The sequence below is a fragment of the Loxodonta africana genome, unplaced genomic scaffold (genome assembly GCF_030014295.1).
Source record: "Loxodonta africana isolate mLoxAfr1 unplaced genomic scaffold, mLoxAfr1.hap2 scaffold_370, whole genome shotgun sequence".
Taxonomy (NCBI): Eukaryota; Metazoa; Chordata; class Mammalia; order Proboscidea; family Elephantidae; genus Loxodonta; species Loxodonta africana.
In genome coordinates, this window is record NW_026975085.1 from 103621 (window position 1) to 175709 (window position 72089).

The 72089-nt window shown below is 39.8% G+C and overlaps 2 protein-coding genes across 2 annotated transcripts; both read left to right on the top strand.

Annotated features, from left to right (window-relative positions):
• Nucleotides 1-35122: 35122 nt before the first annotated feature.
• LOC135229552 (olfactory receptor 7G2-like) lies at nt 35123-47456 on the top strand. Its single transcript, XM_064279051.1, has 3 exons — nt 35123-35732; nt 46870-47132; nt 47280-47456. Exons 1-3 carry the CDS (start codon nt 35123-35125, stop codon nt 47454-47456), a joined length of 1050 nt encoding a protein of 349 aa, XP_064135121.1.
• A 9932-nt stretch (nt 47457-57388) lies between these two features.
• LOC135229551 (olfactory receptor 7G2-like) lies at nt 57389-58562 on the top strand. Its single transcript, XM_064279048.1, has one exon. It carries the CDS (start codon nt 57512-57514, stop codon nt 58430-58432), a length of 921 nt encoding a protein of 306 aa, XP_064135118.1. The 5' UTR covers nt 57389-57511; the 3' UTR covers nt 58433-58562.
• The last annotated feature ends 13527 nt before the right edge of the window (nt 58563-72089 follow it).

The following is a 72089-nucleotide window of genomic DNA, read 5'->3' on the forward strand; positions in this document are numbered from 1 at the left end:
ATTTCCTGATTTTGGAAGTTTATTTTGATATATTTCATTGTACTTTTTCTAACTAGTTTTTAGTTACGTTTTAAAGTTTGTGTTTATGTGCCTGTACAAAAATTCAGATCTTAAACAAAATACCCTAAAACAAGATAGGAAGTCCTGGTGGTGCAGTGGTTAAAGTGCTTGACTGTTAATCAAAAGGTTGGCAATTTGAACCAACCAGCCACTCCATGGGAGAAAGATGCAGAAATCTGCTTCCATAAAGATTTACAACCTTGAAAACCCTATAGGAGGGTTCTACACTCTACAGCAGGGTCAGTATGAGTCCAATTCAATTTGACAGCAATAGGTATATTTTTCAGTTGAATTTCTTGAAATATTTTCTCATAATTAACTTCAGTAGAATTACTTAAAGTTTGTCTAAAAATTGATATAAAACAAACAACCAAACCCATTGTCATCGAGTGGATTCTGACTCATACCGACAGTATAGGTCAGAGTAGAACTTCCCCATAGGGTTTCCAAAGCTGTAACCTTTAGAGGACTAGACTGCTATATTTTTCTGCTGCACAGCAAACAGCCAAAATTTTGTGTAGCAGCGAAGTGCAGTGTGATACCTACCGAAAGATTGTTGTTGTTAGATGCCTTTAGTCGATTTCAGCTCATACTGACCCTGTGTAGAACCGAAGGAAACACTGTCTGATCCTTCGCCATCCTCACAATCATTGCTGTATTTGAGCCTATTGTTAATGTACTGTTGTAACCGCTTTTGAATAATCTACAGGAAGATTTTACCTGTGTGTCATATTTATGATATTGTTGGATAATTTCTGCATTTTATCCGGCCTCCTTTCTTTGGAATGGGTGCAAATATGGACCTCTTCCCATAGCTTGGTCAGGTTGCTGCCTTCCAAATTTCTTTGCATAGATGAGCGAGCACTTCCAGTGGTACATTCCATTTGTTGAAATATCTCAATTGATATTGCATAAATCTCTGAAGTCTTCTTTTTGGCCAATGCCTTCAGTGTGGTTTGAACCTCTTCTTTCAGTGCCATGGGTTCTTGATCACATGCTACCTCCTGAATGGTTGAAGGTCGACCAATTCTTTTTGGTACAGTGACTGTGTATTCCCTCCATCTTCTTTTGATACTTCCTGCATTGCTCAATATTTTCTCCTTCAAATCCTTCAATATTGCAACTTGAGGCTTGACTTTTTTCTTCAGTTCTTTCAGCTTGAGAAATGGCAAGCATGTTCTTCTGTTTTGATTTTCTAAATGCAGGTCTTTGCACATTTCATTATAATATTTTACTGTGTCTTCTCAAGCTGCTGTCTGAAATATTCTCTTCAACTCTTTTACTTAATCATTTCTGTCTTTCGCTTTAGCTACTCTACATTCAAGAGCAACTTTTAGAGTCTCTTCTGACATCCACTTTGGTCTTTTCTTTCCTGTCTATTTAATGATCTCTTGCTTTCTTCATGTATGATGTCTTTGAAGTCATTCCAGAATTCATCTAGTCTCTGGTCATTAGTGTTCAATGCATCAAATCTATTCTTGAGTTGATCTCTAAATTTAGGCGAGATATCAAGGTTGTACTTTAGCTCTTATGGACTTGTTGAAATTTTCTTCAACTTCAACTTGAGCTTGTATCTGAGCAATTGATTGTTGCAGAGTAGGTCCCTGACCTTGTTCTGACTGAGGATACTGAGTTTTTCTGTTGCACTGGGTTTTGAGTTCTTCCCACAGATGTAGTCAATTTGATTCCTGTGTGTTCCATCCAGTGAGGTCCACGTGTTTAGCCACCATTTATGTGGTTGAGGAAAGGTATTTGCAATGAATAATTCCTTGGTCTTGCAAAATCCTATTGTTTGAACTCTGGAATCATTTTTATCACCAAGCCATATTTTCCAACTACCAATCCTTCTTTGTTTCCAACTTCTGCATTCCAATTGCCAGTAACTATCAATGCATTTTGATTGCATGTTCAATCAGTTTCAAACTCAGAAGTTGGAAAAAATCTTCAATTTCTTCATCTTTGGCCTTTGTGGTTGGTGTGTAAATCTGCATAATAGTTGTGTATTAGCTAGCCTTTCTTGTAGGCATATGGAAAATATCCTATCACTGGCAGCATTGTACTTCAAGATAGTTCCTGAGATATTCTTTTTGATGATGAACGCTACACCATTCTTCTTCAATTTGTCATTTTCGGCATCGTAGACCATATGATTATCTGATTCAAAATGGCCAATACCAATCCATTTCAGCTCACTATATTCTAGGATATTGATATTTATGAGTTCCATTTCCTTTTTGACAACTTCCAATTTTCCTAGATTCATACTTCATGCATTCCACTTTCAGATTATTAATGGGTATTTTCAGCTGTTTCTTCTCATTTTGAGTCCTGCTGCATCAGCAAATGAAGATCCCAAAAACTTGTTAAAAATGCAGTTCCGATAGGGGGCCAAGATGGCGGACTAGGTAGACACTACCCTGGATCCCTCTTGCAACAAAGACTCGGAAAAACAAGGGAATCAATCACATACATAACAATCTACGAACCCTGCGCAACAAACACAGATTTAGAGACGGAAAACGAACAAATATGGGGCAGCAGTGACTGTTTTCGGAGCCCGGAGCCAGCGTCCCAGTCAGATAACCTTGGCGCCGGGCATCTGGGCTCAGGGGAGCTGAACTCATAAATCTTGTGACGGCGCAAACAAGGGGCGCAGCCCTACCCCCCTGAACTGAACCCGGGAGGGGGCCCAGCCAGTCTGCGTGAGCAGCGTGGCGACACGGCTGGTGGGAGAACTCCCTGGAAGGCAGTGACTGGTTTTGAAGCCGGGAGTGCTGCGTCCCAGCCGGGGAACCCTGGCGCCGGGTATTTGACTGTGCGCTGTCACGGCACAAGCACGGGGCGCAGCCCTACTCCGCTGAACTGACCCCAGGAGGGGGCCCAGCCGGTCTGCGGAGGTGGCGCGGCGACGCGGCTGGCGGGACGAGAAGTCCCCGGGAGGCAGCGACTGATTTCGGAGCCAGGAGTAAAGCATCCCAGCAGGGGAACCTTGACACTAGGATTTGGACTGGCAGCGGAGGATCTGACTGCGGCTTCAGCAGGCCAGACCCCCGGGGGCAATCTCCACACAGCCAACACACATAGGCGACACGCCCTTCGGGAGTCTCAGATAAAATAGTCATTCCAAGCAAGACAAGCAACTCTGGCTATATTCTGACGTGCTACTCTCCTATCTCTCTGATCCCTCCCCCACCCTCCCCAGTCGGCTTCATTAACATTGGAATTTCCTGAGCCAGAGGGAGAACAGCTCCGGCTCTGCGGCGGCTTTGCTTCCGCCGCCCCCTTTTTTTTTCCTTTGGTCTTTTCCTAACCCACTCTTCCGGCCTGAGAGAAGGAACCACAGAAAACCCAGGGACCAAAAATCCATCCCTAATTGGACTAAAAACACAGAACCAGCTACAGCTAAGCATATATGATCCAAATCTCGGACTTCCATCCTTACAGGGAACAAGGTGGCACTTATACTCCAAAGGCAGTTCTGATAGGGATCTGACTGCATTTTTTTTTAGCGGAATTTCTGGAAAAACAAGTTTCCCAGTGATGGCTCGGAGACAGCAGTCGATATCAAACCACATAAAGAAGCAGACCATGACAGCTTCTACAACCCCCCAAACAAAAGAATCAAAATCTTTCCCAAATGAAGATACAATCCTGGAATTATCAGATACAGAATATAAAAAACTAATTTACAGAATGTTTCAAGACATCAGAAATGAAATAAGGCAAACTGCAGAAAAACCCAAGGAACACACTGATAAAACAGTTGAAGAACTCAAAAAGATTATTCAAGAACATAGTGGAAAAATTAATAAGTTGCAAGAATCCTTAGAGAGACAGCATGTAGAAATCCAAAAGATTAACAATAAAATTACAGAATTAGACAACGCAATAGGAAGTCAGAGGAGCAGACTCAACCAATTAGAATGCAGACTGGGAAATCTGGAGGACCAGGGAATTAACACCAACATAGCTGAAAAGAAAACATATAAAAGAATTTAAAAAAATGAAGAAACCCTAAGAATCATGTGGGACTCTATCAAGAAGGATAACTTGCGTGTGACTGGAGTCCCAGAACAGGGAGGGAGGACAGAAAACACAGAGAAAATAGTTGAAGATCTCCTGACACAAAACTTCCCTGACATCATGAAAGACGAAAGGATATCTATCCAAGATGCTCATCGAACCCCATTTAAGATTGATCCAAAAAGAAAAACACCAAGACATATTATCATCAAACTTGCCAAAACCAAAGATAAAGAGAAAATTTTAAAAGCAGCCAGGGAGAAAAGAAAGGTCACCTTCAAGGGAGAATCAATAAGTTCAGACTACTCAGCAGAAACCATGCAGGCAAGAAGGGAATGGGATGACATATACAGAGCACTGAAGGAGAAAAACAGCCAGCCAAGGATCATATATCCAGGAAAACTCTCTCTGAAATATGAAGGCGAAATTAAGATATTTACAGATAAACACAAGTTTAGAGAATTTGCAAAAACCAAATCAAAGCTAAAAGAAATACTAAAGGATATTGTTGGGTCAGAAAACCAATAATATCAGATACCAGTACAACACGAGGTCACAAAACAGAACATCCTGATATCAACTCAAATAGGGAAATAACAAAAACAAATTAAGATTAATTAAAAAAAATGCTCATAACAGGGAATCACTGAAGTCAAAATGTAAAAGATCACAATAATCAAAAAGAGGGACTAAATACAGGTGGCATAGAACTGCCATATGGAGAGTGATACAAGGCGATATAGAACAGTACGTTAGGTTTTTACTTAGAAAAATAGGGGTAAATATTAAGGTAACCACAAAGAGGTATAACAACACCATAACTCAAGATAAAAGCCAAGAAAAACGTAACAACTCAATAAACAAAGTCAAACACCATGAAAATGAGGATCTCACAATTTACTAAGAAAAACATCTCAGCACAGAAAAGTATGTGGAAAAATGAAATTGTCAACAACACACATAAAAAGGCATCAAAATGACAACACTAAACACTTAACTTATCTATAATTACGCTGAATGTAAATGGACTAAATGCACCAATAAAGAGACAGAGAGTCTCGGACTGGATAAAGAAACACGATCCATCTATATGCTGCCTACAAGAGACACACCTTAGACTTAGAGACACAAACAAACTAAAACTCAAAGGATGGAAAAAAATATATCAAGCAAACAATAAGCAAAAAAGAAGAGGAGTAGCAATATTAATTTCTGACAAAATAGACTTCAGACTTAAATCTACCACAAAGGATAAAGAAGGACACTACATAATGATAAAAGGGACAATTGATCAGGAAGACATAACCATATTAAATATTTATGCACCCAATGACAGGGCTGCAAGATACATAAATCAAATTTTAACAGAACTGAAAAGTGAGATAGACACCTCCACAATTATAGTAGGAGACTTCAACACACCACTTTTGGAGAAGGACAGGACATCCAGTAAGAAGCTCAACAGACACACGGAAGACCTAATTACAACAGTCAACCAACTTGACCTCATTGACTTATACAGAACTCTCCACCCAACTGCTGCAAAGTATACTTTTTTTCTAGCGCACATGGAACATTCTCTAGAATAGACCACATACTAGGTCATAAAACAAATCTTTGCAGAATCCAAAACATCGAAATATTAGAAAGCATCTTCTCAGACCACAAGGCAATAAAACTAGAAATCAATAACAGATAAACTAGGGAAAAGAAATCAAATACTTGGAAACTGAACAATACCCTCCTGAAAAAAGACTGGGTTATAGAAGACATCAAGGAGGGAATAAGGAAATTCATAGAATGCAACGAGAATGAAAATACTTCCTATCAAAACCTCTGGGACACAGCAAAAGCAGTGCTCAGAGGCCAATTTATATCGATAAATGCACACATACAAAAAGAAGAAAGAGCCAAAATCAGAGAACTGTCCCTACAACTTGAACAAATAGAAAGTGAGCAACAAAAGAATCCATCAGGCACCAGAAGAAAACAAATAATAAAAATTAGAGCTGAACTAAATGAATTAGAGAACAGAATAACAATTGAAAGAATTAACAAAGCCAAAAGCTGGTTCTTTGAAAAAATTAACGAAATTGATAAACCATTGGCTAGACTGACTAAAGAAATACAGGAAAGGAAACAAATAACCCGAATAAGAAATGAGAAGGGCCACATCACAACAGAACCACCTGAAATTAAAGGAATCATATCAGATTATTACGAAAAATTGTACTCTAACAAATTTGCAAACCTAGAAGAAATGGATGAATTCCTGGAAAAACACTACCTACCTAAACTAACACATTCAGAAGTAGAACAACTAAATAGACCCATAACAAAAAAAAGAGATTGAAACAGTAATCAAAAAACTCCCAACAAAAAAAAGCCCTGGCCCGGACGGCTTCACTGCAGAGTTCTACCAAACTTTCAGAGAAGAGTTAACACCACTACTACTAAAGGAATTCCAAAGCATAGAAAATGACGGAATACTAACCAACTCATTCTATGAAGCCACCATCTCCCTGATACCAAAACCAGGTAAAGACATTACAAAAAATGAAAATTGCAGACCTATATCCCTCACGAACATAGATGCAAAGATCCTCAACAAAATTCTAGCCAACAGAATTCAACAACATATCAAAAAAATAATTCACCACGATCAAGTGGGATTTATATCAGGTATGCAAGGCTGTTTTAATATCAGAAAAGCCACTGATGCAATCCACCACATAAATAAAACAAAAGACAAAAACCACATGATCTTATCAATTGATGCAGAAAAGGCATTTGACAAAGTCCAACACCCATTTATGATAAAAACTCTCAGCAAAATAGGAATTGAAGGAAAATTCCTCAACATAATAAAGGGCATCTTTGCAAAGCCAACAGCCAACATCACTCTAAATGGAGAGAGCCTGAAAGCATTTCCCTTGAGAACGGGAACCAGACAAGGATGCCCTTTATCACCGCTCTTATTCAACATTGTGCTAGAAGTCCTAGCCAGAGCAATTAGGCTAGACAAAGAAATAAAGGGCATCCGGATTGGCAAGGAGGAAGTAAAATTATCTCTATTTGCAGATGACATGATCTTATACACAGAAAACCCTAAGGAATCCTCCAGAAAATTACTGAAACTAATAGAAGAGTTTGGCAGAGTCTCAGGTTATAAGATAAACATACAAAAATCATTTGGATTCCTCTACATCAGCAAAAAGAACATCAAAGAGGAAATAACCAAATCAATACCATTCACAGTAGCCCCCAAGAAAATAAAATACTTAGGAATAAATCTTACCAAGGATGTAAAAGACCTATACAAAGAAAACTACAAAGCTCAACTACAAGAAATTAAAAAGGACGTACTCAAGTGGAAAAACATACCTTGCTCATGGATAGGAAGACTTAACATAGTAAAAATGTCTATTCTACCAAAAGCCATCTATACATACAATGCACTTCCGATCCAAATTCCAATGTCATTTTTTAAGGTGATAGAGAAACAAATCACCAACTTCATATGGAAGGGAAAGAAGCCTCGGATAAGCAAAGCATTACTGAAAAAGAAGAAGAAAGTGAGAGGCCTCACTCTACCTGATTTCAGAACCTATTATACAGCCACAGTAGTCAAAACAGCCTGGTATTGGTACAACAACAGACACATAGACCAGTGGAACGGAATTGAGAACCCAGGTATAAATCCACCCACATATGAGCAGCTGATATTTGACAAAGGCCCAGTGTCAGTTAATTGGGGAAAAGATAGTCTTTGTAACAAATGGTGCTGGCATAACTGGATATCCATTTGCAAAAAAATGAAACAGGACCCATACCTCACACCATGCACAAAAACTAACTCCAAGTGGATCAAAGACCTAAACATAAAGACTAAAACGATAAAGATCATGGAAGAAAAAATAGGGACAACCCTAGGAGCCCTAACAAGGCATAAACAAAATACAAAACATTACCAAAAATGACGAAGAAAAACCAGATAACCGGGAGCTCCTAAAAATCAAACACCTATGCTCATCTAAAGACTTCACCAAAGGAGTAAAAAGACCACCTACAGACTGGGAAAGAATTTTCAGCTATGACATCTCCGACCAGCGCCTCATCTCTAAAGTCTACATGATTCTGTCAAAACTCAACCACAAAAAGACAAACAACCCAATCAAAAAGTGGGCAAAGGAAATGAGCACACATTTCACTAAAGAAGATATTCAGGCAGCTAACAGATACATGAGAAAATGCTCTCGATCATTAGCCATTAGAGAAATGCAAATAAAAACTACGATGAGATTCCATCTCACTCCAACAAGGCTGGCATTAATCCAAAAGACACAAAATAATAAATGTTGGAGAGGCTGCGGAGAGGTTGGAACTCTTATACACTGCTGGTGAGAATGTAAAATGGTACAACCACTTTGGAAATCTATCTGGCATTATCTTAAACAGTTAGAAATAGAACTACCATAAAAAAACTACAACCCAGAAATCCCACTCCTCGGAATATACCCTAGAGAAACAAGAGCCTTCACGCTAACAGATATATGCACACCCATGTTTATTGCACCACTGTTTACAATAGCAAAAAGTTGGAAGCAACCAAGGTGTCCATCAACGGATGAATGGGTAAATAAACTGTGGTATATTCACACAATGGAATACTACGCATCGATAAAGAACAGTGACGAATCTGTGAAACGTTTCATAACATGGAGGAACCTGGAAGGCATTATGCTGAGCAAAATCAGTCAGACGCAAAAGGACAAATATTGTATAAGAGCACTGTTATAAGATCTTGAGAAATAGTATAAACTGAGAAGAACACATACTTTTGTAGTTACGAGGGAGGGAGAGAGAGGGTTTTTTACTGATTAATTAGTTGATAAAAACTGCTTTAGGTGAAGGGAAGGACAACACTCAATACATGGAAGGTCAGCTCAATTGGACTGGACCAAAAGCAGTTTCCGGGATAAAATGAATTTTTCAGAGGTCAGCGGAGCAAGGGCGGGGGTTTGGGAACCATGCTCTAAGGGAACTTCTAAGTCAATTGGCAAAATAATTTTGTTATGAAAACATTCTGCATCCCACTTTGAAATGTGGCATCTGGGGTCTTAAATGCTAACAAGCAGCCATCTAAGGTGCATCAATTGGTCTCAACTCACCTGGATTAAAGGAGAATGAAGAACACCAAGGCCACACGACAACTAAGAGCCCAAGAGACAGAAAGGGCCACATGAACCAGAGACCTATATTATCCTGAGACCAGAAGAACTAGTTGGTACCCGTCCACAATCGATGACTGCCCTGTCAGGGAGCACAACAGAGAACCCCTGAGGGAGCAGGAGATCAGTGGGATGCAGACCCCAAATTCTCATAAAAAGACCATACTTAATGATCTGACTGTGACTAGAGGAATCCCAGCGGGCATGGTCCCCAAACCTTCTGTTGGCGCAGGACAGGAACCATTCCCGAAGACAACTCATCAGACATGAAAGGGACTGGACAGTGGGTAGGAGAGAGATGCTGAAGAAGAGTGAGCTAATTATATCAGGCGGACACTTGAGACTGTGTTGGCATCGCCTGTCTGGAGGGGGGATGGGAGGATAGAGAGAGTTGGAAGCTGGCAAAATAGTCATGAAAGGAGAGACTGGAAGGGCTGACTCATTAGGGGGAGAGCAAGTGGGAGTGAGGAGTAAGATGTATATAAACTTACATGTGACAGACTGACTTGATTTGTAAACGTTCACTTGAAGCTCAAAAAAAAAAAGTTAATTAAAAAAAAGAAAAAAAATGCACTTCCTGATTCTGCAAGTCTGGGTGGGTCTGGGGTACAGCATTCTTGAGAAGTTCCCAGGTGATACTGATCCTGCTTGTCCTTGAGAGGGTACATTTTGAGTCTGTGTTTAGGTTTGCAGATAGAAGAGGCAGCAAATGATACAATGTTACTGTGTAGAACTCACTCCCCAACTGAATTGAAGTAGACAATTCACTTCCAATGAAAGACAACATTTCTGTGTTGTTGGTTTGCTGAAAATTGAATGGTTCCTTGCTTCTGTCCTGGTAGGTGTTTCATCCACGTGGAATCAGTAAATCAAACATGTGTTTAGAATTTATTCTTTTCAGATTTTTAGCCAAGTTAGAGATTCAGCTCATTCTCTTTGGGCTGTTTCTGTCCTCATGCCCGGTTACCTTCACTGGGAACCTGCTCATCATCCTGGCCATCAGCTCTAACTCCCATATTACCATTTGTTGATTTTGACCATTTTTTAAAGACACTCTTTCATCAGTACTACCTTCAAAATGCACATTATAGTTGGAGCACCTAACCTGGCCCTTTACCTGTTTTGGTAAATAAAATTTTATTGGAACTCAGCCATGCACATTGGTGTACGTGTTATCCATGGCTGCTTTCCTGCTGGAAAAGCAGAGCTGTGTCATTGTCACAGAGAACACCTGTCCTGCAGAGCATGACATATTTACCACCTGGGCCTTGACTAGAAAATGTTTCCAAATCTTTGAATTAGAGAATTCTCATCTCTTCTATTCTAAACTTACTTTGTTAGGCATCTCGGGACACCACCAAAATTCTATAGTAGTAATATGAAATTCTATACTACCCATTGCTGTCTAGTTGATTCCAATTCAGAGTAGAACTGCCCCATAGAATTTCCAAGGAACACTTGGTGGATTCAAGCTGCCGACCTTTTGCTTACCAGCCATAGGTCTTAACCACTGTGCCACCAGGGTTTCCAAAACTAGCAAGATGAAATTCTATAGTAGTAACCAGGCAGTGTTTTGTTCTGTTGTACATAAAGTCACTGTGAGTCAGAATAGTCTCGATGCCACCTAACAACATCAACAATAACAAGAAATTCCATACAATACTGCATTCTCACAATTACTATATGAGATTAGAGTTTGTACTTTTTTTTCTGTATGTTTTTGTTGTTGTTAGGTGCCATCAGGTTGGTTCTGACTCACAGCGACCCTGTGTACAACTGAAGAAATCAATGCCAGATCCTGCACTATCCTCACAATCATTGTTATGCTTGAGCCCGTTGTTGTAGCCACTGTGTCAATCTATGTCACTGAGGTCTTCCTCTTTTTTGCTGACCTTCTACTTTACTGAGCATGATGTCCTTCTCCTGGGACTGATCCCACCTGATAACATGTCCAAAGTATGTGACACGTTGTCTCACCATCCTTGTTTCTAAGGAGCATTCTGGTTGTACTTCTTCCAAGACAGCTTTGTTCATTGTTTTAGCAATCCATGGTATATTCAATGTACTTCACCAACACCTCAGTTCAAAGATATCAATTCTTGATGGTAAATCAAACAATAAATTGTACTTTTCCAAAAGACCTAAAGAGAAAATACCATGGAGGCTGCTGCCCTGTCTTCTTAAATCTTAATATCTCCTCTGCCTAAAAAAATCTCTGAAACAGAAGAAAAGTGAAAGAAATTTTTGTTGAATGAATAAATTTAAATTAGCTTAAATCTTAGGTGATGTCATATTGTCTCAAGGATTTAAAATTATATGTCTAGCCTGGAGTTTCCAGAATGCATATCTCCAAACAAGATCACTCCAAATTCATAGATTCTCCACATGAAAGGTTAATAGATATATCAAGTTTGACATGTCAGAAATCCTAATCTTTGTTGTTGTTGTTGTTAGGTGTCATTGAGTCGGCTCTGACTCATGGCAATCTGATGTACAACAGAAGAAAACACTGCCCAGTGCTGTATAATCCCCACAGCCATTGCTATGCTGGATCCCATTGTTGCATCCACTGTGTCAATCCATTTTATTGAGCAACTTCCTCTGTTTTGAAAACCCTCTAGTTTTCCAAGCATGACTTCCTTCACCAGGGACTGATCCCTCCTGATAACATGTCAAAAGTACCAATGCAAAGTCTTGGCATTATCTCTTCTAATGAGCATTCTGGCTGCACTTCTTCCAAGACAGAATTGTTCATTCCACTGAAAATCATGGTGCATTCAATATTATTTGCCAATCCCATAATTCAAAGGCATCAGTTCTTCAGTCTTATGTGTTTTCCAGCTCTCACATGCATATAAGGTGACTAAAAACAGCATGACTCGGTAAGGTGCACCTTAGTCCTTAAACTGGCATCTTTGCTTTTTAGCACTTTATAGAAGATTTTTATCAGCTGCTGCAGTCTGAAATTGATCGAACATGTAATCAAGATGCATTGATAATTACTGGTGATTGGAATGCAAAAGTTGGAAACAGAAGAAGGATCAGTAGTTGGATAATATGGCCTTGGTGATAGAAACAGTGCCAGAGATCGAATGATAGAATTTTCAAGACCAATGACTTCTTCATTGCAAATACCTTCTTTCACCAGTATAAACAGCGACTATACACGTGGACCTCACCAGATGGAACACACAGAAATCAAATTGACTACATCTATGGAAAGAGATGTCGGAAGAGCTCAATATCATCAGTCAGAACAAGGCCAGAGGCCGACTGTGGAACAGACCATCAACTGCTCATCTGCAAGTTCAAGCTGAAACTGAAGAAAATCTGAGCAAATCCCTGAGAGCCAAAATATGCCCTTGAGTATATCTCACCTGAATTTAGAGACCATCTGAAGGATAGATTTGATGCCTTGAGCACTGGTGACCAAAGACCAGACAAGTTGTGGAATGATATCAAGGACATCATCCATGAAAAAAGCAAGAGGTCATTGGAAAGACAGGAAAGAAAGAAAAGACCAAGATGGAACTCACAGGCGGCTCTGAAACTTGCTCTCAGATGTCAAGGAGCTAAATCAAAAGGAAGAATTGATGAAGTAAAAGAACTGAACAGAAGATTTCAAAGGTCGTCTCAAGAAGACAAAGTAAAGTATTATAATGACATGTGCAAAGAGCTGGAGATGGCAAACCAAAAGGGAGGAACACGCTCAGCATTTCTCAAGCCGAAAGAACTCAAGAAAAAATTGAAGACTCGAGTTGCAATAGTGAAGGATTCCATGGGGAAAATACTAAATGATGCAGGAAGCATCAAAAGATGATGGAAGAAATACAGAGAGTCATTATACCAAAAAGAATTAGTCGATGTTCAACCATTCCGAGAGGTAGCCTATGATCAGGACCCGATGGTACTGAAGGAAGAAGTCCAAGCTGCTCTGAAGGCATTGGTGAAAAACAAGGCTCCAGGAATTGGTGCAACATCAATTGAGATGTTTCAACAAATGGATGGAGTGCTGGCAGCGCTCACTTGTCTATGCCAAGGAATATGGAAGACAGCTTCCTGGCCAACTGACTGGAAGAGATCCATATTTATGCCTGTTCCCAAAAAAGGTGATCCAACTGAATGTGGAAATTATACAACAATATCATTAATATCACACGCGAGTAAAATTTTGCTGAGGCTCATTCAAAAACGGCTGCAGCAGTATATCGACAGGGAACTGCCAGAAATTCAGGCTGGTTTCAGAAGAGGACGTGGAACTAGGGATATCACTGCTGATGTCAGATGGATCCTGGCTGAAAGCAGAGAATACCAGAAGGATGTTTACCTGTTTTATTGACTATGCAAAGGCATTAGACTGTGTGGATCATAACAAATTCTGGACAACATTGAGAAGAATGGGAATCCCAGAACGCTTGAATGTGCTCATGAAGAAACTTTCCATAGATCAAGAGGCAGTTGTTCAGACAGAACAAGGGGTTACTGATTGGTTTAAAGGCAGGAAAGGTGTGTGTCAGGGTTGTATTCTTTCACCATACCTATTCAGTCTGTATGCTGAGCACATAGTCTGAGAAGCTAGCCTATATGAAGAAGAACAGGACATCAGGATTGGAGGAAGACTCATTAACAACCTATGTTATGCAGATGACACAACCTTGCTTGCCAGAAGTGAAAAGGACTTGAAGCACTTACTAATGAAGATCAGAGACCACAGCCTTCAGTATGGATTACACCTCAACATAAAGAAAACAAAAATCCTCACAACTGGACCAATGAGCAACACCATGATAAACGGAGAAAAGGTTGAAGTTGTCAAGGATTTCATTTTACTTGGCTTCACAATCAACAGCCATGGAAGCAGCAGTCAAGAAATCAAAAGACGCATTGCATTGGGTAAATCTGATGTCAAGGACCTCTTGAAAGTTTTGAAGAACAAAGATGTCACCTTAAAAACTAAGGTGTGCCTGACCCAAGCCATGGTATTTTCAATCGCATCATATGCTTGTGAAAGCTGTACAATGAATAAGGAAGACTGAATAAGAATTAACACCTTTGAATTGTGGTGTTGGCAAAGAATAGTGAATATACCATGGACTGCCAAAAGAATGAACAAATCTGTCTTGGAAGAAGTACAACCAGAATGCTCCCTAGAAGCAAGGATTTCAAGAGTGCATCTTACATACTTTGGACATGTTGTCAGGAGGTATCAGTCCTTGGAGAAGGACATCATGGTTGGTAAAGTACAGGGTCAGCGGAAAAGAGGAAGACCCTCAATAAGGTGGATTGACACAGTGGCTGCAACAATGAGCTCAAGCATAACAGCATTTGTAAGGGTGCTGCAGGACTGGGCAGTTTTTTGTTCTGTTGTGCATAAAGTCACTATTAATCGGGACCAACTTGAGGGCACCCAACAAAAACAACGACAACAACAAGGGTTTAGGGGAAAAAAAAAAAAAGGACGTGCTTAGTATTTGACTTCCAGCTCCCATAAAAACTAGATCATGTTTTGTGATACACACACACCTTTCCAAAATGGTTTCTAAAGATGAGTGTGCACTGCTTACTTGGGTCCCTAGGAGGGAACATCTTACATTTTTCGATGCATTGATGCACCTCCCACTTATGTTGTTGTTCTTAGGTGCCATCGAGTATGTTGCCACCCAGAACGACCATATGGAAAACAGAATGAAACACTGCCAAGTCCTTGCTATGCTTGGGCCCATTGTTGCAGCCACTCTGTCAATCCACTTCTTTCTTGGGCTTCCTCTTTTTTTTTTTTGCTTCCCCTCTACTTTACCAAGCATGCTGTCCTTCTCTAGGGACTGGTACCTCATGATAATATGGCCAAGGTATGTGAGATGTACTCTCGCCATCCTTGCTTCTAAGGAGCATTCTGGCTGTAGTTCTTCAGAGACAGATTTGTTCCTTCTTTTGGCAGTCCATGGTATATATATTTAGTATTCTTTGCCAAGGCCACAATTCAGAGGTATCAGTTCTTCCTCAGTCGTCCTTATTCATCGTCCACCTTTTGCATGCATATGAGGAAACTGAAAACACCATGGCTTGGTTCAGGCACGCCTAAGTCCCTAAAGTGGTATCTTTGCTTTTAACACTTTAAAGAGGTGTTTTGCAGCCCATTTTCCCAATGCAATGAGTCTTGATTTCTTGATTGCTGCTTCCGTGGGTGTTGATTGTGGATCCAAGTAAAATGAAATCCTTGACAACCTCAACCTTTTCTCCATTTACCATGATGTTGTTTATTGGTCCAGCTGTGAGGATTTTGTTTTCTTTCCGTTGAGGTGTAATCCATATTGAAGGCTGTGGTCTTTGATCTTCATCAGTAAGGGTTTCAAGTCCTGTTCACTTTCAGCAAGCAAGGTTGTGTCATCTGGATTATGCAGGTTGTTAATGAGACTTCCTCCAATCCTAATGCTCTATTCTTCTTCCTATAGTCCAGCTTCTGGTATTATTTGCTCAGCATACAGATTGAATATGTGTGGTGAAAGGATACAACCTTGTCACACACCTTTCCTGACTTTAAACCATGAAGTATCCCCTTGTCCTGTTTGAATGACTGCCTCTTGATCTAATTCAGGCTCTTCATAAGCAGTTAAGTGTTCTGGAATTCCCATTCTTCCAAATATTAGCCAGAATTTGTTATGGTCCACACAGTTGAATGCCTTTGTGCAGTCTTTGAAACACAGGTAGAAGTCTTTCTGGTATTCTGTGCTTTCAGGGAGGACCCATCTGACATCAGCAATAATATCCCGTTTATAGGATCTCAGAGACAGAATCTGTCTAGATGAAAGTTATACCATTGAGGTAAATCCCACCTTGATTCAGTTCCAAAGTTCTGCAAACCTCAGTTGGTTGCTTGGATCATTATTGATAGGGAGATTTGATGCCACATTAACCAATTTAGGGAGATGAAAATCAAAACCACAATGAGATACCACCTTAACCCCACTAGGATAGCTATGGTTAAAAAACAAACAAAAAAGAACAGACTAGATGGCACCTAACAACAACAACAACAATGGTTAATGTTGTGAGCATCTTTTCATGAGTTTGTTAGCCATTTGTATATCCTTTTTGGTGAAGTATCTATTCAAGTTTTTTGCCGGTTTTTTGACTGGGTTGTTTCTCATTTTGTTGAATTCTGTATTGATCCTGAATTCTGTATTTATCATTTTCTTTGATATCCTTCTATTATGTTGAATCCTATGAAGTTGCCATTATTTGATAATTTTTGCTCTACAAAACTGGTGTTTTCATGAGATTTAACTACATCTTTTTATCACAAGTTTATGTATCCCTACACAGTTTATCGGAAACCATTGTTGCGTAGTGGTTAAGAGCTACAGCTACTAACCAAAAGGTCGGCAGTTCGAATCCACCAGGCACTCCTTGAAAACCGTATGGGGCAGTTCTGCTGTGTCCTACAGGGTCACCATGAGCTGGAGTGAACTCGACAGCAATGGGTTTTTTTTGTTTTTTTTACACAGTTTCTTAAATGTCCCTTTTTGAACTTGTTAAACTTTTAGTATTAATGTATGAATTTGTGCCTTGATAGCTTTTCTCCCCAGTGTGCTTTTCAGATTCAGTCTTGTTGTTGGATGTATTCTTTTGTTTATTTTCAATGCCATATACTTTTAAATGTCATCCTTTCTGATGTTGATGGAAGTTTTGATAACTAGTGTTCTGCTATTACTGAGACAGGGAAGAGATCAGGCTGGCTGAATTAAAGAAGAGCTACATTTCAAGGCCCTCTGTGCTTAATTAGCTATAATTAAATAGTCTCTGGATGTAAAACTAAGTGCAGAGCACCACATAACTTTTGCTGCTGGCACGGGAAAAGTACTTGTGATTAACAAACTAGGTGCTTAGGCAAGATAAGGGGCTACATTTCAAGGCCCTGTGTGGTTGACCAGCTATAAATTACTGCTAATCCTTCTGAGTTGTTTTTCTAAGGCCTCACCAGGTGCACGGCATGCACAGTCAAGATCAGCGTGGACTATGAATGACATTCCACGTGAGACTAACATGAACAGAGTCTCCTCGCTGGGCTTGAACCAAGGTCCAGAGGCATTATGCATACACAACGTCCCAGAATAAGTCCTTATCGACATCCCAGCAGCCTTTGTGACAGACTCCATCTTGGTTCCAGCAACCTCTGCAAGGAAGACCATGTTGAATTCTAACTGTGTGAGCATTTGATTTTCATAATCCCTCCCCTTCGCCTAGAAATCTCCACCCATCTAATGAATAAAAACAATGCCTTTTTCCCGCCTAAGAACTTTTATAAGCCCTGTGAAATCCTTTGTTCAGTGAGAGACTGGAGGCTAGTGTAGGTGGAAAGCCTCTCCCTCTCTTCCTCATGAGCCTTTTGCTCTGTCCCTAATGAACCTTTGTTTGTGTAGAATCTCTGAGCCTCTTCTGGTCATTCTTGGTAAGAAGAAGGTAAGAATCTATGCAGGGCTTAGTCTCGAGCTGGCACTCAGCTCTCTGGTGGGTGGGCTACAGTGCCACCTCGTGCTGGTCTTCTGCTTCTGCTGCTGCTTCTCTGCTGTTGCCGCTTCTTTGCTGCTGCAGGTTCTCTGCTGTGCTGGTCCTCTGCTGCTGTCGCAATTCTATCCATTCACAGTTTCAAAACTGTTCCCACATCATAGGTGTCTGTTTCAGCCGCACCCCACTCAGTACAAAATTCTGTCTTAGTCATCTAGTGCTGCCATAACAGAAATACCACAAGTCGATGGCTTGGACAAAGAGAAATTTGTTTTCTCACAGTCTAGCAGGTAACGAGTCCAAATTCAGGGTGTTGGCTCCAGGGGAAGGCCTTCTCTCTCTGTCAGCTCTGGAGGAAGGGCCCTGTCCTTAATCATCCCCTGGTGGAGGAGCTTCTCAGGTGCAGGGGCCCCATGTCCAAAGGACATGCTCTGCTCCTGGTGCTGCTGTCTTGGTGGTATGAGGTCCCCAACTCTTTACTTACCTCCCTTTCCTTTTATCTTTTGAGAGATAAAAGGTGGTGCAGGTCACACCCAAGGGAAACTTCCTTAATTTTAGACCAGGCATGTGACCTGGGTAAGGGTGGTGTTAAAATCCCACCCTAATCCTCTTTAACTTAAAATTACAATCACAAAATGGAAGACAACCACAGAATACTGGGAATCCTGGCCTAACAAAGTCCATGGTATACATTCAATAATCTTTGCCAGTACCAGAATTTAAAGGTGTTAATTCTCTTTGTCTTCCTTATTCTTTGTTCATATGAGGCAATTGAAAACACCTTGGCTTGGGTGAGGCACACCTTAGTCCTCAAGATGACATCTTTGTTTTATAACTCTTTAAGGAGATCTCTCACAGCCCATTTGCCCAATGCAATGAGTCTTTTGATTTCTTGACTGCTGCTTCCATGGGTGTTGATTGTGGATCCAAGTAAAATGAAGCCCTTGACAACCTCGATCTTTTCTGTGTTTATGATGTGACTTATTGGTCCAGTTGTGAGAGTTTTTGCTTTCTTTATTTTGAGGTGCAATCCATCCTGAAGGCTGTCTTTGATGTTCATTAGTAAGTGCTCCAAGTCCCCTTCACTTTCAGCAAGCAAGGTTGTGTCATTTGCATAACGGAAGTTGTTAACGAGTCTTCCTTCCATCCCAGTGCCCAGTTCTTCTTGATAATGCCTGTCTTCTATGATTATTTGCTCAGCATACAGATTGAATAGGTATGGTGAAAGGATACAAGCCTGATGCACACCCTTCCTGACTTTAAAGCATGTAGTGTCCCCTTGTTCTGTTCGAACAACTGCCTCTTGATCCAAGTACGGATTCTTCATGAGCACAATTAAGTGTTCTGGAATTCCCATTCCCTGCAATGTTAACCATAATTTTTTATGACCCACACAGTTGAATGCTTTAGCGTAGTCTGTAAAAACACAGGTAAACATCCTTCTGGTATTCACTGCTTTCAGCCAGGATCCATCTGACATCAGCAATGATATCCCTGGTTTCATGTCCTCTTCTGACTCCAGCCTGAATTTCTGGCAGTTCCCTGTTGATAGGCTGCTGAAGTCACTTTTGAATGATCTTCAGCAAAAATTTGCTTGCATGTGGTATTAATGATATTGTCGAATAATTTCCGCATTCCTTTGGATCACCTCAAAAGATCTTGTTTATGCAAACCCCACCTACCTCAATCTAAGGGATTTATAGTTTGCGTTTTACATTTTTGCCATTTATCTGCTTGGAGTCTATTTTTGCCATCGATGTGAGCAAGCATCCAAATTCATTTTATGTCCCAGTGACTTTTGTTAATAAACCCATTCATTCATTGTAGTACCAGTTCTGCATTAAATAAACTACACATTTATGTGTTGGTCTTTTTCTGCTCAAAATAAGTTTGTTGTTCTAATGAACAAGCCCAAATCCATAGTTGGTTATAACCAAAAAGATATATTGTATCACAGGTTGGCTGTTTATTTGATCATTTGCAATTTTCTCAACAATGTTGATGACTAAGAGCAGTAATTTCAACCCATGGATTATAATGTGAAAAAGTGTATATTGAAGTTCTTGTTCTTGGTAGGTGTGGCCAAGTCAGTTCGTACTCATAGCAGCCCTGTATACAACAGAATGAAACACTGCCCGGTCCTAAGCCTACTGTTGTGGCCACTGTGTCAATCCATCTCATTGAGGGCCTTACTCTTTTTCACTGACCCTCTACTTTACCAAGAGTGATGCCATTCTCCAGCTGGAGGTTCCTCCAGATAATATGGTCAAAGTAAGTGAGACGAAGTCTTACGATCTTCAATTCTAAGGAGCATTCTAGCTGTACTTCTACCAAGATAGATTTTAGTTCTTCTGGCAGTCCATGGTATATTCAATATTCTTTGCCAATACCATAATTCAAAGGCATCAAATCTTCTTCAATATTCTTTATTCATTGTCAAACCTTTGCATGCATATGAGGCAATTGAAAATACTCTGGCTGGGGTCAAGCCCACCTTAGTCCTCAAAGTGACATCTTTGCTTTTTAGCACTTAAGAGAGGCCTTTTGCAGCAGGTTTTCCCAATGCAATATGTTGTTTGATTTCTTGACTGCTGTTTCCATGGGCATTGATTGTGGACCCAAGTAAAATGAAATCCATGACAACTTCTATATTTTCTCCATTGATCATGAGATCTTATTGGTCCAGTTGTGACGATTTTTGTATTTTCTTTATGTTGAGATGTAATCCATACTGAAGGCTTAAGTCATTTTTGCTTTCAGCAAGCAAGGTTGTGTCATCTGCATATCACAGCTTGTTAATGAGTCTTCCTCCAATCCTGATACCACACTTTTCTTCAGATAGCTAAGCTTCTTGGATTATGTGCTCAGCATACAGATTGAATAAGTGTGGTGAAATGATACACCCCTGATGAACAAATTTCCTTATTTTAAACCACACAGTATCCCCTCGTTCTGTTTGAATGACTACCTCTTGGTTTATATACAGGTTCCTTATGAGCATGAATTAGTGTTCTGGAATTCCCATTTTTCAAAATGTTACCATAAATACTTGTTACCATCTACACAATCAAATGCATTTGCATAGTCAACAAAGCACAGGTAAACATCTTTCTGGTATTCTCTGTTTTCAGCCAAGATCCATCTGACATCAGCAGGGGTAATCCTCATTCCATGGCCTCTTCTGAATCCTTCCTAAATTTCTGGCAGCTCCCTGTCCATTTACTGCTGGAACCATTTTGGAATTACCTTCAGCAAAATTTTACTTGTGTGCGATATTAATGATATTGTTTGATAATTTCCACATTCTGTTGGATCACCTTTCTTTGGAATGGGCACAAATACAGATCTCTCTTCCAGTGGGTGGTGAGGAAGCTGTCTTCCAAATTTCTTGCCATAGAAGAGTGAGTGCTTCCAGTGCTGCATCCGCTTGTTGAAACATCTCAATTGGTGTTTTGTCAATTCCTGGAGCCTTGTTTTTCACCAATGCCTTCAGTGCAGCTTGGATGTCTTCCTTCAATACCGTTGTTTCTTGACCATATGCTACCTTCTGAAATGATTGAAAAGCAATCAATTGTTTTTGGCACAATGACTGCATATTCCTTCTATTTTCATTTGATGCTCTCAGAGTCATTCAATATTTTGCCCATACGATCTTGAAATATTGCAACTCGAGGCTTGAGTTTTTTCTTCAGTTGTTTCAGCTTTAGAAATGTCAAGCGTGTTTTGCCCTGTTGATTTTCTAACTCCAGGTCTTCGCACATTTCATTATCATACTTTGTCTTCTCAAGCCAACCTTCAAAATCTCTTGTTCAGTTCTTTTACTTCATCATTTCTTCCATTTGCTTTAGCTACTTGAGATTCAAGGGCAAGTTTCAGAGTCCCTTCTGACATCCATTTTGGTCTTTTCTTTCTTTCCTGTCTTTTAAATGACCTTTTGCTTTCTTCATGTATGATGCTCTTGATATCATCTCACAACTGGTCTAGTGTTCATTTGTTAACTTTCAAAGGTGTCAAATCTCTTCTTGAGATTGCTGTAAAATCAGTTGGTGTATACTCAAGGTTATACTTTGGCTCTCGTGAACTTTATAAATTTTGTCCAGCTTTGACTTGAACTTGCATATGAGTAGTAGATGGTCTTTTCTGCTGTCAGCCCTTGGCCTTGTTCCGACTGAGGATATTGAGCTCCATCAACTCTTTCCACAGATGTAGTCGATTTGATTTCTGTGTGTTCTACCCCATGAGATCCACATTTATAGTAGCCATTTATGTTGTTGAAAAATGTGTTTGCAATGAATAAGTCGTTCCGCACTTGCAAAATTCTCCATGGGATTTTCAACATGGTTTCTATTACAAAGGCCATATATTTCAACTACTAATTCTTCTTCTTTGTTTCTGTCTTTCATATTCCAATCACCAGTAATTATCTGTGAATCTTGATTTTATGTTTGATCAATTTCAGACTGCTGCAATTGGTAAAAAATCCTCAATTTTTTCTTTGACAATAGTGGTTGGTGCATAAATTTAAATAGTTGTATTAACTGGTCTTCCTTGTTGGTGAATGGATATTTTCCTATCACTGACAGCATTGTACTTCAGGATCGATCTTGAAATGTTCTTTTTGCCATTCTTCTTCTATTTTTCATTCCTGGCATAGTAGAGCACATAATTGTCCAATTTTAAATGGTCAATGCCAGTCCATTTCAGCTCAGTAATGCCTCAGATACCAATGTTCATGTATTCCGATTCATTTTTGACAACTTCCAATTTCTTAGATTCATATTTCCTGCATACCATATTCCAATTATTAATGAATATTTGCAGCTGTTTGTTTTCATTTTGAGTCATGCCACACCAACCAATGACAGTCCCAAAAGCTTTACTCCACCCATTTCATTAAGGTCAACTCTACTTTGAAGAGAAAGGTTTCCCGAGTCATATTTTGAGTGCTATCTTAGGCTGAGTTCTCTAGAGAAGCAAAACCAGTAAAGTGTATAAATATATCTGTAGAGATAGATTTGTATGAAAGAAACGGCTCACGTGGTTGTAGGGGCTGGAACATCTCAACTCTGTGGGTCAGGCTGGAGGCTCCTCCTGAGTTACATAGCTGCAGGAGCTAGAGAATCCAAGAACGGCAAGTCAGCTGGGCTCTGGCTCACAGGCAGTGAAGACTGATGAATCCCAAGATTGGCAGGCAAGAAAGCTGGCATACTGCTAGCTCATATCCCAAGAAGCAAAGATTAGATGAACAGGTGCCAGCTGCAGGATCCAGTTCGAGCAAAAGCACAGGAGCTTTGCCATAAAGTCCATCTATATTGGATGCAGGCAACACCATCAAGGAAACTCCCCCTTCAACTGATTGTCTACTCACAGCAGATCCCATCATGGTGGTGATCACATTATATCAAATCTCATCAAGAAGATGATCACATCACTATGCAACTGTCAAACTACATCATAACTGCCAAATGAATGAGAATATTGGCCCATCCATGTTGCCATGCAATCTTAATGACCACAGTCTGTGCCTTATCAACTTGACGCCTGTATATATCTCCTTAAACCATATGTAATCTCTGAATAAAAATAATTATAAAGTCATATTTGTGTCCAACGTGTACAAGTAGCACACATATAACCAAAAATGCATTAGGCCTCTTTATGTCTTATGTTTTATAAGTGAAGAAAACAAAAATATTCGATGCACACATACAAGACATAAATACTCAGAACAATTATAGTCCATGTTTCTACAATTGGTCATGTGGTTGTAACTGGTGTTTAGAATACCTCCTTTCACCATCCATTCCATATTACCTTTGCCCTTAGCATGCACCTCAGCTAATTGTAGTTCTTTGCCTGGTGTGATGACTCAAACCTTTGTTGCTGGTGGGCCATGTCAGAATTGGGTTGCTGTGGTTTTCCATTGAGTTTAATCACAAGGCATGGTAGTACTAAGAAATACCCCAAAGAATCTCCTGCATTCCAGGCATTCTCTTCTTTACCTCCATCATGTAATATCAATTCAATTTCCTTTTGGTAATCAGGATCAACCACACCAGGCAGTACGATAACTCCCTTCTTTGCCTGTTGATCCAGAGGAATAAGGAGCCCAAAGTGTCCAGGTGGCATTCTTAACTTCTATCTCAACTGAATCAGTAATGTGTCTCCAGTCCCTTTGAAACTGAGAGCTCTAGACCTGAAGAGCACAGGGTTGAGGGGACAGGAAGCAAAAATTTTGCGAGTGGGTCACAAGGGGTAACAGTGAATGGTTGTTGTTGTTGTTATTAGGTGCTGTCAAGTTGACTCTGGCACATAGCGACCCTACGTACCACAGAACAAAACACTGCCCGGTCCTGAGCCAGGCTTGTAATAGTTGTTATGCTTGAGTCCATTGTTGCAGCCACTGTGTCAATTCATCTCTTCTAGGGTCTTCCACTTTTCCACTGACCTTATACTTTACCAAACATAATGTCCTTCTCCAGGGACTGATCCTTCCTGACAACATGTCCAAAGTATTTAAGAGGCAGTCTCACCATCCTTGCTTCTAAGGAGCATTCTGGTTGTACTTCTTCCAAGACAAATCTGTTTGTTCTTTTGGCAGTCCGTGATATATTCAATACTCTTTTTCAACACCACAATTGAAAGGCATCATTTCTTCCTCGGTCTTCTTTATTCATTTTCCAGCTTTCACATGCATATGATGCAATTGAAAATACCATGGCTTGGGTCAGGCGCACCTTTATCTTCAAGGTGACATCTTTGCTTTTCAACACTTTAAAGAGGTCCTTTGCAGAAGATTTGCCCAGTGAAATGTGTCTTTTGATTTCTTGACTGCTGCTGCCATGGGTGTTGATTGTGGATCCAAGTACAATGAAATCCTTGACCACTTCTATCTTTTCTTTGTTTATCATGATGTTGCTTATTGGCCCAGTTGTGAGGATTTTTGTTTTCTTTATGTTGAGGTGTAATCCACACCGAAGGCTGCGGTCTTTGATGTTCCTTAGTAAGTGCTTCATGTCCTCTTCACCTTCAGCAAGCAAGGTTGCGCCATCTCCATAACACAGGTTGTTAATGAGTCTTCCTCCAATCCTGATGCTCCATTCTTCTACGAATAGTCCAGCTTCTAGTATTATTTGCTCAGTACACAAATTGAATAGGTATGTTGAAATGACACAACCCCAACACACCTTTCCTGACTTTAAACCACTCAGCATCCCCTTGTTATGTCCCAACAACTGCCTCTTGATCTATGTACAGGTTCCTCGTGAGTACAATTAAGTGTTCTGGAATTTCCATTCTTCCTAATGTTCTCCATAATTTGTTATGATCCACACAGTCGAATACATTTGCATAGTCAATAAAACATAGGTAAGCATGCTTCTGGTATTCTCTGCTTTCAGCCAGAATCCATCTGGTATCAGCAATGATATCCCTCGATCCATGTCCTCTGCTGAATCTGGCATGGATTTCTGGCAGTCCCCTGAGACATACTGCTGCAGCCACTGTTGAATGATCATCAGCAAAATTTTGCTTTCATGTGATATGAACAATATCATTCTATAATTTCCACATTCAGTTGGATCACCTTTCTTGGGAATAAGCATAAATATGAATTTCTTCCAGTCGTTTGGCCCAGTAACTCTCTTCCAAATTTCTTGGCATAGATGAGTGAGCATTTCCAGTGCTACATCTGTACGTTGCATCATCTCAGCTGATATTCCATCAATTCCTGGAGCCTTGTTTTTCACCAGTGCCTTCAGTGCAGCTTGGGCTTCTTCCTTCAGTGCCATTGGTTCCTGATCATATGCTATCTCTTGAAATGTTTGAATGATGACTCATTTTTTTTTTTTTTTGGTGTAATGATTCTCTGTATTCCTTTCGTCTTCTTTTGATGCTTCCTGGGTCGTTTAATATTTTCCGCACAGACTCCTTCACTATTACAACTCAAGGCTTGAATTTTTTCTTCAGTTCTTTCAGCTTTAAAAATGCCAAGCACATTCTTCCCTTTGGTTTTCTATCTCCAGCTCTAGTGAATGGTGCTGCTCCCATTTCCACCCCTTGATTCCTGGTTCCAGGTATCTTGGCTATGGGAGAAACAGTGCCATATATTGGATGCTAGTTTAGAGCCTATAAAGCCTCCTGGAGAACATTGCCCCAGTCCTGCAAGGTACTGCTACCTAGCTGCAACCATAATTGTGTCTTTAGAAGGCCATGCCATCATTCTATCAAACCAGCTGCTTCAGGGTGATGGGAACATGCTAAAACCAGTGAATTCCATGGGCATGGGCCCACTGCAGCACTTCAATTGCTGTGAAGTGAGTCCCTTAATCTGAGGTGAGGTTGTATGGGATACCACAACTGTGAATAAGGCATTCTGTAAGTCCATGGATGGTAGTATTGGCAGAAGCATTGTGTTCAGGGAAACATATTCATCTTCTGAGTGTCTATTCCTGTAGGAACAAAATGCCACACCTTCCATGATGGAAGAGGCCCAAGGTAATCAGCCTGCCACCATGTTGCTGGCTGATCACCTTGAGGAGTGGTGCCATATTGGAAATTCAGGTTTGGTCCCTACTGCTAGCAGACTGGGCACTCAGCTTTGGCTGTAGCCAAGTTGGCCTTATGAGTGTTTCTGAACCCATGCATAATCTCCATTCTTGCTATCGTGACCACTTTGTTCATAAGCGCATTGAACAATGGCAGGTGTAGCTGGAAAAGAGGATGACTGGTTTCCACAGACTGCATCATCCTATCCACTTGATTGTTAAAAATTGTCTGCTGGTGTCACACTTTGTACTTCACTGTTTGGTGCTAACTGGGATGTCAGCCAGGCCTAGAAGCCAAAATAGGTGGTGGGGTTGTGTGTTTGAGAACATTCAGCATTGCCTTGTAAGACATCTGCCTCAGGCAATGCACCAGGCACAGTGACTCAGACAAAGGCTTTTCAGGCACAGCTGCTTTAATCGCATCAGGTGGAGTGGAAGTGGGTTCTACCGAGGAGTGTGGCTTAAAAAAATAAAAATGGAATAATCTCTTCAGATGGGAATGAGAGGGCATGGTTCTGTTGGTAGGAGTGGCTTAATGGAATTTAGGGTTTTGGTGTCCCCAGCTTCCTGATTAGCTGCCTATATGTTTCCATATACAACAAATTTGTCTTGGAAGAAGTGCAACCAGAATGCTCCTTGGAAGCAAGGAGGGCAGAGTACGTTTCACATACTGTGGACATGTTATCAAGAGGGATCGATCCCTGAAGAAGGACATCATGCTTGGTAAAGTAGAGGGTCGATGAAAAAGAGGAGGACCCTCAATGAGATGGACTGGCACAATGGCTGCAACAATGGGCTCAAGCATAACGATTGTGAGAGTGGTGCAGGACCAGGCAGTGTCTTGGTCTGTTGTACATAGGGTCACTATGAGTTGGGTTCGACTTGATGGCACCTAGAAACATGTCCCCATCCCAAGTTTCATGATCCCATTTCTTCCCAATCAATGCCCTCACTTTAACTGCAGACACCACTGAAGATTGGGAATTCAGTTGGCACTGTAATTCAGCCACTCTGAGTTTGTTTTTTTGCAACATCAGGTCTGTTACTACAAGAAATCAGGCTTTCTTTCAAGGCACAAGTGGAAATATTTATGTTGTTTATGTGGCACTTGAGTTGTGACTCTGAAGCCCTGAGCTCATCTCTTTCCTTCATCACTTTGTCTAGGGAATGTAGGACCACGCAACCTGCTTCCTTATACTTCCCATTATTACAAAACTTAGAAAAGTGTCAAAAGTGATCACCCAGAGCCTCGCCTTTACCAATAGGTGATCAAAATATTTCCTTTGCCACCTTACACCACTGTGATGGTTAAGATAGTGTGTCAACTTGGGTGGGCCATGATTCTCAGTGTTTTGGCAGCTGTGTAATGTGATCACTTTCCTGTTGAAATTTGGTGTATGATTACCCCCATGATAGAATCTGTTGAGTGGTAGCAGTGGAGGTGGGGCCTGTGGTAGCTCACCACCTCCTCAGCCTTCATCTCTCTACCTTCTGCTGGCTACTTCCTTTTTCCTGCTCACCTTGCAAAAGTTGTTGGCTTGTTCTAGACCCAACAGCTGTTTCTTGTCTGAATTCTTGTTCTTGGGACTTGAGCTAGCAGCTTACCTGCCCATCCTAGGATTTGTCCATCATCATGGCCTGCGAGCAAGAGTCCTGCTCCCTGACCTGCTTCTCTTGGTTTCTCCAGCCCCTGCTGCTGACTCAGGAGACACTTATGGTCTTGTCTGCTGACCTTGGGGATTCCTTGACCGTCACAACTTGTGAGCAGGATCCATGCCCTCCAACCTGCTCATCTTGGGCTCACCAGCTTCCACGGCTCCATGAATTGGGAAGGGACTCTATCCTGATCCATGGACTTGGGAAGTTCTAACCCCTGCAATTGTATGAGCTGTTTCCTTAATATAAATCTCTCGGTCTATATTTATACACATTACTGGTTTTGCTTCTCTAGAGAACCCAGCCTAAAACAACCAGGGATTGGCAGTGCCCACTTCATTACTGGAAGCAGTCATTAACGTCTTTAATACTAACCAGACTTGAAAACCAATTTGGAAAACTCATCCTTACAGTTTTGTTTCTCTAGAACCACTCTCGGTACCAAATGTCTTAGGCTAGGTTCTCTAGAGAAGCAAGACCAGTAAGTGTATAAATATATACATAGAGAGATGTTTATATTAAGGAAATGGCTCACGTGGTTGTAGAAGGTGGAACATTGTCCCAAGCGGTGAGTCAGGTTGGAGGCTTCTTCTGATTCACATAGCTTCAGGGGATGGTGAATCCACAATCAGCAAGTCAGGCGGTAGGGCTCTGGCTCACAGGCTGATGAATCCCAAGATCAGCAGGCAAGACAACACATAAGACTCTAGCTCAAGTTCTAAGGGCCAAAGGTCAGAGGAACAGGCACCAGCTGCAGAATCCAAAACAAGGAAAAGCCCACAAGCCTTGCCAAAAAGTCCACATATATTGGATGCAGGCCACACTCCCAAGGAAACTTCCCCTTCAACTGATTGGCTACTCACAGCAGATCTTATCTTGGAGGTGGTCACATTATATCAAATCTCATCATGGAGATGATCACATCATTATAGAACTGCCAGACTACATTATAACTGCGAAACCAATGAGAATTATAGCCCAGCCAAGTTGACAGACAATCTTAATGACCACAAGAGTCTTCCAATTTGAGAGGCTCATCTTCCAGCACTATATCAATCTCCCACTGCTATTCATATGCGTTTTAGTGGTCAGTTTTTTTAGAAGTAGACCCCAAGTTGTTCCTCTTATTCTGCCTTAGTCTCGAAGCTCTGCTGAAACCTGTCCACTATTGATGACCCTGCTGGTATTTGAAATACTGGTGGCATAGCTTCCAGCATCACAATAACATACAAGCCACCACACTGTGACAAACTGACAGATGAGGGGTGGATATTGAAGTTAACTTCCATAAAATTTGGAAACGTTGATATTGAAATATTAAAAAGGAGGTTAAATGCCTGTTATGCGCTCAATTATGTTTGATTACAGAGGCTAGATTAGAAACTGCTGGATATTAGATGCAGGAAAAGGATCCATGTGCCATCAAAGAATTAGCTCTCAGAATCTCCCTTTTTAGGGTTCATCTATTAGATTATTGCTCTTATTTGTATAGAATACACATCCTCACACAATAAAGTATATATTTTTAGCTTAAACATGGTGTCAATTTTCCTAATCTTGTTTTTAGATTATGGGCACCTTTGAATATAAAGAGAGAAGACTAATACAATTACAGAAGGGTGGTATGTCCATGTGTACAAGGCACTTGAAATGAGTATGAGCAGAATGAGATGAGGCAAAGAAGATGGCATATGCCTGGGCTCTTAGGATAATGGAATCATTCAATATAAATTTTTCCTTCTCTTAGGCTTGCTGCTTAAGGGAACAGAATGACAGCAAAAGAGTTTGACTAATGAGGAGCTTTGGGTATTGAAACCCCAAGGGGCATGGAGACATCAAAGAGTCTGCCTTTGACCACCCACTCAATAACCTTGCCCAGGTCAGGAGGCAGCACACCTGAGCCTTGTCTCCATCACTTCCCATAGGATCCTGGTCCTTCTTTGTTTTCTGTGCTCCATGAGTCCAGAGCCTCCATTTTTATCATTCAGCCTTCAGGGGAGAATCGAATGTCATTTCTTAATGCTGGCACTCAGGTAATCTGAAGTCCCCTAGTTTATCTTTTGCAAATAGGGAGATGTCTTTGTCTTCAAGTCCATCTGGGGTAGCTGTGAGGTGAGTACATGCAGAAGATGAGCAGAATGGAGTTACTTGTGTGATGCCTGCCAATTGTCCATAATCTTCTTGACATGTTTCCTTGTACATTTGCACGAATACTTGAGCTTCTCTCGTTCTGCTAATCTCGTACTCTGAATCTAAATTTCCAGGGAATTTTTCCATCTTAAATAGAAATATGCCCTTGCTCAATTTTCTAGAATTCTTTAAAACAATTTTTGTATTTCTTTGGCAAGGGGCATGTGTGTTCAGTCAGCTTGTCCTTACCTGGTTCTTGATACACCTTTTTAAGGGAGATCTTTGACCTGGCTATGAGCACTAGCAGTGAGGAAGTGGAGAACCAGTCTGACTCCACAGGCTACATACCTGTATCTATCAGTGTCTCTTTATTAACCTAGGAAATATTTTAAGACAGATTAGCTCAGGGTAGCAGGACAAATAGTCATATATCAATGCTTTCAGAATTAATAAATGTTGACATTTTGCCATAACAGTTCTATTCTTAAAGTAACAAAATAGTAAACACAAAGATGATAAGCCCTTTTTATTCCACTCCATTCCCATCCTTTATGTGTGTGTGTGTGTGCGCGCGAGCAATGAAAATGCCCATCACCTGGAGAGGGGATAAATAAGTTCTGATGTAATAACAGAGTGAAATACCTTAAAGTAGGTAAAGTTAATGAACCAGGCTGAGCTGTAATAAGACTGATAAGGTTAAATGCATTATTTTAAGAGACCAGTTGTAAAATGGCACCCACAGTACATAAAGTATTAAAATGTAAAACAATAGCATTGTTTATTGATTGAATTAGACTGAAAGTAATGAAAAGACAGGAGAATAATACATACCAAGTTCATTGTTGTGGTTCAGGTGGAGAGAAAAAGATGTGTGAAAAAATAAACGGGGAGGTATTGAAATAAATATGTATTTTTTTCTTAAAAAATACTGAATACATCATAAAATAATTAAAAATAACTCATAGAATAAAGGATTTAAGCTCATACAAAAAGGGAAAGAATCGTAATTTTAAAAAGTACATAATGCAAGTATGGTGATACATTTTAGTTTGATGGTGCTGAGTGGTGGATAATTAGGCCTTTGTTGTTTTCTCCGTACTTTTCAGTGTGCTTGAAATATTTCAATTTAAAGAAGAATAATTTATGTCTGTGTAATTTTAAAACTTATTTCAATTTTCCCATACTATAGATGTCTTGTTAGAGAAATTAACTTCTGTTTTTTAAGTTTTCATTCTTTGTCATGGTACATCTAGGTCTAATTTATTCGTTTTAATTGCTAGATATTTCATCCTATGTCCACGCCAAATGAACATTGATATCTCATTAACCTGTTGCCGTCAAGTTGATTCCAACTCATAGCAACCCTGGAGGACAGAGTAGAACTGCCCTAAGGGGTTTGCAAGGCGAAATCTTTCCAGAAGCAGACTTCCTCATCTTTCTCCTGCAGGGTGGCTGGTAGGTTTGAACAGCCGACTTTTGATTAGCAGCCAAACACTTAAACACTGCCACCAGACCAGGGCTTCTTTTCCACTGATACCAGTGATGTTCATTCGGCTTGTTCTCTCCTCCTGCTTCTCTAGATGAGCAAGATTCCTTGTAGACTTTTGGCACATTTTTCTTCCCTAAAATTTGTCGTTTTCACATTAGGAATGTTCTAACTATGAGTCGGAATTGACTCGATGGCCCTGGGTTTGGTTTTGGTTCTTTTAACTTTCATTGATCCTCTTTCATCTGGCTCCGCCTGTCACTTCCCTTCTGTAATGAACAATGCCAAGTTGTGCCCATGCAGAACAAATCACAACAGGAAATATCAAGAGGGTGTAATGTGTTGAACACTGTGCTTGATGAGTTTTTCTATTCATTTCTCATTTTTACAATATCCCTATACTGTTCCACGATAGGTCCCATTATACAAAGGAGAAATCTGAGGTTTCTGAACAGTTATAAAAGTTTCTACATTCACAAAGCAAGTGCTAGAGTTGGGAATAAACTCAGGGGTGTTTGATTCCAAACCTTCCAGCAAATGACTGATTTTGTTAGGGTTGCTTGTCGTATGACCCCATCCTTAGGGCCCCAGGTTTCCTTATTGGTGAAGCAGTATTTGTCAAGGGGCATTTACTCTGAACATAAACATCCTAATGAGCTGTTCACTCGTGGGATTCCTTTAGAGACCATTTCTAAATTATTGGTTCATGAGAATAAAGGATAAATATGTAAATGTGCCCAGGACTTATACAATCAATTCTTGCCTGTGTTTGAGAATCCAGTGATCATATTCTCGGGGACCTCATCTTAACACAGGAAATGGGAGTGTTCTGGAGTTGATCCCAGTACACAACCTTGGGATTCCCACGGGAGCCAGTTCCCAAGGCTGCCAGACTCAGGCGTTGATGGGCTTAACCGGAAACAAAAGAAAGGAGGATATGGCTTTTCATGATTGATTCTCAAGAGTTCTTTTTCTAACATTATCTGCTAATTGTACAATGGAGACAATGAGTCAAACTATGAAAGGAATAGGAAATTCATCAAGCTCCTGAGTAGAGAAGAATAAATTATTTCCATAATCTGCCACAAAAAGGTAGGAAGGAAGGGAGGGACAGATTTCAATAAGATACCTAAGGAAAGGAAAAGTAATCTATTAATGAAGATTAATTATGGCTCTTCAAATTTAAAATGGTATGGTGTTTTTTTCTATTGCTTTTCATGCACAAAGGTAAGTAGTAGTTAAACAGAACTTCCTACTTTGCCCTGTGTGATATGTATAAGATAAGGAATTTCTAAAAATAAGGCCTTATTAGCTTGTTCAATTGAAATGATCATCTTAAATAACAAGTACTTCATACCTTAACTGATAAGTACCTCACCCACTCACCAGATGTGAAGATCCTTACTAGACAATTTGTTTTGATGAAATGTTTAAGTCTCAAAGCTATAAAGGCATTTGAGGTGTGTAGGTGTACTTCAGGAGCCCTGGTGGCATAGTGGTTAAGTGCTATGGCTGTTAACCAAAAGGTCAGCAGTTCTAATCTGCCAGGCACTACTTGGAAACTCTAGGGGGCAGTGCTACTCTGTCCTATAGGATCGCTTTGAGTCAAAATCTACTTGACAGTAGTGGGTTTTTTTTTTTTTTTTTTTTTTTTAGGTGTACTTTGCTTAAGTTCCTTTTTCCATTTAAGGCTGACTTGGCAAATTTCTACTCCCCCTCTTCCTACTACTGTAGGTACATGCCTGACAGGATACCTGTGTTGTCAGATTGTGTCTTTCCTATCCTAAAATTTCACTTAGGACACACCAACAAATTATTTCTCTTTTTTTCAGTGATTTAAAGACCCCATGCATTTCATTCTTCCTCTCATTCCTCTGTTTTAGGAAAAAAATAAATGTTCTACGTATAATCTCAGGTATTGGGAGAAAAAAGAATCTTATTGCCATAATAGCCATAACAGCTTGAGATTTAGGGAGCATATTCCAATACCGACCTCAAGTCCTGAGGGTGGGTCCTGCTTTGATAATGTCACCTGCTAGATACTACCTATGACGTCAGAGAGTAGGTGACTTTGAAGACCAGGGAAAGCACTTGGTGTTGGACTTACATGGAATTTTTCAAGAGGCAAGCGATGGAATCTGTTGATCCTTCCAGTGCCTGATCCTGTCCTACTCAGGGGTCGTGTCACACGGTGGTAAGAGGTCCACACTGATCTGGCAATCTAAGTTCAAATTCTTTCACCAGTTCTTATGAGATCATGTATTATGTATCCATAACTTAACCTCATGTTATATACTTGAGATCATGGGTAAAATGAAGGATGATAGAAGCACCCAAGTCATGGATCTGTAGGGAGAATAAAATTAATTCATATAAATACTGAGAATTCTGTATGCCAATACTCAGAGCTCTGTGTTAGTGTTATTGTTGTAGAAGTTCATAATAGTTATTGTATTTGTTACTATGATATCTGCTAATTGGACCAAAAAACAAATCAGTTGCCATTGAGTCAACTCCAATGACTCCACGTGTGTCACAGCAGAACTGTGCTCCATAGGGTTGTCAATGGCTGGTTTTTCAGAAGTAGATCACCAGGCCTTTCTTCTGAGATGCCACTGGGTAGACTTGAACCTCCAACATTTTCCTTAGCTGCTTAACCTCTTGTGCCAAGCAAGGACTCCTGCTAACACTGCTATTAGTTAGAACAATTAGGCAAGAGTTTTGTGGTAAGGATCCAAAGAATGGAATGTTGAAAGTAGAGAGTTAAAAAGACAAATTGTGGAGACCCACTGAAAATGGGCTGAGTCATGGACTTGAAATCCCAGTCCACTTTGTAGCGCACTGATGAGCCAGATGATTTCTTCTTCAGGAATTGTACTAGTCTGCAGAATATTGGTCCCCAGTGTGTGGTTCCCAGCTGAGCAGCAGCAGCATTTGGGAATTTGTTGGAAAGGCACAATTTTGGATTAATGCCCAGTCTTCTGAATCTGATACTCTGAGGGCAATGCCCAGCAATCTGCATTTTAGCAGTTCATCCAGCTGACTCTGATGCAAGGAAGTTTGAGAACCACTGCTCTAAATATATATATTTAATACCATATGATTTTGGTTTTCCTGCTAATTTGCAGAGTTCAGAAAATTCTTAAGAAAAAATATGTGCCATTTGATATTATATTCATGTTAATTGACAAATGTGGGAAAAAAGTAGGTACTTAAACGTATTTGGAAAGATGTGATAGAGGAGGTGAAAGTAGGACAGAGAGAAATGAGCGTGTAGGAAGAAAGAGAACAGAGAGAGAAGGAGAGAGAAAAAGAGGAGAAAGAGGAGGAGAGGAGAGAGAGAGATACAGAGAGAACCACAGGAAAAATTGATAATATTAATTTTATTTCACAATACAGATTAGAGTGTTTCTGTAAAATAAGGGACCTTTGTACATCTGTTGTATATCTCAACTCTATTCTTTCCATCAGAATCATCAACAAACATGGAATCAGAAAACCAAACAGGCTTAGCAGAATTCCTCCTCCTGGGCCTCTCAGAGAATCCAGAACTGCAGCCCCTTCTCTTTGGAATGTTCCTGACCTTATACTTGATCACTGTGGCCGGTAATCTGCTCATCATCCTGGCCATCAGCTCAGACTCCCACCTCCACACCCCCATGTACTTCTTCCTCTCCAACTTGTCCTTCAGTGACATCTGTTTCAGCACCACTACGGTCCCCAAGATACTGGTGAACATTCAGACTCAGAGCAAATCCATCAGTTACACAGGCTGCCTCACCCAGATCTGCTTTGTCCTTGTTTTTCCTTGTTTGGAAAATTGTCTCCTTGCAGTAATGGCCTATGACCGTTATGTGGCCATTTGTCACCCACTAAGGTATACTATCATCATGAACCCCCACCTGTGTGGCCTGCTGATTCTACTCTCCTTGCTCGTTAGCATCATGAGCACCCTGCTCCACAGTCTGATGGTGCTGCATTTGTCCTTCCTCATAGACCTGGAAATCCCCCAGTTTTTCTGTGAACTTCCTCAGGTCCTCAAGCTTGCCTGTTCTGATACCCTCTTTAATAACATCCTGCTATATTTTATGACTAGTACCTTGGGTGGTGGGCTCTTCCTTGGGATTATTTTCTCCTACATGCAAATTGTCTCCTCCCTCCTGAAAATGCCATCAACAGGTGGAATGTACAAAGCTTCTCAGTTGTTTCCTTGTTCTGCGGGACAGGTTTGGGGCGTATCTTAGCTCTGCGGCTACTCTACCCTCTAGGAAGAGTGCAGTTGCATCAGTGATGTACACCGTGGTCACACCCATGCTTACCCCCTTCATCTACAGTCTAAGGAACAAGGACATAATGGGCGCTTTGAGGAAACTCATCTCTAGAATATCTTCTTTTCGTTAATGTTTCACCTGCTTTGGGCTTAAGCTGTTGGAATATGCTTGAGTGAAATAAATAATACTGATTCAGAGAACCTGATTAAGTTCTTTGAATAGTAGGAGTTCAGAAATTATAATGGTTAAGGGTGAAAATTTGGAGTCAGAACATTTGAGTTTGAATTCTACCTCTTCTCTGTAATAGCTGTGTGAACTTTGTGTATTTATTTCAGCTTTCTAAGTTCAATTTAAAAGTCCCTAGGTGGCACAAATGGTTTGCACACAAGTGCTAAAGGCTGGTGGTTCAAATCTACTCAGAGATACCATAGAAGAAAAGTTCTGGCAATCTGCTTCTTTAAAGTTTAAAGCCAAGGAAACCTTATGGAGTGGCTCTACTCTGCAACACATGGGGTCGCCATGAGTTAGAATCAACTCGAGAGCAACTAGCAGCAACCATAAGCTCAGTTTACTCATCTATACATTTGGCATAATTATATTCATTCACTTTTTTCCATTTAGATTTGATATAGTTCAACTCTAAGAGTGAGGATACTTTCAGGTATACTGAGGGAAAAGTCTAAACTCACATAGCACCAAATATAAAAACAAAGGTTTCAGAGGTAGGGTAGGTCCAGAACCTCCAGAACCACAGGGCTACATTGCACAGCTCCATATATTGGTTTTTTCCTAAAGCTGTTCCTGTGATGGTCATCAATGGCTGCAGCAGCACAGTGGTCATTTAAGATACAATAACCAGGGATGGAAAACTGACTGTTTCTTATTCAGTCTCAGTATTTGAGAAATAACCTTTTCAAGGAGTCATCCAGAACACATTCTATGTCATCATCCTGAGTTGGGGCATGTGCTCCTTCTAAAACTAATTACAAGTAAGAGGAATTTCATTACCTTGAAAGGATTAGACAAATGTTCTGATTAGAAAAGTCTGAGGAGGGATCAAGTGCTACAACAATTACAAGTGTTTAGTACAATGCCTGCCACCTAATAAGTTACTCAATGAATATACTAGATGAATGTGAGCCAGCACAATTTATTTCCAAGGGTAGCACTCTCTCCTTTTTCGATTCCTTCTGCTTTTACACATTTGGGCACTTGAGTAAGTCATTATCCTAGCTTATTAATTTAAATATTTATCAGCAGTTAATACTTATGTTGTAGGCAAAACCACATTTGGAAATACTTAATTGAATGTCCTGCTGTCTTCTTTTTGTTACATTGAAAGAACAACTTTGGATTTTCATTTTTCAGTGACTTAATTTTAAATGGTTGGATTGATCTACTTTTTCCCTTTTGGACTGTGTGTGTTACATCTCATTCAAGAACTGATCACCTCTTCCAATCTAATAAAGATATTTTCTTATATGGTTCATAAACATTTAATTATTTTTTCTTTTGTGTTTAAAAGACGTTGGAATGATTTTTGAATATGGTGAGATGGAGAATCCAATTTCATTTTATTTCCATATGGACAAACAACGATTTCAGCACAATTTTCTGAATGATACCATCCATGAAGCCATGGTGGTGCAGTGGTTAAGAGCTCAGTTGCTAACCAAAGGGTTGGCAGTTCAAATCCACCAGCTGCTTCTTGAAAACGTTATGGGGTGGTTCTGTTCTGTTGTGTAGTGTTGCTATGAGTCACAATCGATGATGGCAATGGGTTCAGTTTTTTGTTTTTATTCCCTGAAATGCTACATTTTATAAATAAAGTGACTGATTCCTCCTCTGTACTTAATAATTCTTTCATGTACGTGAAGATACTCTTAGTTCTATTTTCCTGTTCTGTACTAGAACCATACCATTTTAGATATTATAGCTCCATGATATATCTTGACAGTCAGTAAGGCAAATACTTTCCATTGCTCTCATTTGCCATCAGGGTAAATATTGTTTCTCCACTGTTCTTGCATATAATTTTTAAACACTGGAATTTTTCTTTCTTCTGCTAACCTGGTCTGGTTTGGGCACTAAGTTTGTGCTGGCCTTATAAAATAAGATAAAGAATATCTCTTCACTTATACTTTCTGAAATCCTTCCTTTAATCTTGAAATTAGCTCCATTGAGTGCTTAGAAGAACTTGCCTGTAAAACAGTGTATCTCAGGTTGTGTTTCATGACAAATTATGTTATTGAGGATTTTAATTTATTGAAAGCATCCATGGTTACTTGCTTTCTATTTCTTCTTGAGATAAGTGTGGCCTCTCGGATTTAACCAAGACCAACACTTCCACTTGTGCATAGAACTCAATCTTTCCTGCCTATGTTAGGACATAACTCTGGTAATTCTCCCATCTCTCTCTTGCATCATCAGGTTCTCCCTTTGATTTGTGTATGTTCAATAGCAACCAATATATTTGAGTTCCTCAAATCTTAAAAAACAAACAAACAAAAAACCTCTATGGACCCCCTTATCTTGCTCTAGCAGTATCTTCATTTATCTGCTTCCTTTACCATAAAACTCTTCAAAAGAGATGTCTCCACTCGCTTTTTTCAATTTATCTCCTTCCATTTACTCCTGAGGTCAATGCAATCAGGCCTTTTCCCCAACAATTTGTGAAGGGTGCTCTTGAAGATCCACCAGCGTTATCTACCTTGTTAAGTCCAGTCCAGTCCAGGTCAGTTAATTTTTTGTCTTTCTCTTACTTGACTTGTCAACCACATTGACTTAGTTTATTACCTACAGAAACACTTTCTTCACCTGGATTTCAACACCACACATTATTTTGGTTTCACTCCTACCTCACTAGCTACTATTTCTCAGTGTCCTTTAATGTGTTTTTTAATCTTGAAACACTGGAGGGTCTCCCATTTCAGTCCTCAGACCTCTTCTTCTCCAGCTAACTTCAGTCTTTTGTGACAGCATCTAGACTCATTGATTTAAAAGTCATCTGAACACAAATGAGCCCCAGATTAATATTTAGAGAGGAATTCTCCTTTGAATCCCAGACTTGTATATCCAAATTTCCACTTGCTATTCCTCAGTATACCTTGCCCCCAGCCTTCTTGTTATTATTGTTGTTAGGTGCCGTATTTTTGGTTCTGACTCATAGCAACACTATGTACAACAAAACAAAACACTACCCGGTCCTGTACCATCCTCACAATCATTGCTATGTTTGAGCGCATTTTTACAGCCATGCGGTCAATCTGTCTTGTTGAGGGTCTTCTTTTTCACTGACCCTCTACTCTACCAAGCAGGATGTCTTTCTCTGGGGATGACCCTCCTGATAGCATGTTCAAAGTATGTGAGATGAAGTCTTGCCGTCCTGGCTTCTAAGGAGCATCCTCTCTGTACTTCTTCCAAGACAGTTTTTTTGGCAATTGTTCTGTCAGTCTACGGTATAGTCAATATTCTTTGCCAACAGCAAAACTCAAAGGTTTCAGATCTTCTTAGGTCTTCCTCATTTGTTGTCCAACTTTCACACGCATATAAGGCAATTGAAAGCACCATGGCTTGGGTCCCATGCACCTTAGTCCTAAAAATGGCATCTTGCTTTTTTTTTTTTTTAAACAATTTAAAGATCTGTTTTGTAGAAAAGGTGGTAACGCAATAACTCGTTTGATTTCTTGACTTTTGCTTCCATGGGCATTGATTGTGGATCCAAATAAAATGAAATCTTTGACAACTTCAATCTTACCTCCATTTATGACAATATTGCTTATTGATCAGTTGTGAGGATTTTTGTTTTCTTTATGTTGAGGCATAATCCATACTGAAGGCCTTCGTCTATCATTTTCATCAGTAAGTTCTTCAAATCCTCTTAGATTTCAGCAAACAAGGTTGTACCATCTGCATATCACAGGTTGTTAATGAGTCTTCCTCCAAACCTGATGCTGCATTCTTCTGCACATAATCTGGCTTTGCTAATTATTTGCTCATCATACAGGCTTACCTATCTCAAAAAAACATAAACAACAAAAAAAAACCAAAACCAGAGCTGAATCATTTACTGTCAAGTTCATTCCAACTCAGGGCAACCCCACGTGTGAAGCAGAACTGTCTTCCATAGAGTTTTCAATACCAGTGACCTTTTGGAAGTACATCACCAGGCCATGCATCTAAGATTCCTCTGGGTGGATTTGAACCACCCAGCTTTTTGTTAGTAGCTGAGCGTGTAACCTTTTGCACCACACAGAGACCTTACCTATCACAGTGAATGACAACTCTATTCTTTCAGGTGTTAAGTAGTTTTCTCTCATTGAGCACCCTCTTTGATTCTTCTATTCCTCTTATACCCTGTGTCCAACCTTTCAGAAAACTCAGTTATCTATACCAATAAAATGTATCCAGGATTCAGGCAAATCTCACCACCTTCACTGTTATCACCATGACCCAAGCCACTATCATTTTAAGATTTGTACAAAAGTACTTTCCGTGGCCTCCCTGCATCTGCCCTTGCCATCTTCAGGAGGCTGTTTATGTAATATACTCACACTACTTTTTTGATCTCATGTTTCTATTTTCCCCATCATTCATTCTGTTATAGTCCTGCTGGTCTCCATATGTTGATCATTGATTTTGTTGGCTCCCTGTTTTTGTTTTACAATGATTTTCATTCCTGGCTGTTTAAATCATAATTTGCAGAATGATGATAAGGGTTTTGTAGTTGTTTTTCTGTCTGTCTCTTTCCATCTGTGTGTGCACTCTCTCTTATCTAAGATGCTCCCACTACACCTTGTTGTATTTTATCTATTATTTCATGTGTTTGAAGTGATAGTGTTAGGATGGCAAAGGGTGACTTTTTTTTTCAAAAAGGCGTGTCAAGAATACCATAGATTAACAAAGTTCATATGGAAACAGTTAACATGTGGTAAAATAAACTGATCAATATATGAAAATATTGAATTCATTTAAAGATGAAAGGTTTACAGACTTCCTGGCCTGACAGTGATTGGAGAAACTTGGAGGGTATGGCTCCCAGACACCTTTTAGCTCAGTAATAAAGTCACTCCTGAGTTCCACCCTTCAGCCAAAGATTAGGCCCATAAAACAGAATGAGACTAAAGGGGCACAACAGCCCATGAGCAAGGACTAGAAAAAAAAAAAGTGTGCCACTAAATGCAGGTAGCTCACACCAAAGTGACTGACATGTTGATGGCAAATAGTAGTAAAGGCTCAACCTAAGGAGGTATGTCGGGACAGCACTGGGACATTATTTATAGAGTGCAAAACCGTACAGTATTTAAATAGAAGACAATTTGAGATTTAAAAAAAAGACAAAAGGTTTTTAAGTGAATATTAACTTGGAGCACCATCTTCACCTATAAAATAATGGTTGTCATTTACCTAAATGTACTGTGTACAGATAAACCTGCAAACTAGTCCTAGCCAGTGACACTGTGATTTCTCACAACTCTATTAAAAATGAAGAACCACACTTTCAATTCATAGTCCCTGAGTGAAAAGAGAGATACACATTGAAACAATTTGACAAAATTGTACAAGGTGGTTACAAAAATCAAAAGAGGAAGTAACAGTTCTGTCTATACTGTTTGCAGCCAGAATTGACCACGAAGAATAGATTAGAATCTGCTTTATGAAACATGCAGAATGAAGATTAAGGTTCAGGAAACCTTCAATGACACTAGATAAATTCCTAGGTATTTACATTTTTACATATTTTAGCTATTATAAATATAATATGTTCACCTATATAAACTATGTTTTTACACCTTAAATTGGAATCAGACTTCCTAATATCATCGATGAGATAGACATGCTTTCAGTTGTATGGAAAAAGGGAAGATAAATGTGCAAGGTGTGTGAATTGGAGATGAACAGGAACAGGTGAAGAAAAGTAAATGGCAGTCACCTGGCCTCTAAGGGTCAGGAAATCAGCCTTCCTGAATTCCCATTTACTATTGTCTTGGTCAGGGAGCCCTGGTCGTAAAGCGATTAAACACTCGGCTGCTAACCAAAAAGCTGGAGGTTCAAACCCATCATCCACTCTGCAGGAGAAAGACGTGGCAGTCTGCTTCCGTGAACTTTTAGAGCTTTGGAAATCTTACAGGGCAGTTCTACTCTGTACTAAAGGGTCACTAGGAGTCAGAATTGACTCGATGGCAGTGGATTTGGTTGGCTTGGATTGTCTTGGTCTATCAGAATTTGCACTGCCCTGGGATCAGAATGACAACAAAAGTGTTTAACGGAGCTTTGGATATTGAGCCGCCAGGGATACAGAGGTTGCAAATAGTCTTCCTGTGACAACTTCACTCAAAAGTCCTTCTCTAGTCAAGGAGCAGTGCACCTGAAATTCTGCCCACGGATGGTCTTCATGCCCAGGAGCCTGGTGCCTCCCCTGGTCCCTCTGCCTTTCCTGAGTAGAGATCTTCTGGCTACAGCACCCAACATCCAGGGCAGATGTCAAGCATCATTCCTGGTGATGCCAGCCAGGTAACCTAAATCCCTTAGTTAATGTTTGGAAATTAGGACAGGTGTTTCCTTATAGCTTCCTCCAGGGGAAACTGTGAAAAGAGTACATGCATGAAATGATTAGAGCCAACTCACCCATGGACTCCTGCCTAACCATCTCCCATCTTTCTGACATATTTCCTTGTATCCTTGCAGCAATATCAAGCAGCATTTATTCAGCTAATCTCTTACTCTCTCTCTACAATGGCAAGGATCATTTTCTTCTGGAGCGGAAATTTGCCCTTCTCAAATGTGACTGCTAGAAAATTCCTTGACGTTTACTTGTATTCTTGTGCTGATGGTGGGGAGGAGAGTTTTTGAGCTTCACTTTATCTTCCTATAACTGGTTATTGATATACCGTCTTTGGGAAAGTTTTGGTATTATACTTTGTGCCAGGCTCTGAGGCTCCAGGGAAGCAATTGGAGACACAGACTTAGGTACCTCACTAGTTTGTCTGTTTCTCTTTATAAGATTACCAAATATTTAAAATTAGAACAGTACAGACAGTGTAAGAAAAAAAAAAAGACCACCTCTTACACATTTCCAGAATTGACAATTGTTGACGTTCTGCTGTGGCAACTTCAAGTATTCTTTTTAAAGTGGCAAAATAATATGCATACAGGAAGCATACCTTTTGTCATCGTTTCTGTTGTTCTCTTTCCGTTCTAGAAGCAGCGTTCATAGTTTTATATTCTAAATGTACATATCTGTCTATCTGTGTATATGTATATACATGTTTTTGTTAGGTGCCATTGAGTCAGTTTCAACTCATAGCAAGGCTGTGTATGACAGAACAAAACACTGTCCAGTCCTGTACCATCTTCACGATCACTGTTATGCTCGAACCCACTGTTGGAGCCACTGTGTCAGTCCATCTCATTGAGGGTCTTTCTCTCTTTTGCTGACCCTCTACTCTACAAAGCCTGATGTCCTTCTCCAACTCTGATCTCCCCTGATAACATGGATGTGAGCCAAGTCTCGCCATCCTTGCTTCTAAGGAGCATCCCAGTGGATAGGCAGCTAGGAGGCAATAACTATAATTAGTATCAGTTAGGAAATGAAGAAACAAATTGTGATGTAATAACATAGTGAAATACCTATTGTACTTAAAAAAATTAAGCAGAATTAAATGTATCAGCATTAATTTAAAACAAAACATTAAGAGAACCAATTGTAAAAGGACATACTCAGTATGATTCCGTTTATACGAAGCTTTTAAAAATGGAAACAATACAATTTTGTGGTGAATAATATTAAATGTAGTAAAAAGTGCAGAGGAACAATGCCAAGCAAGTTAATGTAGTGCTTAACGCTGAGGAAGGAAAAGAATCAATATTGTGTAAAATACATAATGTGGGGAATCTCAAGTATACATACATTACTTTCTTGCAATAAAAATATCTAAAGCAAGGGTGGTGAAGTATGTGAATTGATAGTGTTGACTGATGGGTACCCAACCCTTCATTGTTATTCTCTGTACTTTTCATTTTTCTTGAAGTATCCGTAATACAAAAATACCTTCTTAGGTTTAAAAAAAAAAAAAAGTCAAAGTTTTTTCATGTTGTAAGTAGAATTCTTCTCAATTTGTTTTTTCTCCACTAGGTTTTCATTATTTGTGTTGATGCATCTAGACCTAATGTATTTGTTTGCATTGTTATATATTTCTTCAGCTGTCCATGCCAAATGAATATTGATATCATTGATGTTCATTTAGGGTGTTTCCTTCTTCTGCTTCTCTACATGAGCAAGATTCCCAGTAGGCATTTTCCCATATAAATTCTTCCCTGAAGTTTGCGGTTATTATGCCAGGAATGTTCTCTCTTTTTGTCTTCCCTCAACTGCCCTGTTCATCACTTCTGTCCTAGGAGTAACAGATGCCAGGTGCTAATATTCATCACACACACAATCATAATAGGACATACCTTTGTCACGGCCCCATATGCTGAGCCCTGTACCAATTGCCTTTTGTCTGCTCGTTTCTCATCATTGCAACATCTCCATAAGTTTTTGTTTTTCAATTTTTTATCGTGGTACAAATATACACAACAAAACATACAGGAATTCAGCAATTTCAGTGACACTGAAATTCAGTTCAGTGACACTGTTTACATCCTTCAAGTTGCACAAACCATTCTAGGTATCTTTTTCCAAATTATCCCACCAGCAGGAACATACATTCAATGCCTTCTAGTCAAAAACTCTCTTGTCCCAGTCCTTCCACTCCTGGGAACCACTAATAAGCTTTGGTTTATCTATATTTGCTTACTTTATATAAATGACTTTATACAGTGTCTGTCCTTTTGTGACTGACTTATTTCCCCAGCATAATCTTTTCTAGTTTTATCCAAAAGGAACCCTGTTGGCACAGTGATTAAGCAAATGTCTGCTAACTCAAAAATCGGTGGTTTGAATCCAACAGCCACTCTATGGGAGAAAGATGTGTCAATCTGCTTCTATAAATATTATAGCCTTGGAAACTCTATGGGGCAGTCCTACTTCTTCTTGTAGGGTTGTTATGAGTTGGAATTAGGCTGGACACCAACAAAGTATTCAATCGTGTATATATCATACTTTGTTTATCCATTCCTCAGTTGAACATTTCAGTTATTTCCACCTTTGGCTATTGTGAAAAGTCCTGCAAGGAGCATCAGTGTACAGGTATCTGTTTGCATTTCTAACTTCACTTCTTCTGGGAATGTAGTTGGATTGACTTGATAGCAATTGGTCTAGCATTGGGGTTGCTGGGTCATGTGGTTGTCCCATGTTCAAACTTTTGAAGAATGACCAACCTGTCTTCCACAGCAACTATACCATTTTGCATTTCTACAGGAAGAGATGAGGTTTCCAATTTCTCCACATCCTCTGCAATGTTTATTGTTTTCTTTTTTTTTCAAATCATTGTCAGTATAATAGGGGTGAAGGGATATCTCATTGTGGTTTTGATTTGCATCTCCCTAATGGATGACTTTGAGCATCCTTTCATGCAATTGTTTGCCATTTGAATGTCATCTTTGATGAAACAGGCTTTAAAAAGAATGATATGCCACCTATCATGTCCAGGGAAGAATTTTTTAACACTTCATATAATTGGGAGAACAGAGAATCTCGTCTACTTAGTTGCCTAGCTTTTCTTGGATTCAGTCACTAATGCAGATGACGTATGTTTCCACGAGGAAGTCTTTTGAGGTTCAGGTTTATAGATAACATTTTCTAATCTTCACCTCAGATCCAAAGTGTGGACCTGGTTGGATGCCATCCCATCTGCTACATACTAACATTGTAGGCAGAGGTGGAAATACCCTGAAGACTTTATTCGAAGGAGATACGAAAATTTTTTTAAGGGGAATTATGAAATCTGAGTGACTAGGGGCATTAATTGTGTACTATCCGGAGACATTAACAGAGAGACATCAAGAGAGTCGACTCGGCAGTTAGGTAATCTGAGCTCAGACACAATCACTGCTACTCGCTGACTTTGCGCATTGTGTCTATGACATAACACCACCTCTCCCAAGTGTACGCCCAAGTTGATGGGGGTGACAGTATAACTAATTCATCATTGACAAGCCCTTCAGGGGATTCTGAAGGATTCCAAAGTTTGACAACCATTGCTCTGCAAATGGATTTCATTGTTTTAATCCATTTGAAGGCATGGAATAATTCTGAAGGGAAAAGGCCATGCCTTATTCTTTACTTCATCTTCATAACTTGGTACAGTGTGTTGAAATAGAGTGGGTGCTCAAATAAAATTTAAACCTTCAGAAGGATTGAAGGGAGAAGAAGAAAGAGGAGTGAGTGGAGAGAAAGATTTGAATATTTCCTTAGGTTCATAATGTAGACAAGAACATGTCTTTCTGAAGTAGTGGTTTTCAAACTTCAGCATACATCAGAATCACGTGGAAGTCTTGTTAAAACATAAACTGCTAGTGCTCATCCCAGAGTTTATCATCAGTAAGTCTGGAGTGGGTCCCAAGAACTTACATTTCTAACAGGATTTCAGGTAATGATCTTGTTGGGTGTCGAGGAACCACACTTTTGATTATCTGTCACTGCATCTTTTCCATCAGATTCACCAACAATATGGAACCCAGAAATCAAACAGGTGTTTCAGAATTCCTTCTTCTGGGACTTACAGAGGATCCAGAATTGCAGCCCCTCCTCTTTAGCCTATTTCTGTCCATATACCTGGTTGCCCTCCTGGGAAACCTACTCAGCATCCTGGCTGTCAGCTCTTACTCTCACCTCCACACCCCCATGTACTTCTTTCTCTCCATTCTCTCCTTCACTGACATCTGTTTCAGCACAACCACGATCCCGAACATGCTGGTGAACATCCAAGCACAGAATCATAGCATCATTTACTTAGGGTGCCTCACCTAGGTCTGCTTTGTCCTGGTTTTTACTGGCTTGGAGAGTTTTCTCCTTGCAGCAATGGGCTATGACTGCTATGTGACCATCTGCCCCCCACAGACATACACCATCATCGTGAACACCTGCCTCTATGGCTTGCTGTCCCTACTGTCCTTATTAATCAGCATTGTGAATGCCCTACTTCACAGTCTGATGGTGTTGCATCCGTCCTTCTGCACAGACCTGGAAATCCCTCATTTCTTCTGTGAACTTGCTCAGATTGTCAACCTCGCCTGTTCTGATACCATCATCAATTACATCCTAGTGTATTTTGTGGCTACTGTATGGGGTGGCATTCCTCCCTCTGGAATCATTTTCTCTTACACTCAGGTTGTCTCCTCTACTTTGAGAATGCCATCAGTGGGTGCAAAGTATAAAACTTTTTCCACTCGTGGGTCTCACCTCTCAGTTGTTTCCTTAATCTCTCAGGCAGGCTTTGGTGTGTACATCAGTTCTGCATTTACACACTCTTCTAGCGAGACAGCAGTAGCCTCAGTGATGTACAGTGTGGTCCCTCAAATGATGAACCCTTTTATCTATAGCCGGAGGAACAGGGACATGACAGGAGCCTTGAGGAAAATCACCAGTAGGATACCATCATTTTAGTGACTGTGTCTTCTGTTTTGGGCTTGGGATAGGATGGGTCAATGGGGAAGGAATACTGCTGACATGGATTGAATTTTATCTCCTAAAAATATGTGTATGAATTTGGTTAGGCCATGATTCCCAGTATTGTGTGATTGCCCACCATTTTGTCATCTGATGTGATTTTCCTATGTGTTGTAAAATCTATGTCTATGATGTTGATGAGATGGGATTAGAGGCAGTTGTGCTTATGAAGCACGACTCAATTTACAAGATTAGATTTGTCTTGACCAAATCTCTTTTGAAATCTAAAAGAGGGAAGCTGGCAGAGAGGCAGGGGTACCCATACCAGCAGGAAAGCAGTGCTGGGAGCAGAGGATGTCCTTTGTATTTGGGGTTCCAGAGCAGAGAAGCTCTTAGACCAAGGGAAGATTGACAAGAAGGACCTTCCTCCAGAACTTGTGGAGAGAGAAAGGCTTACTCTGCAGCCGATGCCCTGAATTTGGACTTCTAGCCTACTATACTGTGAGAAAATAAACTTTTGTTTGTTGAAGCCACCCACTTTTGGTATTTCTGTTATAGCAGCACTAGATAACTAAGGCAACTGGTGATCCAAGATGTCTGACTGTTCAATCAGTATATTCTTCTAAAACAACTGGGTAACATAACGGCGAGGTATATTTCAGTTAATTCATGATAAATGGAGAAAAATATTAAACTTGTCAAGACTTTCATTTTACTTGGATCCACAATCAACACCCATGGAAGCAGCAGTCTGGAAATCAAATGACGTATTGCATTGGGCAAATCTGCTGCAAAAAATTCTTTAAAATGTTAAAAAGCAAAGATGTCACTTTGAAGACTAAGATGAATCTCACTGAAGCGAAGGTATTTTTCAATTGGCTCATATGCATGTGAAAGCTGGGCAATAAATGAGGAAGATGGAAGAAGAATTGATGCCTTTGAATTATGGTGTTGACAAAGACCCTTGAACATACCATGGGCTGCCAGAAGAACAAATAAATGTGTCTTGGAAGAAGTACAGCCAGAATGCTCATTAGAAGCAAGGATGGAGAGACTGCATCTCATGTACTTTGGACATGTTATTAGGAGGGATCAGTCCCTGGAGGACAAGTGCTTGGTAAAATAGAGGGTCAGGGAGAAATAGGTAGCCACTGAAAGAGATGGACTGACAGTGGCTGCATCAGTGGGCTCCAACACATAGCAATGATTGTGAAAATTAGACAGGACTGGGCAGTGTTTCATTCTGCTGAATTGACTTGATGACCCCTAACAGCAAGAGTGACAATCAAGAGATAATCTTTCCTAGGAATCATCCAGAGAACATCCTATATCATCAGCCTGAATTGGGGCATATGCCCCTTCTAAAAATAATTACTATCAAGAGAAATTTCATTACCTTGGAAGGACTAAATGAATGCTCTGATTAGAAAAGTGTGAAGTGGGGTTAAGTGCTACAATGATTACAAATGTTGAGACCAATGCCTGCCACGTAGAATTAAATGAATTTACCTAATGAATGTGAGTCAGCACAATTTATTTACAAGTGTAGCACTCTCTTTCTCCTTTTGTAATTCCTTCTGTTTCCTATATTTTAAGCACTTACTTCAGCCATTATCCTAGTTTACTAGTTTGAATATGTATTAGCAATTGATACTTGTGGTGTAGGCAATGCCGTATTTGGAAATACTTCATTGGATGTTTATTTGTCCTGCTGTGTTCTCTTTCTTATCCTGAAAGAAAAACTTGAAATTTTCATTCTCAAGTGACTTGTTTTAGTGGCTTATTTTTAAGTTGTTTGGATTGATCAGTGTTTTCCCTTTTGGACTGTGCATGTTGTATTTTCATTTAAGAAGTGATTAACTCCTCCAATCTCATAAAAATGTCTGCCTATTTGTCTTATAAACATTTAATCATTTTTACTTTTGTGTTTAAAAGGCATTGGAGTTATCTTTGAATATGATGTGATGGAGAATCCAATTTCATTTGCTTTCCATATGGTTAAAAGATGATCTCAGCACTATTTCCTGAATGATACCATCTTTTCTCTGCAATGCCATGTTGTCATAAATAAAATGTCTGATGCTTCTGTCTTTGATAAGTGTTCATATAGATGAAGATCCTGTTAGTTCTGTCTTTCTATACTATACTAGAACCATCCTGTTTTAGTCATTATAGATCCATGATATATCTTGATAGTTGGTAAGGCAAATAGTCCCCATTGTTCTTATTTGCCATCAAGGTAGATGTTGTTTCTCCTTGTGCTTGTTCTCCTGGGATTTTTCTTTCTTGTGCTAACCTGGTCTGCTTTGGGCACTAAGGTTGTGCTGGCCTTATAAAGAGAGATAAAGAATATCCGGCCCCTAACATTTTCTGAAACCTTCCTTTAATCTTTAAATTAACTCCCTTGAGTGCTTTGAAGAATGTGCCTGTAAAACTGTGTATCTCAGTTTGTGTTTTGGCACAAATTATTGAGTACTTCATTTTTTTAATGTTTCCAAGATTACTTGCTTTCTGTTTCTGCTTGAAAGAATTATAGTCAGGTGGATTTAACCAACACCAACACTTCCACTTGTGCATAGAATTCAATCTCTCCTGTCTATGTTAGGACATAACTCTGGTAATGCCCCCATCTCCCTCTTGCATCATCAGGTTTCTCCCTTTGAGTTGTTCATTTTCAATAGCATGCAAGATATTTGAATTCCTCAAATCTTACAAAAAAGAAAGAAAAAAATAACCCTCCCTGAGCCCCTCATTTTGCTCTACCATTAGACGCATTTCTCTGTCCTCTTCATATAGCGAAACTCCTCAAAAAAGATATCTCCACTCACTCTCCCCAATTCTTTTCTCTCTATTTAGTCTTTAGGTCTATGCAATCAGGCCCTTGCCCCAACACTTTACCGAGTGCTTTTGAAGAGCTGCCAATGTTCTCCACCTTAACAAGTCCAACCCAGTCCAGGTCAGTTAATTCTCTGTCCTTCTCTTTTCAACCACATTGTCTCAGTTTATTACATATTGACATACTTCCGTCACTTGGCTTTCAGCACCATATATTGTTTTGACTTTATTCCTACATGACTAGCTACTATTTCTCTTGATGTGTCTTCTCATCTTTCCAGTCTCTAAACACTGGAGGGCCTCCTGTTTCAGTCCTCAGGTCTCTTCTTCTCCAGCTACATTCAATCCTTTGCAACAGCATCCAGACTCATAGATTTAAAATTCATCTGAAGACAAATGAATCCTAAATTTATAGGTAGAAAGGAGCACTTCCCCCAATGCCAGACTTATATATCCAACTTCCCACTTGCTATCCCTCAATTAAAAAAAAAAAAAAAAAAAGATATTCCATCAGTTCCTGGTAGCTTGTTTTTCACCAATGCCTTCAGTGCAGCTCGGGCTTCTTCCTTCAATACCATCAGTTCTTGATCGTATGCTACCTCCTAAAATGGTTGAAAGTCTATCAATTACTCAACAATTAGTGACTGTGTATTCTTTCTATCTTCATTTGATGCTTCCTGCATCGTTTAATATTTTTCCCATAGAAACCAGCAATATTGCGATTGGAGGCTTGAATTTTTTCTCCAGTTCTTTCAGCCTGAGAAACACCAAGTGTATTCTTCCCTTTTGGTTTTCTATCTCCAGGTCTTTGCACATGTCATTCATTATAATACTTTACTTTGTCTTCTCAAGCTGCCCTTTGAAGTCTTCTGTTCTGCTCTTCTACTTCACCATTTCATCCTTTTGCTTTAGACACTTAACATTCAAGATCAAGTTTCAGAGTCTCTTTTGACATCCATTTTGGTCTTCTCTTTCTTTCCTGCCTTTTTAATGACTTTTTGCTTTCTTAGCATATGAAGTCCTTGATGTCATTCTACAGCTCATCTGGTCTTTGGTCATTAGTGCTCAATGCATCAAATCTATTCTTGAGGTGGTCTCTAAATTCAGGTGGGGTATACTCAAGTCATACTTTGGCTCTCATGGACTTGTTCTAATTTTCTTCGGTTTCGACTTGAGCTTGCATATGTGTAATTGGTGGTCTGTTCTGCAGTCGGCCCCGACCTTGTTCTGACTAATGATATAGAGCATTTACATCTTCTCTTCCCACAGGTGTACTCAGTTTGATTCCTGTGTATTCCATCTGGCGAGGTCCACATGTATAGTCACCATTTATGCTGCTGAAAATTTTATTTTCGATGAAGAAGTTGGTCTTGCAAAATTATATCATGCAATCTCTGGCATTGTTTCTATCATCAAGGCCATATTTTCCAACTACTGATTCTTCTTCGTTTTCAACTTTTGCATTCCAAGGGCCAGTAATTATCAATGCATTCTGATTGCATGTTTGATCAATTTCAGACTGCAGAAGTTGGTAAAAATCTTCAATTTCCTCATCTTTGGCCTTAGTGGTTGGTGTGTAAATTTGAATAATAGTAGTAGTAACTGATCTTCCTTGTAAGTATATGGATATTACCCTATCACTGACAGCATTGTCTTTCAGGATAGATCTTGAAATGTTCTTTTTTTTACAATGAATGCAATGCCATTCCTCTTCAAGTCGTCATTCCTGGCATAGTAAACCATATGAATACCCAATTCAAAATGGCCTATACCAGTCCATTTCAGCTCACTAATGCCTAGGATATCTAAGTTTATATGTTCCATTTCATTTTTGATGATTTCCAATTTTCCTAGTTTCATACTTAATACATTCCATGTTCTTATTATAAATGAATGTTTGTAGTTGTTCTCATTTTGAGTTGTGCCACATCAGCAAATGAAGGTCCAGAAGCTTGGCTCCATCCAGATTGTTAAGGTCATCTCTACTTTGAAGAGGCAGCTTTTCCCAAGTTGTATTTTGAGAGCCTTTCAACTTGAGGGGCTCATTTTCTGACACTATATCAAACATTGTTCTGCTGCTATTCAAAAGGTTTTCATTAGGTATTCTTTTCAGAAGGAGACTGCTCAGTCCTTCTTCCTAGCTTGTCTTAATATAGGAGCTCAGCTGAAACCTGTCCACCATGGGTGGCCTGCTGGTATTTGAATACCAGTGGCATAGCTTCCAGTATCACAGCAACAGGCAAGCCCCACAGTACTACAAACTGACAGACATGTGGGGGTCTGTCAAATGGATACAGTTTTAGAAGTGCTTGCTTGTCTATGCCAAGGAATTTGGAAGACAGCTACCTGGCCAACTGACTGAAAGAGATCCATATTCATGCCTATTCCAAAGAAAGGTGATCCAAAAAAATGCAAAAATTATAGAAAAATATTGTTAATATCACACTCAAGTAATATTTTGCTAAAGATCCTTCCAAAGTGGTTGCAGCAGTATATCAACATAGAACTGCCAGAAATTCAAGCTAGATTCAGAAGATGACATGGAAGCAGGGATATCATGGCTGATGTCAGATGGATCCTGGCTGAAAGCAGAAAACACCAGAAAGATGTTTACCTGTATTTTATTCACCATGCAAAGGCATTTGACTCTATGAATCATAACAAATTATGGATAAGATTGTGAAGAATGGAAATCCTGGAATGGTTAATTGTTCTCATTTCAGAAAAGTTAATTTTCCTGTACATGGATCAAGAGACAGTCATTCGAACAGAACAAGGGCATAATGTGTGCTTTAAAGTCAGGAAAGTTGTGCATCATGGTTGCATCCTTTCATATTTATTCAATCTGTGTGCTGAGCAAATAATCCAAGTAACGGAACTATATGAAGAAGAACTGGGCATCAAAATTGGAGGAAGACTCATCAACAAAGTGCGATATGCAGTGGGCAACCTTGTTTAAAGTGTTGAAGAGCAAAGATATCACCTTGAAGACTAAGGTGCCCCTGACCCAAGTCGTGGTATTTTCAATTGCATTGTATGCCTGTGAAAACTGGAAAATGAATAAGGAAGACCAAAGAAGAATTGATGCCTTTGAGTTGTGGTGTTGGCAAGGAATATTGACCATACCATGGGCTGCCAAAAGAATGAACAAATCTTTCTCAGAAGAAGTACAACCAGAATGCTCCTTAGGAGCAAGGGAGGGGAGACTGCGTCTTATATACTTTGGACATGTTGTCAGGAGGGATCAGTCCCTGGAGGAGGACATCATGCTTGGCAGAGTACAGGGTCAGTGGAAAAGAAGAAGACCCTCAATGAGTTGGATTGACACAGTGGCTGCAACAACAAGCTAAAGCATAACGACGATTATAAGGATGGCTCAGGACCGGGCAGTGTTTCGTTCTGTTTTGCATAGGGTCGCTGTGAGTTGGAACCAACTCGACAGCACCTAACAACATCTGCAACATTTTCGTGGTCAGGGAGCCCTGCGGGTTCAATGGTTAAGTGCTCAGCTGCTAACAGAAGAGTTGGTATTCACACCAACCAGCTGCTATACAGGAGAAAGATGTGGCGGTCTGCTCCCTTAAAGATCACAGCCTTGGAAACCCTGTGGGGCAATTCTACTCTGTCCTACAGGGTTGCTGTGAGTTGGAATTGACTTGTCAGCAGCAGATTCGCTTGGTTTGCATTGGCTTGGTCTTTCAGGATTTACACTACCCTGGGAATAGAATGATAATAAAAGGGTTTGGTTAATGAGGAGCTTTGGATATTGAGTCCCTAGAGACACAGAGGCTGTAAGTAGCCTACCTGTGACCACTTCACTCAAAAGTCCTTCTCCAGCCAAAAAGCAATGCACCTGAGACTCCATTCAGAGATGGTTCTCATGCCAGGAGCCTGGTGCCTCCCTTGGTACCTCTGCCTTTCCTGAGTACTGACCTTCTGGCTACATCATCCAACATCCAGGGCAGATGTGAAGGATCATCCCTCAGCGATGCCAGCCAGGTAACCTAAATCCCTTAGTTAATGTTTGGAAATGAGGAGAAACGTTTCTCTGTAGCTTCATCCAGGGGAAGGTGTAAAGACAGTACATGCATGAAATGATTAGAACCAAGTCACCTATGGACTCCTACATTTCTCCCATCTTCCTGACATGTTTCCTTGTTTCTTTGTACCCGAATCAGGCAGCTCTTACTCAGCTAGTCTCTTACTGTGTCTCTACAATGGCAAGGATCAAATTCTTTCTGTGCAGAAAACTACCCCTTCTCAAACATTGAGTATTAGAAAATTCCCTGACATTTACTTGTATTCTTGTGCTGGTGGTGGTGAGGAGAGTTGTTGAGCTTCACTTTATCTTCCTATCCCTGGTACTTGAGATACCATCTTTAGGAAAGTTTTGGTATTATCCCTGGTGCCAGGCTCTGAGAGCTCTGGGGGAAGAACCAAAGACCCAGGCAGACTTAGCAAGCTGCCTCGCTAGGTTATTTGTTTCTCTTTATAAAACTAACAAATATTTGCAATTAGAATACTACAGGCAGTATAATGAAACAACCAACCAAATAAAAACACCTGTTACACCTTTCAGAATTCACATTGTTGATGTTCTGCTGTAGCAGCTTGAAGTATTTTTTTTAAGTGACAAAATAATATGTATACAGAAAACATCTCCTTTGCAATCCTCTCTGTTGCCCTCTTTTCCTCCCAGAATCAGCAGCATCTTGGATGTTATGGTATCCCCCAGTCATGGTTTTATATTCTACATGTATATTTCTCTCTCTCTCTGTATATGTACGTACATACACACACACACACACACACATATATATATATATATATATATATATATATATAAACCAAACCAAACCCAGTGCATCACTATGAGTCAGAATTGAATCGACGTCACTGGGTTATATATATACACACATAAGGCAGTAGATGGGTAGACAGAGAGTTGGAGAGCAATTAGTAAAATAGCTGTCAATTAGAGAATGAAGAAATATATTGTGGTGTAATAATATAGTGGAATACCCTATTGTAGTGAAAATTAATGAAGCACAATTAAAGGTATCAACGTTCATTAAAAAAACATACCAAGAAAGCCAAATGTAAAATGACATATACAGTACAATTCTGTTTATATAAAGCTTTAAAAAACACAAACTGTGCAATTCTATGGAAGAATTATACTACATGTAGTAAAAAGTGCAGAGGAATAAGGTCAATCAAGTTAATGTACTGTTTAGCCCTGGAGAAGGAAAAGAATCAATATTGTGCAAAATACATGATGTGGGGAGCCTCAAATATTCCTGCATTATTTTGTGCAATAAAAATATCTAAAGCAAGGGTGGTGACGTGTGGCAATTACCAGTGGACTGGTAGGTGCCCAACCCTTCATTGTTATTCTCCGTATTTTTCATTGTGCTTGAATTATCAATTAAAAAAAAAACTCACTAGGTGTCTCAGTCATCTAGTGCTGCTATAACAAATATAACAAGTGAATGCCTTAAACAAAGAGAAATTTATTCCTTCACCATCTAGTAGGATACAAGTCCATATTCAGGGCACTAGCTCCACAGGAAGGCTTTCTCTCTCGGTCAGCTCTGGAGGAAGGTCCTTGTCATTAATCTTCCCCTGATGGATGAGCATCTCAGACTCAGGGACCCTGGGTCCAAAGGATGCGCTTTGCTCCTGGTGCTGCTTTCTTGGTGATATGAGGTCCCCTTGTCTCTCTGCTTCCTTCTCTCTTTTATATCTCAAAAGAGATTGGCTTAAAACATTATCTAATCTTGTAGATCTCATTGATATAACTGCCACTGATTCATTTAATTAACATCATAGTGATAGAATGTATAACACATAAGGAAATCACATCAAATGACAATATGGTAGACAATCATACAATACTGGGAATCATGGCCTAACCAAGTTGACACATAATTTTTGGGAACACAATTCAATCCGTGACACTCGAGTAGATTTTAAAAAATAATAAAAAAAATCTCATGCTGTAGACTTCTTGTCATACAATTTTTTTTTCCTCTGCAAGGATTTCATTATGTGTGTTGATCTAGACCTAATTTATTCTTTTTCATTGCTATATATTTCATCAACCCATCCATACCAAATGAATATTGATATCACTGATGTTCATTTAGGGTGTTTCTTCCTTCTGCTTCTCTACATGAGCAGGATTCCCATATAAATTCTTCCCTGAAGTTAGCATTTATAATGCTAGGAATGTTATCTCATTTTGTCTTCCCTCAACTGCACTGTTCACCACTTCTGTCCTAGGAGTAAAAGATGCCTGGTACTATTGTTCATGACACACACACACACACACACACACACATACAATCACAACAGGACATGTCACTGTGAGGGCCCCATATGCTGAGCACTGTACCAGAAGTAAAAGATGCCAGGTGCTATTGTTCATGACACACACACTGTCTTCGTCATCTAGTGCCGCTATAACATAAATACCACAAGTGGATGGCTTTAATGAAGAGAAATTTATTTCTTCACAGTAAAGTAGGCTAAAAGTTCAAATTCAGGGTGTCTGCTCCAGGGGAAGCCTTTCTCACTCTGTCAACCTTCTCATAAATATTCCCCCAGACTAGGAGCTTCTTTGCCCAGGTACCCTGGGTCCAAAGGACACACTCTGCTGCCAGCACTGCTTTCTTGGTGGTGTGAGGTCCTCCTGTCTCTCTGCTTGCTTCTCTCTTTTATATCTCAAGAAATTACCTTAAGACACAAACAATCCAGTCTTTAGGTTGAGTCCTGCCTCACTGACACAAGTGCCACCCACCCACCTTCATTACCATCATAGAGGCAGGATTTACAATATATAGGGAAATCACACAATACTGGAAATTATGGCCCAGCCCAATTGATACACACATTTTGGGGGGAATATGATTTAATCCATGACATACACACACACACACACACAATCACAATAGGACATGTCATTGTGAGGCCCCATATGCTGAACACTGTACCAGGGGTGGTTTTCAAACTTTAGCATACATCAAAATACATGGAAGTCTTCTTGAAACACAAACGGCTGAACTTCATCCCAGAGTTTATCATCAGTAAGTCCAGAGTGAGTTTGAAAAACTTATATTTCTAAAAAGATCCCAGGTGATGCTCTTGCTGGGCATCCAGGAGCCACACATTTGATTATCTGTCATCCCATCTTTTCCATCAGATTCACCAACAATATGGAACCTAGAAACCAAACAGATGTTTCAGAATTTCTTCTTCTGGGACTTACAGAGGATCCAGAACTGCAGCCTGTCTTATTCAGTTTGTTTCTATCTATGTACCTGGCCACCCTCCTGGGAAACCTACTCATTGTCCTGGTTGTCATCTCTGACTCCCACCTCCACAACCCCATGTACTTCTTTCTTTCCAATCTCTCCTTCATTGATATCTGTTTCCCGAACATGCTGGTGAACATCCAAGCACAGAATCAAATCATCACTTATGCAGGCTGCCTGACCCAGGTCTGTTTTGTAACGATATTTACTGGTTTGGAAAATTGTCTCCTTGCAGTAATGGCCTATGACCGCTATGTGGCCATCTGCCATCCACTGAGGTACACCATCATCATGAACCTCCACTGCTGTGGCTTGCTCTCCCTACTCTCCTTACTAACTAGCATTGTGAATGCCCTACTTCACAGTCTGTTGGTGCTGCATTTGTCCTTCTGCATAGACCTGGAAATCCCTCATTTCTTCTGTGAACTTGCTCAGATTCTCAAGCTCACCTGTTCTGATACCCGCATCAATTACATCCTAGTGTATTTTGTGGCTACTGTATGGGGTGGTGTTCCTCTCTCTGGAATCATTTTCTCTTACACTCGGATTTTCTCCTCTGTTTTGAGAATGCCATCAGTGGGTGCAAAATATAAAGCTTTTTCCACCTGCGGGTCTCACCTTTCAGTTGTGTCCTTATTCTATGGAACAATCTTTGGTGTGTACATCAGTTCTGCATTTATACATTCTCCCAGGAAGATAGCAGTAGCTTCAGTGATGTACAGTTTGGTCCCTCAAATGATGAATCCCTTTATTTACAGCCTGAGGAACAGAGACATAAGGGGACCCTTGAGGACATTCATCAGTAGAATACTATCGTATTAGTGATTGTGTCACCTGTTTTGGTCTTGAGACTCTAGGATGGGTCAAAGTGGAAGGAATGCTGCTGATCAAGGATGCCTTACTGTTTCATGAGCAAGTTCTTCTAAAATGATTAGATAATATAATGGCTAGGTACTTTTCAACTTATTCATGATGAGTGAGAAAATACTGAAGTTGTCAATAATTTCATTTTACTTGGATCCACAATCAATGCCTATGGAAGCAGCAGTCAAGAAATCAAATAGCATACTGCATTGGGGAAATCTGCTATAAAAGACTTCTTTAATGTGTTAAAAAGCAAAGATGTCACTTTGAGGACTAAGGTATACCTCATCCAAGCTAGAGTATTTTCAATCACCTCATATGCATGGCAGAGCTAGACAATAAATAAGGAAGAGTGAAAAAGAATTGATGCCTTTGAATTGTGCTGATGGTGAAGAATACTGAATACACCATGGACTGCCAGAAAATGAACACATCTGTTTGGAAGAAGTACAGCCATAGCACTTACCTTCCACGCCACCAATGTTTCCAATAGGGTCTGTGAAAAAGAGGAACACCTTCAATGAGATGGATTTACACAGTGGCTACAAGAGTGGGCTCACACATAGCAATAATTGTGATGGTGGTGCAGGACCAGGCAGTATTTTATTTATTGTGCATGAATGACTTGATGGCACGTAACAACAACAACACATTTCAACTTGGAGTTGAAACTTGGTTTTTCTCTTTATGTAGCTCTGTGCTGTTTGGTAAACTCTCTAAGCTCAGTTTTTTTGTGAGGTGCCATAAAAGCAGAGCCTGAGGCAGGTGTTCTTATTACATGAGTTTTGGGGCAGTGGTCTAGGAAAGAATGAAAACAGGAGAACGTGGATAGGGCAGGGAAATTATGTAAACAGAGTTGTGGTCATAGCTAGACATTAGATTTAGCCTGATTCTATGAATAGAGAAATACGATTGGAAATCCAGACTTAGGCTGCCTGTGAGGCAAGACAGCTCTTTTTTCATGTCCCAATTTAGTCATCACTGAGACATATCACTGGTAAGCCATATTTGTTCGAAGCAGCATCAGTATCATCAAGTGACGTTCCTTCCCATCTCATTACTGAGAGTAGAATCACAGGCCCCTTTTTAACCTAATTCCTGGTGTGGGGGTGGGGGGAAGATTACCACGAGAACCTTAGGCTGATGATTTGAAGTATAATTCCTGCTGGGGTGTTAACCACTATGACCAAAAGGAGTACCTACCAAAAATGCTTGGCACAGTGGTAAATGTTCAATAAAACTTTAAATGGTCATTGTAGTCCATGTCTTGTCTATATTCATAAGTATTCTAATCATTTGGCTCTCACATATTTTTGCCACTTGCTCCAGTGGTTGTATTTGTTTACCCTCATTGTAATAATTCTCAGCAGCTTTTATTCCTCTAATCTGAATAATCACCGTTTCTTAATAAGAATCGATGATACTGAAGGAAGAGTTCAAGCAGCACTGAAGGCACTGGTGAAAATCAAGGCTCCAGGAACTGACGGAATACCAGCTGAGATGTTTCAACACATGGATGCAGGGGTGAAAGTGCTCACTCGTCTACACCGAGAAATTTGGAGGACAGCTACCTGGCCAACGGCCTGGAAGAGATCCATATTTATGCCTATTTGCAAGGAAGGTGATCCCACAGAATGCGGAAATTATCGAACAATGTCATTAATATCACACATAAGTAAAATTTTGCTGAAGATCATTCAAAAGCAGCTACATCAGTATATTGACAGGGAACTGCCAGAAATTCAGGCTGGATGCGGAAGAGGACATAGACCTGGGGATGTCATTGCTGATGTCAAATGGATCCTGGCTAAAAGCAGAGAATATCCTAAGGAGGTTTACCTGTGTTTTATGGACTAGGCAAAGGCGTTCTTTTGTGTGGATCATCACACATTATTGAAAACATTGTGAAGAACTGGAATTTCAGGACACTTAATTGTGGTGATGAGGAACCTATACATGTATCAAGAGGAAGTAATTCAAACATAACAAGGGGATACTTCAAGCTTTAAAGTCAGGAAAGGTGGGCATGAGGGTTATATCTTTTCATTATAATTATTCGATCTGTATGCTGAGCAAATAGTCCAAGAAGTTGGACTATATGAAGAACTGGGCATCAGGATTGGAGGAAGTCTCTTTAAGAGCCTGCGATATGCAGGGGTGACACAACCTTGTTTTTTTTAAAATGAAAAGGACTTGAAGCACTGAGGAAGATCAAAGGCTACAGGCTTCAGCATGGATTACATCTCAACAAAAAGAAAACAAAAATCCTCACAAAGGTGACAATAAACAACATCATGACAAACGGAGAAAAGTTTGAGGTTGTCAAGGATTTCATTTTACTTGAATCCACAATGAACGCCCATGGAAGCAGCAGTCAAGAAATGAAAAGACACTTTGCATCGGGCAAATGTGTTGCAAAGGACCTCTTTAAAGTGTTAAAAAGCAAAGATATCACTTTAAGGACTAAGGTGCACCTGACCCAAGCCATAGTGTTTCCAGTCACCTCATATGCATGCAAAAGCTGAACACTGAATAAGGAAGACTGAAGAATTAATGCCTTTGAGTTATGCTGTTGGTGAGGAATGTTGAATATACCATGGACTGCCAAAAGAAGGAACAAATCTGTCTTGGAAGAAGCACAGCCAGAATGTTCCTTAGAACTGAGGGTGGTGAGACTTCATCTCACATACTTTGTACCTCTTATTGGCAAGGACATCATGGTTGGTAAAGTAGAGGGCCAGTGAGAGGGAGGAAGACCCTTAATGAGATGGATTGGCACAGTGGCTACAACAATGGCCTCAAGCATAGCAATGATCTTGAGGATGGCTCAGGACTGGGCAATGTTTCGTTCTGTTGAACAGAGGGTTGCTATGAGTCAGAACCAACTCGAAGGTACCTAACAGAAACAACAACAAAATCTGAGTAAAATAATCAAGTGAGTAGGGTAGGCATTGCAAAGTTTGATAACCTTTCTCTTGTACTTAAAGCTTGATAACCTTTCTCTTGTACTTTTTTGCTTTGATTCCTTCTCGCTGATTTATTGATAAGAATACATCTGAGTTTTTTCTTTTCTACTTAGTCACCACATCTTGCTGTGTTTCTTACTCATGTGGAAGCCACACACAGAAACATAGTTGAATAATAAATCGCTGATGTCTTAGAGGGTTGGCTGTAGTCTTAGGTCTCTCAAGAAAACCTTTTAATGTTTCTTTGGGAAGAAAACAGTTTTTCTATGAAGAAGAACTTTACTTTGAAAAGGAGTTGTAAATATGGTGGGAGAAAAGAGAAGTTGGTAGGGCTAGGGGGACCACATTTTCCACAAACACACACACACACACACAAAGGGGGGCCATCAGTGAGAATCATCTCTAAGGGTGTGGGAGGAGAATAATGAAGGTCTCGCGGGAGAATCAAGAAGCCCTTGAGAGCCTTCTATTCTGGTCATCACTGGGGTGAAGGAGGGAGATTGTTTTTAGCAAGCTGGAGGACTAATCCCTACCCTGACTCAAGGTATCTTCTAGTGTAGACCTCCCTCCGTTGACATCCACAGAGCACCTTCAGGCATGCATCACCTGAGACCCTTGTTCATACTGCAGGGTCATGGACGTTATCCAAAAAATACTGACTTTGAATTTCTGGGGAGATGCCTGAAGGATGAGATGATGAAATAAACACTTCTGGAAATTCTTATGAACTCTGAGGTCTGAGAAGGGAGATGCTAATATTAGAAGAACATGGGAGAATGTATTTATAATATAGAATATAAAAGGACTTTCCTCAACTTTACTTTGTATAATATCTGTATAAACTGTACACCAAGGTTCATTTCAGCACTTTTCACAATAGCCAAAAGGTGGAAAAAAACAAAACCTCCATCAACAGACAAATGGATAAACAAAATGTGGTATACCCATAAATTGGACTATGACTCAGCCATAAAGAGAAATGAAGCTTTGACGCATGCCATTACATGGATGAATCTTGAAAACATCATGTTGAGCGGAATAAGTCAGTTGTAAAAAGACAAATATTGTATGATCTCATGTATATGAAATGAGCAGATATACAGAAAAGGAAGAATTATTAGTTGATACCAGACGTGGAGGGGAAGGGAAAGTTTTGCTTAGGGGCCTGTTAAGTTTATGTTAAAGGTGGTGGAATAAACTGGAAAAGGATACGGAGAATGGTTGCACAACTTGAAAGATGTAATCAATGTCACTGAACTGTACATACAGAAATTATTGAGATGGTGTAAGTTTTGTTGTTTATTTTAATAAAAAAACATGTATAATGTAGTATATAAAATGTATCTGTAGTTCTTACAGTGTAGTAATCTAGTAAAAACACATATGCTCATCACTGGGTTAAGAAAGAAAGCATTACCGTCACGTAGATACCATTAGAACAGCTAATCACATCACCCTTCCTGTGTCTAGTGATAACTACTATCCTGAATTCTGTATTTAACCTTTTCTTTGATGTTTTTCTATTAGGTTGGATTCTATGGAATTTCGAAGTTGGTCATTTTCACCTTATAATGTGGCATTTTCAAAGTATTCAATAGTATATTTTTATCACTGTTGTTCCCCATTGTTCTTAGGTTCTGTCAAGGCGGTTCTGACTCATGGCAACCCTATGTACAACAGAACGGAACACTGCCCGGCCCTGCACCATCCTCACAATTGTTGCTAGGCTTGAGCCCACGGTTGCAGCCACTGTGTCAATCCATCTCATTGAGGGTCTTCCTTTTTTCACTGGCCCTCTACTTGATCAAGCATGATGTCCTTCTCCAGGGTTCAGTCCCTTCTGATAAAATATCCAAAGAATGTGAGAGAAAGCCTCACCATCCTTGCTTCTAAGAAGCACTCTGGTTGTGCTTCTTCCAAGACAGATTTTTTGTTGTTGTTCTTTTGGCAGTCCGTGGTATATTCAATACTCTTCTCCAACACCACAATTCAAAACTGTCAATTCTTCAGTCTTCCATATTCATTGTCCAGCTTTCGTATGCATATGAGGCAGTTGAAAACACCATGGCTTGAGCCAGGTGCACCTTAGTCCTCGAGGCGACATCTTTGCTTTTTAACACTTTAAAGATGTCTCTGGCAGTCGATTTGCCCAATGCAATGCATCTTTTGATTTCTCGACTGCTGCTTCCATGGCTGTTAATTATGGATCCAAGTAAAATGAAACCATTGACAACCTCAATCTTTTCTGCATTTATCATAATGTTGTTTATTGGTCCATTCGTGAGGATTTTTGTTTTCTTTATGTTGAGGTGTAATCCATGCTGAAGGCTGTAGTCTTTAACCTTCATCAGTAAGTGCTTCAAGTCCTCTTCACCTTCAGCAAGCAAGGTTGTGCTATCTGCATAACACAGGTTGTTAATGAGTCCTCCTCTGATCCTGATGCCCCCTTCTTCTTCATATAGCCCAGCTTCTGGGATTATTTGCTCAGCATACAGATTGAATAGGTATGATGAAAGGATACTCTGACACACACCTTTCCTGACTTCAAACCATGCAGTATTCCCTTGTTCTGTTTCAATGACTGCCTCTTGATCCATGTACAGATTCCTCATGAGCACAATTAAGTGTTCCAGAATTCTCATTCTCTGCAGTGTCAGCCATAATTTGTTATGATCCACATAGACAAATGCCTTAACATAGTCAATAAAACACAGGTAAACATCTATCTGGTATTCTCTGCTTTCGGCCAGGATTGAACTGACATCAGCAATGATATCCCTGGTTCCACATCCTCTTGTGAATTTGTACCCTGTCCATGTATTGCTGTAACTGCATTTGAATGAAATTCAGCAAAATTTTACTTGTGTGTTATATTAATGATATTGTTTATGTCCACATTCTGTTGGATCATCCTTGTTGGGAAAGGGCACAAACATGCATCTCTTCCAGTCCATTGGTAGGGTAGCCGTCTTCCAAATTTCTTGGCTTAGACGAGTGAGCACCTCTTGCACTATACCCCTTTGTTGAAACATTAATTGGTATTCCATCAATTTCTGGAACCTGGTTTTCACCAATGTCCTCAGTGCAGCTTGGACTTCTTCATTCAGCACCATTGGTCCTTGATCATGTGCTTCCTCCTAAAATGTTTGAATGTGGATTTTTTTTGTTGTTGTTGTTACAGTGACTCTGTGTATTCCTTCTATCTTCTTTAGATACTTCCTGCATCATTTAATATTTTCCCCATCGTTGTTGTTGTTAGGTGCTGTCAAGTCAGTTCTGACTCTCGGCTACCCTATGTACAACGGAACAAAACACTGTCCAGTTCTGCACCTTCCTCACAATTGTTGTTATGCTTGAGTGCATTGTTGCAGCCACTATTTCAAAACCATCTCATTGAGGATCTTGTCTTTTTCACTGACCCTCTACTTTACAAAGCATGATGTCCTTCTCCAGGGACTGATCTGTCCTGATAACATGTCCAAAGTATGTGAAACATAGTCTCCCATCGTTGCTTCTACTTTACCCATAGAATTCTTCAATATTGCAAGTCAAGACTTGGATTTTTTCTTCACTTCTTTCAGCTTGAGAAATGTAGAGTGTATTCTTCCCTTTTGGTTTTCTAACTCCAGGTCTTTGCATTTTTCCTTATAATGCTTTACTTTGTCTTCTCGAGCCACCCTTTGAAATCTTCTGTTCAGCTCTTTTACTTCATCATTTCTTCCATTCACTTTAGCTGTTCTACACTCGAGAGCAAGTTCAGAGTGTCTTCTGATATCCACTTTGGTCTTTTCTTTCTTTCCTGTCTTTTTAATGACCTCTTGCTTTCTTCATGTATGATGTTCTTGATGTCATTCCACAACTCATCTGGTCTTCAGTCATTAGTGTTCAATGGATTAAATCTATTCTTGAGATGGTGTCTAATTTCAGGTGACATATATTCAAGGTCATAATGTGTCTCTCACTGACCTGTTCTAATTTTCTTCAACTTGAACTTGTATATGAGTGATTAATGATCTATTCTACCCTTAGTCCCCTGACATTGGTCTGACTGATGATATTGAGCTTTTCCATAGTGTCTTTCTACAGACGTAGTCGATTTGATTCCTGTATATTCCATCAGACGAGGTCCATGTGAATAGTCACCATTTATGTTGTTGAAAAAAGGTATTTGCAATGAAGAAGTTATTGGTCTTGCAAAAATCTATCACGCCATCTCTGGCATCATTTCTATCACAAAGATGACATTTTCCAACTACGGATCCCTCTTTTTTGTTTCCAATTTTCACAGTCCATTAACAGTAATTATCAATGCATCTTGATTGCATCTTTGATCAATTTCAGACTGCAGAAATTGGTAAAAATCTTCAGTTTCTCCAAGTTTGGCCTTAGAGGTTGATGGGTAAAATTAATAATAGTCATATTAACTGGAATTCCTAGTAGATATATGGATATTATCCTATCACTACCAGAATTGTACCTCAACATAGATCTTGAAATGTTCTTTTTGATGATGAATGCAATGCCATTCCTCTTCAATTTGTCATTCCTGACATGGTAGACCATATGATTGATTAAAATGGCCAATACCAGTTCATTTCAGCCATCACAGTATGACAAAATTAACAGATGCATTGGGACATTATGCAGGATGATATAAAAAAAAAATAGTTCCCTCTCTGATGTAAATGAAACTTTTGGTAACTAATGTTTTGCTATTGTGAATAAAGTTAAGTATTTTTATACATGTTCCTGATGCAAATGAGCTAGAGTTTTATACTGGGATGGCCTTGTTGGCTATAATATTGAGCCTATTCTCCGTGTACTTTCAAAGAGTTTTCTGAAGTCAATGAGCTAGTTTAAACCCCCATTAGAAGTCCGTGTTGCTTCATGTCATCACCAACACATTTTCATTTATTATAGGAATTTAGAGGGAATAAATTGTTATTATATAATACTATTTATTATGAGGTTTAGAGCTCCTTCATACACTAGATTCCATTTATTTTCCCTTCTTTGGGAAGTATATGTTTATGGTATTTCTAACGAGGTCTTTATTTTTATTGAATATGGACCCATTCTTTGTAATACAACTGTCCATGAGTTGGGGGCCAGGAAGGTGGAGTAGTCAGAACCTCCCAGTGATCCTCTGACAACAAAGACCTGAAGAAACAAGTGAAACAATTATATTTTTGACAAGCTAGGAGCCCTGAACGTCAAAGGCAAAGTTATAAAATGGACTGAGTAGCAGGGGAAGGGAGAGACAGTTTGGAAGCGGAGAGGAGTTGCCAGACTTGAATCACTGGGAACCTGCAGACACCATTCCCAGGAGTGACAGCACCAGGCTGGTGGTAGCGTTCCAGCAGCAGTTTCCTCAGGAAGAAACAGCTAGCCTCACAGCCTACTCACACCTCTGGAACCAGAGAATAATGGTGTTCTCGGCAAAAGCTAAGTACTTGCATATATTTTTCCATGCCCCCAGGACCCAAGCCACCTTCAGTGGCTGTTGATTTCCCTGGGATGAGATAGGACCTGCTGAGTGACCTGAGCCATTCTCTCAGCCTTGGAAAAGGGATAAATTCTCAACTGGGAAAAAAGATAATCTGCCAGCTCCACTAACCTGGGGAGCTCAGGACAGAAGCTGCTCCTGTCCAGGCATAAATGATCCGTGGACTTCTAACACATTTTCACCCTGCATGGACTTGTGTGGGGCTATTTCAGGAGAACAGGCCCTTGTTGGAAGATTGCAACTGTTTCAGCTGTGTGGTGGAGAGGTGGGCGTTTGATGTTTGACACCACTTTGCCTATTAAACAGCATCCTCACCTACCCACATCAGGGCCTTAAGGACTGGTGGCTCTACCCAGGGAATCCAGCCACCCATGACAGAGGTCCAAAAATAATTGGTATCTCCCAGTTCTTACAACCAAAGCACTGGGTGCCCATGGTCCTTCTGCAGAACCCACCTACATATGTACTTTAGGGAACAGGGATGCACTTTCCTCACAGACCCTCAGGGGATGGTTGTCAGCCCTAGGCCTTGTTCAGAATGTGACCCCCTGCTGCAATCAGATACTGGTAAATACACTAACCACCCCTGACCCTTTAAGACTGTAGGACAGAGCCTGTACCACACACTTGATAATCAGCTGCCTGGACACATGAACTGAATGCATACAAGAAGGGTGAATGGACTCCTAGACTGATACACCTGATAAAAGCTCTACCCATCTGGTGACAGGACATTGGAGCTTCAAAGGCAAAAATAATCAAGCTAGCTCATTCAAGCAACTTATTTGGGCACAACAAAACAAAACAATGTGAGAAGCTAGGAGACAGTAAGCAAACATAAAAGAAACTAATACAATAACTTATAGATGGCTCAGAGACAACAGTCAATACCAAATCACACAAACAGGCAGACTGCGATCGCTACAACAAGCTCTCAAAACAAAAAATCAAGGGATTTTGTGGATGAAGGTGCCTTCCTGGAATTACCAGATGCACAATACAAAAGATTCATATACAGAACTCTTCAAGATATCGGGAACGAGATCAGGAAGGAGGTCAGGCAATATGGAGAACAAGCCAAGGAACACACAGGTAAAGCACTTGAAGAAATTAAAGAGGTTATTCAGGAAAATAATGAAAAATTTAATAAGCTGCAAGAATCCATAGAGAGACAGAAATCAGAAATTCAGAAGATTAACAATAAAATTACAGAATGAGACAACTCAATAGAAAGACAGAGGAGCAGAACTGAGCAACTGGAAGGCAGAATTGGTGAGATTGAAGATAAAGCACTTGGCACCAATATATTTGGTGGGAAATCAGAGAAAAGAATTTAAAAAAAAGAGAAGAAACCCTAAGAATCATGTGGGACTCTATCAGGAGACATAACCTATGAGTGACTGCAGTACCAGAACAGGAAGGGATAATAGAAAAAACAGAGAGAATTGTTGAAGATTTTTTGGCAGAAAGCTTCCCCGATATCATGAAAGATTTCTGTCCAAGATGCTCATTGAACACCACATAAGGCAGATCTCAAAAGAAGGTCACCAAGGCATACTATAACCAATCCTGCCAAAACCAAAGATAAAGAGAGAACTTTAAGAGCAGCTGGAGATAAACAAACAGTCACCTACAAAGGAGAGTCCGTAAGAATAAAATCGGACTCCTCGGCAGAAACCACACAGGCAAGAAAGCACTGGGATGACTTACAACTGCCCGCCAAAGATCATGTATCCAGCAGAACTGTCTCTCAGATATGAAGGTGAAATTAAGACATTTCCAGATAAACAGAAGTTTAGGGAATTTGTAAAAACCAAACCGAAACTACAAGAAATACTAAAGGGACTTCTTTGGTTGGAAAATAATATCAGATCTCAACCCAAGACTAGGAAACTGGATGGAGCAATCAGATGTCCATCCCGACAGGGAAAGGACAGGAGTAAATCAGGATTAAAGACAATGTTCAAAACAAGGACACAGCGATGTCATTGTGTAAAAGGAGCCAACAATACAACAGTAAAGAGGGACTAAGGAATGTAGTCGTAGATCTTTCACATGGAGAGGAAGACAAGGCGATATAAGGAAAGAAAAGACAGGTTTAAACTTTAAAAAATAGGGGTAAATATTAAGGTAACCACAAAGGTGACTAACTCTCCTATTCATCAAAATAAAATGCAAGAAAAAAATAGAGACTCAGCGGAAACAAAATCAACAACGAGGAAGAGGAAAAGGCAATATATAAACTACTCGGCACAAAAAAAAAGTGGAAAATAGAAACTGTCAATAACACACAAAAAAAGACATCAAAATGACAGTACTAAACTCATACCTATCCAAAATTACGCTGAATGTAAATGGACTAAATGCGCCAATAAAGAGACAGAGAGTGGCAGACTGGATTTAAAAAAAAAAAAAATCTGTCTATATGCTGAGTACAAGAGACACACCTTAGACTTAGTGACACAAATAAACTAAAATTCAAAGGATGGAAAAGAATATATCAGTGTATCAAGCAAACAACAATCAAAAAAGAGCAGGAGTGGCAATATTAATTTCTGACAAACTAGAATTTAAAGTTAAATCCATAACAAAGGATAAGGAAGGACACCAAATAATGATTAAAGGGACAATATGCTGGGAGGATATAACCATATTAAATATTTATGCATCCTATGACAGGACTGCGAGATACGTAAAACAGACTCTAACAGAATTGGAAAGTGAGATAGGCAGCTCCACAATTATAGAAGGAGACTTCAGAACACCACTTTTGGTGAAGAACTGGACACCCAGAAAGAAGCTCACTAGAGACATGGAAGATCTAAATGCCACAACAAAAAATTTGACCTCATAGACACATACAGAACACTCCACCCAACAGCAGCCGAGTATGCTTTCTTTTCTAGTGCTCACAGAACATTCTCCGGAATAGACCACGTATTAGGTCATAAAGCAAGCCTTAGCAGAATCCAAAACACTGAAATATTACAAAGTATCTTCTCTGAGATAAGGTCACAGAAGTAGAAATCAGTAACAGAAAAAGCAGGGAAAAGAAATCAAATACTTGGAAACTGAACAATATCCTGCTCAAAAATGGCTGGGTCATAGAAGACATGAAGGATGGAATAAAGAAATTCACAGACTCCAATGAGAATGAAACCACATCCTCTGATATCCTTTGGGACACAGCGAAAGCAGTGCCCAGAGGTTACTTTATGTCAATAAATGCACATATACAAAAAGAAGAAAGGGCCAAAATCAAAGAATAATCCCTACAGCTTGAACAAATAGAAAAAGAACAAAAAAAGAAACCCTCAGGCACTAGAAGAAAGGAAATAATAAAAATTAGAGCAGAATTAAATGAAATAGAAAACAGAAAAACAATCAAAAGAGTTAAGAAGACCAAAAGTTGTTTCTGAGAAAAAATCAACAAAATTGATAAACCATTGGCCAAACTGACAAAAGAAAAATAGGAGAGGAAGCAAATAACACAAATAAGAAATGAGATGGCGATATTACAACAGACGCAACTGAAAATAAAAGAATTATATTGGATTACTAGAAAAAATTGCACTCTAACAAAATCTGAAAACCTAGAAGAAATGAATGAATTCCTAGAAACACACTACTTACCTAAGCTAACACAAACAGAGGTAGAACAACTAAATAAACCCATAACGAAAGAAGAGATTGAAAAGGTAATCAAAAAACTCCCAACAACAACAACAACAAGCCCTAGGCTGGACAGCTTCACTGCAGAGTTCTACCAAACTTTCAGAGAAGAGCTAATACCACTTCTGCTAAAGGTATTTCAGACATAGAAAAGGATGGAATACTCCCAAACTTATTCTATGCAGTCAGCATATCCCTGATACCAAAACCAGGTGAAGACGCCACAAAAAAAGAAAATTACAGAAATATATCCCTCATGAACTTGGATGCAAAAATCCTTAAAAAACTTCTACCCAATAGAATTCAACACATCAAAAATAATAGTAATAACTCACCATGACCAAATGGGATTCATACCAAGCATGCAGGAATGGTTCAACATTAGAAAAACAATTAATGGAATCCATCATATAAATAAAAAAGACAAGAACCACATGATCTTATCAACTTATCAACTGTTCTTATCATGAATGGGTGTCAAACTTTGTCAAATGCCTTGGCATTTCACAAAATTCAACACCCATTCATGGTAAGAACTCTCAGCAAAATAGGAACAGAAGGAGAATTCCTCAACATAATAGCTGAAATTTATACAAAGCCAACAGGCAACGGCCAACATCATCCTAAATGGAGAGAGTCTGAAAGCATTCCACTTGAGATCAGGAACCAGACAAAGATGCCCTTTATTACCACTCTATTCAACATTGTGCTGGAGTTTCTAGCCAGAGCAATTAGGCTCGATAAAGAAATAAAGTGCATCCAGATTGGTAAGGAAGAAATAAAAGTATCTCTATTTGCAGATGACATGATCTTATACACAGAAAACCCTAAAGAATCCTCAAGAAAACTACTGAAACTAATAGAAGAGTTCAGCAGAGGATCAGGATACAAGATAAACATACAAAAATCAGATGGCTTCCTCTACACCAACAAAACGAACACTGAAGAGGAAATCACCAAATCAATACGATTTACAGTAGCCCCCAAGAAGATAAAATACTTAGGAATAAATCTTACCAGAAATGTAAAAGACCTATACATAGAAAACTACAAGACACTACTGCAAGAAACCAAAAGAGAACTATGTAAGTGGCGAAACATAGCTTGCTCATGGATAGGAAGACGTAACATTGTAAAAATGTCTATTCTCCCAAAACCTTTCTATAGATACAATGCAATTTTGATCCAAATACCAATGACAATTTTTTAATGAGATGGAGAAACAAATCACCAACTGCATAAGGAAGGGAAAGAGGCCCTAGATAAGTAAAGCGTTACTGAAAAAGGACAAGGTGGGAGGCCTCACTCTACCTGATTTTAGAACATATTATACCATCACGGTAGTAAAAACAGCCTGGTACTGGTACAACAACAGATACATAAACCAATGGAACAGAATTGAGAATCCAGACATAAATCCAAGCACATATGTGCAGCTGATATTTGACAAAGGCCCAAAGTCAGTTAAACG

Bases quoted from the DNA above. Each gene is read 5' to 3' on its own strand.
- LOC135229552 (XM_064279051.1), top strand. From the start codon at position 35,123: ATGGAATCAGAAAACCAAACAGGCTTAGCAGAATTCCTCCTCCTGGGC. The intron at 35,733-46,869 runs GTACCTTGGGTG...TTCTCCTTGCAG, and splicing joins CCTGCTATATTTTATGACTA to CAATGGGCTATGACTGCTAT. The intron at 47,133-47,279 runs GTATGGGGTGGC...TTAATCTCTCAG, and splicing joins TAGTGTATTTTGTGGCTACT to GCAGGCTTTGGTGTGTACAT.
- LOC135229551 (XM_064279048.1), top strand. From the start codon at position 57,512: ATGGAACCTAGAAACCAAACAGATGTTTCAGAATTTCTTCTTCTGGGA.